General features: G+C 53.2%; 1 protein-coding gene and 1 long non-coding RNA gene across 3 annotated transcripts; one reads left to right on the top strand and one right to left on the bottom strand.

The window, feature by feature from the left end:
* Positions 1 to 26843: 26843 nt before the first annotated feature.
* LOC135271246 (uncharacterized) lies at positions 26844 to 30265 on the bottom strand. Its single transcript, XR_010339363.1, has 2 exons — positions 28027 to 30265; positions 26844 to 27707 (listed from the first exon to the last, which is right to left on the bottom strand). It is a non-coding gene; the product is annotated as an uncharacterized LOC135271246 (long non-coding RNA).
* Positions 30266 to 31404: 1139 nt separating this feature from the next.
* On the top strand, positions 31405 to 52002 carry PDGFB (platelet derived growth factor subunit B). 2 transcript variants are annotated; one of them, XM_012458986.3, is made up of 7 exons: positions 31405 to 31487; positions 39746 to 39842; positions 42088 to 42177; positions 43763 to 43968; positions 45250 to 45394; positions 49782 to 49932; positions 50460 to 52002. In XM_012458986.3, exons 1-6 carry the CDS (start codon positions 31425 to 31427, stop codon positions 49904 to 49906), a joined length of 726 nt encoding a protein of 241 aa, XP_012314409.1. In that variant the 5' UTR covers positions 31405 to 31424; the 3' UTR covers positions 49907 to 49932; positions 50460 to 52002. The 2 variants fall into 2 exon arrangements, with proteins under 2 accessions (XP_012314409.1, XP_012314408.1); XM_012458985.3 differs by having other exon boundaries at positions 50311 to 52002.
* Positions 52003 to 69813: the final 17811 nt, after the last annotated feature.

Genomic DNA, 69813 nt, shown 5'->3' with positions numbered 1-69813 from the left:
GCCTGGAGTCCGTGATAGCAGGGACTGTGGGAGACCTGGGGGGCAGGCGGGTGGCCCCGTTGCTCGCAGGGCTCTGGGCACCCCGTCTCCTCCGGGTTATCTCTGCTCTGGGGCAGGCTGGGAAAGTGAGAAGCTTCGTTATCTCCTCCACTTCCCTCCAGAGATAGGACTGCCTCAAAGCCCTCTTGTTCTGCACCCTACTGTCCCCTCACATCCACGGTTCCCAGAGGAAGGGGGGCACAGCCTGTCGTGCTGAGGTGCCATTTCCTCATGGAGGCCGCAGTGGGGAGCACGGAGTGAGGCTGAGGAGTCACTTCCAGCCCCTATGCCCACTGAGTGCCTACTGTGGGCCAGAACACCGGAGCGCATTTCCCACTCAGCAGGGCCGGGTGCCGGCCAGTCGGGAACCCCTGCTGGCATGAGCAGTGACCACTAGTTACTGGCTCAAGAGGGGGCCTGGGGGCTCCGGAGGGTCCAGGCAGTGCAAGGGGCATTCATTTGGAGGCCTGAAGCAGAGACTAGTTACCACTGGTTGGGGTGTATTTCAGTATTTCTTCCTTCCTTCCCTCCTCCCTCCCTCCCTCCCTCTCTCTTTCTTTCTCTTTATCTCTTTCCCCTTTTCTCATTTCCTCCCTTCCTCCCTTTCTTCCTTCCTTCCTTCCTCCCTTTCTTCCTTTCTGACAGGGTCTCACTCTGTTGCCCAGGCTGGTGTGATCTCGGCTCACTGCAGCCTCTGTCTCCCTGGTTCAAGCGATCTTCCTGTCTTGGCCTCCTGAGCAGCTGAAACTATAGGTGTATGCTACCATGCCCAGCTAAGTTTTGTGTTTTTTAGTAGTGCTGGGGTTTCACCATGTTGGCCAGGCTGGTCTCGAACTCCTGACCTCAAGTGTGATCTGTCCACTGGGATTACAGGCTTGAGCCACTACGCCTGGCCTGTATTTCAGGATTTCAGCAGCAAATCCTGAAATGGTGTCCTGGTGACTCCCAGCCTAGGGGCAGGGACACCTATGTGCAAATGTGGGGACTTCATTCACTTCTCTGGGCCTTGGTTTCTTATTTGTAAAGTGGGTTTGCGTGTGGCTTGTTGTGCACAGAATGCTGTTCAGGGGAGGCGAGGCCCTCCGGGTGAGCCTCCGCACGCTGTGGCCCGTGCAAGTCAGGGTGGACATGATGGAATGGCGATTTAACCATTCTTTGCAAGAATGACTGTATCCCACTCCCAGGTTAGAGTAAGTGCTAATTGCATGTTGGAATTTGGGTGTCCCAGTCTTTGCTCTAGGTGCTGGGGACATAGTAGGGATGGAGGATGGAGGCTGGCCAAGCCTTGGGGATCCCAGGTTCAACAGGGACACAGGTGATTGTGGGTATGAGGGGGCTGGTGGCTTAAAGGAAGGTAGACAGAATAACAGCCCCCTCAAGATGCCCACACCCCAATTCCCAGAATCTGTGACTATGCCATCTCACATGGCAAAAGCAGTTCTGCAGATGTGATTCCAAGTCTAGGACCTTGAGGTTGGGATTATCCAGGCAGTCTTGCTGTGATTACGAGGTCTTTCTAAGAGGGAAGCAAACTGAATTTTACACTTAAAAATGGTAAAATAGGCCAGGCTCCGTGGCTCATGCCTGTAATCCCAGCACTTTGGGAGGCCAAGGTGGGTGGATCACTTGTGGTCAGGAGTTCATGACTAGCCTGGCCAACATGGTGAAACCCCTTTTCTCCTAAAAATATGAAAATTAGCCAGGCCTGGTGGCAGGCGCTTGTAATCCCAGCAATTTGGGAGGCTGAGGCAGGAGGATTGCTTAAACCTGGGAGGTGGAGGTTGCAGTGAGCTGAGACCTCACCATTGCACTCCAGCCTAGGCAATAAGAGCGAAACTCTGTCTTAAAAAAAAAAAGGTGAAATAATAAGTGTTATGTTACATACACTTTACTATAATTTAATAATGGTATTAATAAATACCGTTATTTATTAATAATGTAATAAACCAAACCCACTGAACCGTGCACTTTAAATGGATAAATTGTGTGGTATATGAGTTATATCTCAATAAAGCTGTTTTTAAAAAATCCAAAAGGGGCTGGGTGTAGTGGCTCACGCCTGTAATCCCAGCACTTTGGGAGGCCAAGGTGGGCAGATCACCTGAGGTCAGGAGTTGGAGGCCAGCCTGGCCAACATGGTAAAACCCCATCTCCACTAAAAATACAAAGCTTAGCTGGGTATGGTGGTGTGTGCTTGTAGTCCCAGCTATCCAGCTATTCAGGAGGCTGAGGCATGAGAATTGCCTGAACCTGGGAGGTGGAGGTTTTAGTGAGCTGAGATAGCACCACTACACTCTAGACTGGGTGACAGAGTGAGACTCTTTCTAAAAAAAAAAAAAAAAAAATGCAGGGCACAGTGTCTCACACCTCTAATCCCAGCACTTCAGGAGGCCGAGGTAGGTGGATCACAAGGTCAGGAGTTCAAGACCAGCCTGACCAATATGGCAAAACGCCGTCTCTACTAAAAATACAAAAATTAGCCTGGTGTGGTGGCATGTGCCTTTAATCCCAACTACTCGGGAGGCAGAAGCAAGAGAATCACTTGAACCCAGGAGGCAGAGGTTGCAGTGAGCCAAGATCATGTCACTGCACTCCAGCCTGGGTGACAGGGCGAGACTCCAACTAAAAAAAAAAGCAAGAAAAAAAATCCAGAAGGAGGGAGCTTCTACCAAATACCCAACCAGCACTCCTGAAAGTGTCAGGATCAGGAAAGACTGAGGAGCTGTCACACGTGGGAGGAGACTCAGGGGACGAAGGAGACTTGATGACCTGATGCCGTGTGGGATGCTGGCCAATCCCGGGACAGGGAGAGGACATCAGTGGAGAAGCTGGTGATGTCTCAATATGGTCCGTAGATTACAGGATAGTCTCAATGCTGACGCCCTCACTTTGATAAATGCACCAGAGTTATGTAAGATGTAAACATTAGGGGAAATTTCTGAACTATTTTCACAACTCTTCTATAAATCTAAGATGATTTCAAATCGAAAAATTAAAAAAAAAAAAAAGAAGGGCGCAATGGCTCATGCCTTTAATCCAAGCACTTTGGGAGGCTGCAGCAAGTTGATCACCTGAGGTCAGGAGTTCAAGACCAGCCTGACCAATATGGTGAAACCCCATCTCTACTTAAAATACAAAAATCTGTTGGGTGTGATGGCAAGTGCCTGTAATCCCAGCTACTTGGGAGGCTGAGGCAGGAGAATCGCTTGAACCAGGAAGCAGAAGTTCCAGTGAACTGAGATGGTGCCACCGCACTCCTGTCTGGGAGACAGAGTAAGACTCCATCTCAAAAAAAGAACAATTAGAAGGAGGGGAGAAAGTCAAAGTCAGTTAGGAAGTGTGGCAGAAGGAGAGATCAGATGAGAGACTTGCAGACCCTACGCTGCTGGCTTTGAAGACAGAGGAAGGGGCCATAAGCCAAGGAGTCTAGGTGGTCTCTAGAAGCCGGAGAAGGCAAGGAAGTGGTACTACACTGGAGTTCACAAAAGGAACTCAGCCCTGCCGACACCTGGGCCTCCAGATCTGTGAGATAAAAAGTTTTTGTTGTTGTACGTCACCATGTGCGTGGTAATTAGTTACAGCAGCAATGAACTCGCAGAAGCCAAGGAGGATATATTAATGATGATGGCTACAGTGATGGGCACTTTGAGTGCTTAGGAAGGCCTAGACACATTCTCCAAGCACATTACACAAATTAACTCAGTTAATTTTCAGACGTTGTTCTGCCGGACGATTATTATCCCACTTCATAGACAAGGACACAAAAGCACAGAGAGGTTAAGTAACTTACCCAAGGCCACACAGCTACAGACGTAGAGGGGGATTCTCACCCAGGCAGGTGGTGGCTGAGTCTTTGCCTGTGACCACAGCTCCCCACTGCCCAGCGGCAGCATGTGTATGAACTCTGACCCTGCCTGCTGGGCACTAGGCCCTTTACAGAAAGGATTTGGTTCAATGTCATGACTGTCCTATGGGGTAGATGTTCCTGTCATTCTCCATTTTATAAGTGGGAAACTGGGGCCCAGGAAGGTGGAGTCCCTTGCCCAGGGTCACAGGGCCAGAGAATGTTACCCAATGCTTCTGCCTCCTTGCCGGGGTTGGAGGCAGGGACTTGTGTTACCTGCAGGGGGTTCCTACTCTGCAGCCCCCTTAGACCCCTGCCCTCTCCGGCCCCCATCCCCACATTCCCTGTGCTCCCTGATTGGGAATGGCGTCCCTGTCAGATGTCCCCACACTACTACATGCCAGAGGCTACAGGAGGCTTCATGCCTCTTGGCCCCATTGTTCAGGCCAGGAAGCCACCTCCTCCCTCCTTGGCCAGGAGAGAGAGTCTCTGGGGAGAAAGTTCCTTCCCAGAGAGGCAAATGCCCAGGGAGCAGGCCCTGGCTCGGCCTGGACAGAGATACAGGCTGGCCCTTTACTGGGAAGGGGCTGGGGTGGGGACTGCATCACTGGGTCCCTTCTTTTTTTTTTTTTTCTTGACACAATCTTGCTGTGTTGCTCTGGCTGGAGTGGCGCCATCTCAGCTCACTTAAATCTCAGCCTCCTGGGTTAAAGTGATTCTCCTGCCTCAGCCTCCAGAGTAGCTGGGATTACAGGTGCCTGCCACCACGCCTGGCTAATTTTTGTATTTTTAGTAGAGACGTCGGGAGGGGTCTCACCATGTTGGCCAGGCTGGTCACAAACTCCTGGCCTCAAGTGATCTGCCCCTACTCGGCCTCCCAAAGTGCTGGGATTACAGGCATGAGCCACTGCACCTGGCCCTGGGTAACCTTCTTATCAGAAACCATTAGAGGGGGTGGATCAGTGCCAAGGGCAGCTGGTGGCAGCAACTGGAGTTAGGGTCAGGGGCTCTTGCTGAAGGCATGGCCTCCTCCCTCTCTGGGCTGTTTCCTTAGCTATAAAATGGGACGGTGGGGCTGGGGTCTCTAGGCTCCCAGCATCTTGTGAGCCAATGGCCCTGGGTGTGGGTCCTCCCCTGTTCATTAATAATAAGATGACCACTTACTGGGGTGTCCACCCAGGCCTGTTCCTGTGAAGGCTGACAGTGACCGGGGAATGAGCTTCGCTACAGTCTGTTTTACAGGTGAGGAAACCGAGGCACAGGGTGGTTAAGGAATGCCAGAGGTCATGGAGCCAGTGTAGGGTAAAGCTGGGGTTTTCTGGGCCACCCTAGGCCACCAGCCATCCTACTGTCCTGCAGTCACTGCTGTTTTCTCCATTCTCTCCTAATCCATGCAGAGCTGAGGGGTGGGAGGTGGCTGGGGTTTGGAGTGCAAGCCGGAGGTCTCCCATGGCGGGCAGTGGGAACTTGAGAATGTGTGAGTCACTGGCGCTCTAGTCTCAGGCCCCCACCTCCCTCTGGGCTGGACCAGGGCTCTGAAGCCAGCTGTAAGCCCTCCCTGAAGTCATGGGCGGTGCTCCCTGGAGGAGGTAGCATCTCAGCTGAGCAAGAGTAAGCATTAAGCAGGTAAAGGCAGGAGGAGAGGGTGTTCTGGGCAGGGGGAGCCGCTCCTTAAATAGGAAACCTCCAACCTGACTGTTGAGCTCTGACTCCCAGACCCATGTCCGCAGTGCTGTGTCTTAGACCTCCGCTGTCCTGGGGACCCTCTGAGCTGCCCCTGGCTGCGATGGGGCAGTCTGTACCCCTGCAAGGGTCTCCCAGTACCTGACAGTTTTCCCACTGGACTGTCAGCCAGGTGTGGCCAAAAGCCTGGACTCAGGATCCGGGCTGCTCCTGCAGGGCACCGGCTTTGTCTGTTCACTGCGGGATCTCTGGAGCCCAGACCTGCGCCTGGCACACAGTGGGTTCACCTTCTCTGTTGAATCAAATGAATGAATGAATGAACGGTTAGAGGAAAGCATGATGATGGAAGTAGGTGACCGACAGAGGGAGGAGCATGGGCACTGCTGACCCGCTGAGTGGCCATGGGCAGTTTATGTCACCTCCTGGGGCTTCTCTGCGGCTCCATACACTGGGCGTGGCTCAGGTCCCTGGAAAAGCAATTGGGTTGAGTCAGAAGCATATCACACATGGCTTGCTGACCCAGGAATTCCATTCCAGCCAAGGAGCAATCCCTAAATATGGAAAAAGGAAAGCTCTCTGTACAAAGATATCGATCGAAATCTATTATTTGTAGCTTCGAAAAACTGGAAATAACTGAGGTGTCCAACAATGAGGGAATGGCAAAATAAACCATGGAACCTCCACTGGACAAAATAGGACGCAGCCAATAAAAATGAGGTGCAGAGAAGAGGAAAAAGAAACGAGATTACAGAGAGTGAAAGAGCCTGAACCGTGCCCGTGAGATAATGGCAGGTCAAAAAGGCAGGATACCACCGTTTTTTTTTTTTCTTTTAATATACAGTATGATCTCAGCCCCATTTTTTTTTAAAGTCCTCAAACAAAAAACTATGGAAGGAAATACATCAAACCTTAACAATGATTGTCTCTGGGTGGTGGGGCTGTGGGTGGTAATTTTTCTTCCTTATTTTGACTTTTCTGCAATTTTTAGATTTTCATAAATGAATATGTATTGTTGCTTTTTTAATGGTAAAGCCATTAAAAATGAAAAAAAAATCAAAGGAATTCAGGGTGGGGGTGGGGATGGCTGAGCTATGTCCAGGTGTTCGAGTCTCTGAGAGGGAGTTGGCATGAGGGAAGGTTCTGGGCTTGAAGATGGCAGCCAGGTGTCAGGGGCTGCCTGTGTGATCCGGGGCACATCCCTTTAGGCCTCAGGGGAGTGTCCTGTTAAATGGGACCTGGTCATCTGCTTTTTGTTTTTTGAGACGGAGTTTTACTCTTTTGCCCAGGCTGGAGTGCAATGGCGTGATCTCGGCTCACTGCAGCCTCCGCCTCCTCAGTTCAAGCGATTCTCCTGCCTTAGCCTCCCAAGTAGCTGGATTGCAGGCATGAGCCACCACACCCGGCTAATTTTGTATTTTTAGTAGAGACGGGGTTTCACCATGTTAAGCTGGTCTCGAACTCCTGACCTCAGGTGATCTACCCACCTTGGCCTCCCAAAGTGTTAGGATTACAGGCGTGAGCCACCACACCTGGACTACATTTTTGTTTGTTGGTTTGTTTTTGAGACAGGGTCTCATTCCTGTTGCTCAGACTGGTGTACAGTGGCGTACCACTGGCTCACTGCAGCCTTGACTTCCAAGGCTCAGGTGATCCTTCCACGTCAGCCTCCTGAGTAGCTGGGATTACAGGTTTGCGCCACCATGCCCAGCTAATTTTTTTGTATTTTTAGTAGAGACAGGGTTTTGCCATGTTGCCCAAGCTGGTCTTGAACTCCTGGCCTCAAGTGATCTGCCCACCGGCCTCCCAGAGTTCTGGAATTACTGGCGTAAGTCACTGCACCTGGGCCTCTGGTCACCTATTTGACAGAGTGTGTAGCAAGAACAGGAAGGGAACGTGCTGAAAGCAATATTGTTGGTTCTTGGGAAGGCCAGTTCTGTTTTCAGACACCCCGGAAAGATGTCAGCATTCTTACTAGAGTGTCCCTGGGCGTATTTTTGGTCCCGGAGGTACAGATGTTCCTGACTCATTTTGGAAAGAAATCATTGGGTGATTTCTAGACACGCATCATTTGGTGGGGGAGGGGCATGGCCAGGAAGTCAGAGTGCTGGGTTCTAGGGCTGGCTCTTCTCACATTGCTGTGTGATCTTAGATGAGTCACTCAGCCTTCCTGGGCCTCGGCTTCCCCTGTGCAATGGGCTCTGGACACAGAGATCACTAAGATGACTAAATTCTCTGTTGTTTTTTTTTTGATATGGAGTTTTGCTCTTGTCACCCAGGCTGGAGTGCAATCTTGGCTCATTGCAACCTCCACTTCCCAGGTTCAGGTGATTCTCCTGCCTCAACCTCCCAAGTAAGTGGGATTACAGGCATGTTCCAACTAATTTTTTGTATTTTTAGTAGAGACAGGCTTTCTCCAAGTTGGTCAGGCTGGTCTCGAACTACTGACCTAAGGTGATCCACCGGCCTTAGCCTCCCAAAGTGCTGGGATTACAGGGGTGAGCCACTGAGCCTAGCCAGCTCTCTCTGTTTAAATGAGGCCTTCTCCCCCAAGCCCTAAGGGGCAGGAACACAGGAGTCTGAGAGTGAGCCCCTTATCGGCTGTGGTCCCCAGAACCTTCTTGTGTGTCCTGTGACCTCATTTCCAGCCACCCTTCCCTAGGGAAGTATGTGTGCATGTAAGGGTCTGTGTGGAGGGGTCTGTGGAAACTCAGTTCACCATGATGGGATCGCCCTGTTTCCCGGGACCTCCTCAATCATATTCCACTGCTCGGAGGTCTCAGTGGTGGGGAGGATGGTGGCTGCCTCGGGACAGGTGGTGTGTCCAGGAAGAGAGTGCCTGAGATGGACTGCACGCCTGTCCGTGTGCTATGCACACACATCCCCAGCCTGGGTGAGCAGGGAGCTGGGACGAGGCCCGGGGGGTTTCCGGCTGACCTTGTCCTTGGTGCCACAAGGAACCTCAGAACCTCAGTCCCGGGCCCATGTGTGCGACAAGCACGTCACATCCTTGTAGATGGAGATCAAGGCCTCATCATGGTGCACACACAGTCTGTCTTTCTATAGGCCCGGCTTTCCACAGAACCGACGCCATGAATCTTCAGAATGATTCTGTAAGACAGGCACTGATTCTCTTCAGCATTTACTGATGGGGAAAGGCTCAGAGAAGTTAAGAAACTCACCCAAGGTTGCACAGCTAGCAAAGCGGCAGAGCAGGATTTGAACCCAGGCTGTCTGGATCAGGCCAGACAGGAGCAGGGCAGGATTGAAGGATTCTGCATCAGGCCCACACTGTGGCTTGCGCTTAGATTCTTCCAGCTGCTGCGCCGGCAGATGAGGAGAAGCCCAGTGGAGGCATTGAATATCAGTGCAGAGCCCAGACCCACTCCAGGCCCCTGGATTTGGGAATGGGTTCTTTGCCTGTGAATGTGAAACAAGCCATCTGTCTTTGCCCATGAACGTGAGACGACCCATTTGTACTTTCAGTAGAGACGGGGTTTCACCATGTTAAGCTGGTCTCAAACTCAAGCTATTCTGGCTTCTTCTTTTTTCTTTTGAGATGGAGTCTCGCTGTCACCAGGGCTGGAGTGCAGTGGCACCATATCTGCTCACTGCAACCTCCACCTCCCGGGTTCAAGCGATTCTTCCACCTCAGCCTCCCCGGTAGCTGGGATTATAGGCACCTGCCACTGTGCCCAGCAAGTTTATTTTGTATTTTTAGTAGAGATGGGGTTTCACTATATTGGCTAGGCTGGTCTCGAACTCCTGACCTCGTGATTCGCCCACCTCAGCCTCCCAAAGTGCTGGGATTACAGGCCTGAGTCACTGTGCCTGGCCTGAGTTGTCCTGGGTTCTGTGCCCAGCACGGGGTCAGGCAAGCAGGCCAGTGGAGGATGCGTCGATTGGACCTGAATAGCTTCCGTGCTCACTCATTTATCCACCCGTCTATCCACTAAGATCCTTCTTGGTGCCGAGCCCTGCACCAGGTCCTGGGGTTCAAAGACGTGCAAGACTAATTTTCTGCTCGTAACCCAGGGACTTCCAGCAGGAGGTGACGTTGAGATATGGTCAGATGGAGTGGGGCAGATAGGGCGTTCAGGGCCTGGGGAATGTCTGATACATTTCGGGAACCCCCACAGTTTTTGGGAGGGTTGGGGAACACGAAGGAGGGGAGGTTTTGAGGGTCTGACGCCGCTGGGGGCCAGAGGGTGGGTCAGAGAGTGGGGACAGCTGCTGAGTCTGCTGAGGCTCTGGAAGTTTCAGACCCTCCCTGGGGCAGGAGATGTGGTCTAGGAAAGGACGTGCCCCCCACTTCCGGGTCACAGCTGGAAGGGGAAGTTGGGGCTGGGCACAGGGTCTGAGGTCACAAGGGGGTGCAGGGAGGGGGTAGAGCAGCACCCCAGCTGGTCCCTCAGAGGCGGGGAGGGGAGAGGGAAGCGGACCCAGCATCCGGGTTCTCTGACCACAGCTCCTGTGGCGCCTCCTCGCTCGCTTCCCCAATGTGACAAGCTCGTCCCCACCACAGGGCCTTTGCACCTGCTGCCCCTCCTGCCTGAAACGGCTCTCTCCTTTCAGCCACTCCCCTCCCCAGAGCAGGCTCCAGGGCCCTCTGGGCACCACCCCTCCCCACGCACCTCTTGCCCTCCCGGACACTGCTTTATGGGTCATAAGGGCCCCATCGCTGCCTGCTGCCATCTTGCCAATTTGCTCATTTGTTCATTTTCCCTTCCCCTCTCAGGACATGGGCTCCATGGGGGTGGCCTTGGTCTGTCTTCACCACTGACTCCTGGCTCCAAGCACTGAGTCAGCACACAGTGGGGCCTCAACAACATGGCACTGAGCACTCACTATGTGCCAGGCACGCCACTGTGGAGGGTAACTCATTTAATTCTCAAAACAACCCTCTGGGCAGGGGACTAGGAGCCTGAAGCTGAGTCAGTTTCAAGATCTTCCAGGAAAACACATGATTATGGGTATGAGAGAGGCAGGGTGCCTTGGGAGGGGCCATGCATGTGAGGGTTGCCAGGGCTTAGGATTCAGGAGCCGAAGGGCAAATCTGCCCCTGCCTCTGGGGTGGGGGGTAGCCCCATGGTAGATGTGAGGAAACTGAGGCACAGAGAGATTTAAGTAAGTTGCCCCTTTGGCTTGCAAGTGGCGGCCCCGGGATTTGAACCCAGGAGGTGTGGGTTCAGACTCCAGGAGATTTGGATGCTATATATAGCAATAACTCAATCGATATTTGTTAAATCTGTGAGTGACTGGTTAGGCTTTGACAAACGATTGACCCTCTCCAAGCCTCAATTTTTGCATCGGAAGCCTGGGATGTACCTTAAACAGGCCGGAGGGCAACCCATCTTGAGAGGATCAATGCCTCTTCTCTTACTTTCTCACCCATTGGGTGCTATGGTTTGAATATTTGTTCCATCCAAAACTCACGTTGAAACTTAATCCCCAATGTGGCAATATTGAGAGGTGGGCCCTTTAAGAGATGATTGGGTGAGGAGGGCTCTGTGCTCATGAATAGATTAATCCATTCGTGGACTAATGGGATAATGGGTTATCATGGGAGAGGAACTCTTCTATAAGAAGAGGAAGAGGCTGGGCATGGTGGCTTACACCTGTAATCCCAGCACTTTGGGAGGCCAAGGCAGGCAGATCGCGAGGTCAGAAGTTCAAGACCAGGCTGGCCAACATAGTGAAACCCCATCTCTACTAAAAATAAAAAAATTGGCCAGGCATGGTGGCGGGCACTGTAATCTCAACTACTCGGGAGGCTGAGGCAGGGGAATTGCTTGAACCCGAGAGGCCGAGGTTGTAGTGAGCGGAGATTACACCACTGCACTCCAGCCTGGGCAACAGGGTGAGACTCTGTCTCAAAAAAAAAAAGAAGAGGAAGGGAGGTGTGAGCATGTTAACCTGCTTAGCTCCCTCACCGTGGAATGCCCTGTGCCGTCTTGGGACCCTGCAGAGAGTCCCCACCAGCAAGAAGTCCCTCACCAGCTGTGACCCCTCAACCTTGGACCTCTCAGCCTTTACAGCTGTAGAAATAAATTCCTTTTTTTTTTTTTTTGACAGAGTCTCACTCTGTCACCCAGGCTGGAGTGCAATGGTGTGAACTCGGCTCACTGCAACCTCTGCTTCCCAGGTTCAAGGGATTCTCCTGCCTGAGCCTCCCGAGTAGCCGGGACTACAGGTGTGTACCACCACGCCTGGCTAATTTTTGTATTTTTAGTAGAGATAGGGTTTCACCATACTGGCCAGGGTGGTCTCGAACTCCTGACCTTGTGATCCTCCCACCTTGGCCTCCCTAAGTGCTGGGATTACAGGTGTGAGCCACTGGCAATTCCTTTTCTTTACAAAGTATCCAGTTTCAGGTATTCTGTTATAAGCAACAGACATTTGCAGGTCTATTCTGTGCAGGCTCTTCTCTAGGCACTGAGGATAAAGCAGCAAAAACAAAGGTCCTGTTGGCAAGGGCTCATAAAATGATGGAAGGAGGTAGACAACAGACAATTGAGATCCAACTTATCACCGCCATGAGGAGGCGGGGCATTCAACCAAGAGAAATCAAGCAGAGGAGGCCAGGGAGTTTGGTGGAGGGAAAGCAGGGATGGGGAGGCCTTCCAGGGAGGTGATACTTTAGCTGTAAACAGAAGGGCTGGGAGATATAGCCAGCCAGACACCTGGGGGAAAAGAACTAGGTAGAGGGAACAGTGCTGGCAATGGCTCTGAGGAAGGGAAGTGCTTGGTGAGTGTGGGGACACAGTCAAGAGCCCCAAGGGGCTACAACAGAGAGAAGTGGAGCAAGTGGGGCAAACTAAGACAGTGAGGTTGTGGGGCAGATCTTGGTTCTGTGCGTCACTGTCAGGACTTAAGTGCCATGGAAACCACTGGAGGGCTCTGGGCAGGGTAGTCTCTGCCCTGCAGGCCCACTTAGGCTGCTTTGCAGGGCACAGACTACAGGGTTGGGGCAGAAGTCAGGAGGCCACCACAGCCATCCAGGCAGGAGATGACGGTGACCTGGATTTGAATGGTGGGTGGAGATGTGAGGCAGGTTGGCTTCTGGGTTATTCTGAACTTCAGTCCAACAGGATTTGCCATGCGTCATGAGCTAACTAGCTACTGTTGCATAACAAACCAACCCCAAATGTAGTAGCTTAAGACAACAAGAATTGTTGGATCATTTCTCATAGTTTCTGTGGGTCAGGAATTTGGGAAGGGCTTAGCTGGGTGTGCTGGCTTGGGGTCTTCATGCAGTTGAGGTTGTAGTTGCTGTCTGGACTGGGTGCAGTGGGCACTGGACAGGCCTCTCTCTCATCCCCTTGTACTCTGTGGCCCTTGTGTTGGGTATCTCTGTGTGGGCTGGTTGAGCTTCCTCACAGCATGGCAGCTCACGGCTCCCGAGGCAAATGTTCCAGGAAAACCAAGCAGAAACAGCATTGCTTTTGATGATCCAGTTTCAGAGGCCACACAGCTTTGCTTCTGTGGATTCTAGTTTATCCAGATTCAAGGAGAGGGAATGCAGACCCCACCTCTCCACAGAAGGAATATCAATGTGGCATTGCAAGAGGACCATGTGGAATGTGAGGCATTGTTGTGGTCACTCCTGGAAAATGCAGCCTGCCAGAGATTGACAAAGCTGAATTTTTATCCTGTCACTGTGTGTCCATGGACAAGCTGCTCAGCCCCTGACGCCTCTGTTTCCTCATTTATAAAAGGTAGCAGAGACCAGCTGCATTTCAGTTTGGGATTCCATATGGGTCATGCCTCTCGTGGGGATGAGCTCAGTTAGGCTCAGCCCTGAGCTGCCATGCTGTGAGGAAGCTCAACCAGCCCACACAGAGAGACACAATAGAATGGCCCCCAGAGTATAAGGGGAGTAGAGAGAAGCCTGGCCAGAGCCCACTGCACCTGCTCTAGCTACCAACTGTGACTGCAATTACAACTGCATGGAGACCCCACACCAGCCCACCCAGCTAAGCCCTTCCCAAATTCCTGGCCCACGGAAACTGAGAAGTGATCCAATGATTCCTGTGAAAAACTTCCCTTCCCCACTTCCTGCCATCCACACCTGCTCCACTCTGTGCAGCCTGGAAAAGGTCCTCCACAGGGAAGGTAGAAACAAATCAGCATGGAGTGGCTGTGCCTTGTGGAGCCATTGACTGCGCCATCTGCCTGGGTCTGGACTGCTTGCTCCATGAGTCCTTGTGTGTGCCTGTGTGTGTGTGGGTGTGTGCACACTCATACACTCATGAGCCTGTGAGCACATCTCTCTCTTGCCCACACCAGAAGCTTCTCCCGTCCTCTGCTCTGGGAGGCACGCCTTAGGCTCTGGACAGCAACCCTGGCAGGCAGACCCCTTCATTCTCACCTGGGCTTGAGGGCTCCTCCTGGATCATTTTTGATGCGGCCCCCTCCTTTCCCTTCCTGGACCAGGCTCACCATGGTCACCTGTCCCCCGTGACCTCACCCTGAAGGTCCCTCGCTCCTCCTTGGCCCTCCCTACCAGTGCCCAATTGGAGGCCCAGTTGGCAGCCAGAACAGCCTCTGCAGATGCAGGTGTGAGTGCATCACTCTCCTGCTTATATGAAATTCTAGAAAAGGCAGAATTCAGGCCAGGTTCAGTGGCTCATGCCTGTAATCCCAGCACTTTGGGAGGCCAAGGTGGGAGGCAGATCACTTGAGGCCAGGAGTCTGAGACCAGCCTGACCAACATGGTGAAACCCCATCTCTACTAAAAATACAAAAATTAGCTGGGTCCTCTGCTCTGGAACCCAACTAACTACAGTGGCATGCCCCTGTAATCCAGCTACTCAGGAGACTGAAGTGGGAGAATCGCTTGAACCCGGGAGGTGGGGGTTGCAGTGAGCCGAGATCATGCCTCTGCACTCCAGCCTGGGCGACGGAGCGAGACTCCATCTCAAAAAAAACAACAACAAAAAAAAGGCAGAATTCTAGTGCTGGAAGGCAGGTCAGTGGTGCCCAGGGCAATGGGGAAGGGAAGGGCCTGGTTGGGAAGGGGCAGAGGGGACCTGGAGTGGTGGTCAGATGCTCTAAAGTTTCTGCATCTGACTGAGGTGGTGGCTACTCAACTGTGTCCCAGAGTTTGGACAATCGGTGAGTTGTATTGTGTGGAAGTCACACCTTGAAAAGCTGACAACAACAAACCCGTCTCAGGCTCCTCATTCATTCCGGGGCCTGTTAAATGTCTCCTATGTGCCTGGCCTTGTTCCAGGCTCCGGAGTGCAGTGTACACAAAACAGATAGAACCTCTGTTTTCGCAGGCTGGGGAGTCAGCCAAGAATATAATGACATGGGACACTACAGCAGGGATGCTGAGGACGCCAGGGGGACAATTAGAGCAGCCCAGGAGGCAGGAGAGACAAAGCCCTGAGGCCTTTGGCCACCTGGAGCCTCTCCATGTGCCCTCACCCACCCTGAAGTCTCCCTTTGAGTCCAGGTCCCTCAGTGGTCTGGGGTGAGCCAGGCTCTGGGAGAGAAGGGCACTGGTGACCTGTGCCCGCCATCCAGCAGGAGATGCCATCAAGGAGGAGACACAAAGACATGCTCCTGCTGGGTGCAGTGGCTCACGCCTGGAATCCCAGCACTTTGGGAGCCCGAGGTGGGTGGATCATCTGGGGTCAGGAGTTCGAGACCAGCCTGGCCAACATGCTGAAACCCCATCTCTACTAAAAATACAAAAATTAGCCAGGCATGGTGGTGCATGCCTGTAATCCTAGCTGCTCAGGAGGCTGAGGCGAGAATCGCTTGAACCTCGGAGGCGGAGGTTGCAGTGAGCTGAGATCGAACCACTGCACTCCAGCCTTGGCGACAGAGCGAGACTCCATCTCAAAAAAAAAAAAAAAAAAAAATCAACCAAACAAATGAACAAAAAAAAACAACAATGACAAAAAACACATACTCCTACTCCCCCATCAATGGCAGGGGCGAGGGGACAAGCTGCCTCAGGTCCTGTGTGCATCTCCTGGGCACTTACGTGAGGTCAGTGGTATGTACATTACGAGGCCTGGCACACAGGCCTCACTCGGACACTGGTGCTTACACACACCAACACCTGGGCCGGCCCATGAGCAAATCCACGCCACCAAGTTGGTGCCTGATCCATCCCTTCCATGCATATCCAATGACCTCCACGCCCTGGGAGCACCACCTCTGGGCACAGACACACACATGCTGGTGCACACACACGCATACTTGTGCACATGGTAAGAGCGATGTTTATTGAGCACTTACTCTATGTATTTTATTTTTTATTTTTATTTATTTTTTTGAGACAGAGTCTTGCTCTGTTGCCCAGGCTGGAGTGCAGTGGTGCAATCATAGTTCACTGAAGCCTTGAAAGCCAGGGCTCAAGGGATCCTCCCACCTCAGCTTCCAAGCAGCTGGGATTAAAAGTGCACCTTGGCCAGAAGGCCAAGGCGGGTGGATCATGAGGTCAAGAGATGGAGACCATCTTGGTCAACATGGTGAAACCCCGTCTCTACTAAAAATACAAAAGTTAGCTGGGTGTGGTGGTGCCTGCCTGTAGTTCCAGCTACTCGAGAAGCTGAGGCAGGAGAATCTCTTGACCCCGGGAGGCGGAGGTTGCAGTGAGCTGAGATTGCTCCACTGCACTCCAGCTTGGGCAATACAGTGAGACTCGGTCTCAAAAAAAAAAAAAAAAAAAAAAAAAAAGGCGCACCACCACACCCAGGTAAATTTTTGATTTGTGAAGATGGGGTCTTGCTTCGCTGCCCAGGCTTTTGCATATTTCATCTCAATCTTCCCGACAGTCCTGTGAGGCAGGTACTATCTTAGCCCATTCTACAGATGAGGAAACAGAGCCACTGAGGGTTTGTTATCTTGCTCAAAGTCTGAGATGGATAGTGGTGGAGATGGGAGGAGAAGTCAGGCTTTCTGGCTCCAGGCTCCTATGTTTGAGGCTCTCAATAGAGACCCCCATTTCCAGTGTCCCCTGCCCCGCCCCATTGGAAGCCTGTACCCCACATGTGCACAGCACCTCACTGCTGGCAAAGCCCCCTACCACTGCTGGCAAAACCCCCTGGGAATAGGGGGTTAATCATCCCCGCTGTTCAGAGGCAGAGACCAAGGGACAAAGGGATTGCTCAGGGGTCGATGGCAGAGCCAGGGAGAGACCCACTTCCTCAGGGACCTCCAGGCGCACCGTCCTCCTGCTGCACAGACTCAGGAATGTTCTGGAGAGCCGGAAGCAAGCGGAGTCTTGAGAGGGGATGGTGCAGCCCACGTTGGGTGGGCAGGGCCTTCCAGGGGGGCGGAATGTCCAGCCTGGTCTTGGAGGGGCTGCAAGGGATGGAGGGGGTCTGAGCCAGCCCCTCTGAGGGGCCCCACCAGCCACTCTTGAGACTGGCCCCTGGGTGCCTGAGCACAGCAGGTGTGTGTCATCTATGTCTGATGGGGCCTGTCCCAGCCAGGGGACAGGGACTACTGGGGATTCTAGAATCTGGACCCTCTGAGGGAGAGAAGGGCTGAGGCTGGGAGCGAGGGGAACCTGAGCAGGCTCCGTGCCTCTGTCAGACTGAGGGCGGAGACCTTGGCACCTGTCTGGGGAAAGGAATGCTGGTCCAGGCAGTGTGGCCCCCTCGCCTGCCGGCTCTCCATCCTCTGCTCTGCGGAGAGGCTGTGCCCGGCCAGGCACTGTTTGAGGGTCTGAAAATAAAGGCTTCTTGGCCTGGCCCTGCTGGCACAGGGGAGGGGGCAGCTCTGGCTAGATAGGGAGATCCCACCCAGCTCCACCTTCAGCATGGCTGGGAGCGTGGGGGTCCTCGGAGGGTCCTGGCACCCTGGCTTCTGCTGCCAGGACAGGTGTGATCGGGTGAGTCTGGGTCTGGGGCCTTCTCCTCCTCCAGCTACTCAAGCTGCCCCTCCCCCATCAGAAGGTTCCAACAATCTGGGGCCGGTGGGAGTACATGTGCTCCCCGCATGCCTTCTTTCACCTACCAGCAGATAACAGCAACGGTCTCCCCATTACCCCAGTGGGGTAGGCACGGCTGTTATTACTGTTAGACAAATGAGGAAACCAAGGCTCAGAGAGGTTGAGTAACTTGCCCAAGACCACACAGCTGGCCAGCAGAGGAGCCATTGGTCAAGCAGCGGTCTGCCTGGCTCCTGAGTCAGAGCCTAAGACATACCCACCACCCCTCACCTTCCCGACGTGCCACCTCACCTGGGCTCCCCTTCCAGGCCCTCCCTCTGGAGGGCAGAGCAAAGAAGCTTTCTGCTTCCCCTGAGTGACCGGGGCTTGGGGATACCACGTAGGGTGCTGGGGGAGAAAGGGAGCCAGCAGAGAAGGGCTTGCAGAGGGGTATCCGTGTCAGTTGATTAAATTCCCACACTGAGCCCTCACACAGGGGCGCTGTCTCTGTTTTGCAGCAGACTGAGGCCCAGAGAGGCAGTCATTGTTGAAATGGGATTTGAACCTCCAAAGCCTTTCCTCACACTCAGCGTCTGAAGGGCTAATAGGAATCCCCAACACAGAACACTACCCACCCGCTGCAGGGTTCATGTGTGAACCAACAGGCACCAAAGGGTGGGCTGGGGCCACCGCTGCTTGGGCACAGGACAGATGGCTGATAGAGAGAGCAGGCCAGGAGCCAGGGAGCCTGGCAGCTCTGACACCAGGACGTCCCCCATCCAACTCAGCAGGCAGGGCCCTGCCTTCCTCTGGTGGCACACGACTGCCAGCCTTCCAGACGAGATCCGGTGATCCCCCGTCCGCCCCCAGGGCCTCTGCTGAGGCTGGCACGCTAGTGCTGGCACTGGAAAGCGACATTCCAGAGCCCCCCCCCAACTCCCTGCCAACCCTGGATTCTTGGCAGAGCAGGAGAGCAGGGGTGTCTGGGGAGATGCTCAGGGCAGGAGTGTGGTGAGAAGGTTGCTGCTGGGGAGGATTGTGGGTGAGATCAGGGCGGGCACACCTGTCCGTGAGACGTGGGAGGGACCAGAGAGGGGACAGGGCAGACCCCCCCGCCACCACCTCCCAGGAACTAGGCATCTCTGGGCTGCTTCACCCCCACCCCAACAGAAGCGGGTGATGGATGGGGTAACAGTACAGCCTCCAGACTCGGGGGAGCTAGGCCGAGGACAGCGTCTCAGGCGTGGTGTTCCTAAAAAGACACGTCCCTCTTAGGGAGGCCAGGTAGCCCTCACTCCCTGCTATCGAAGACTTTCCAGGCAGAGCTCTGACTCACTGTGTGAGCTTGGGCAACACAAATGCCCTCTCTGGGCCTCAGAGACTCATGAAAGGGCTTAAACAGGTAAATCTTGAAGGTGCCTTCTAGCAAAAGACTCAGGACACTTGGTTTTGATTGTTCCAAGATGTTGTGACTTTAGCCTCCTCCCTGGCCTCCCCCGTCCCATCGCTACACAGCAGCAACGAATCCTTGTAAAACTGAGTCGGGGGCTCCCCTACTCAGCACCCTGGAGGAGGGAGTGCCGCTGGCTTTGTCCCCTGCGCCTGTGCCCGCCCTGTCCCCTGTGCCTGCCCTGTCCCCTTGCTCTAGCACACCGGCTCCTCCTGAACAAGCTGCTTCTCTCCAGGGGCCACTCACCCCTCCTCTGACCCCACCCAGATCTTTGAATAGTTCTTTCTGGTCATCCGAGGCTCAGCTCAAATGTCAGCAAGGCCTTCCCTGACCCGTTTCTCAAACCTGTGCCCTCCACCCATCCAGGGTTTGCGATCACATTTCTCTGATTTATTTCCTTTATAATATTTTCTCGCGACTGAGATCTTCTTGTTCATTTACTGTTTATGTTCCAACTGTCCTTCTTGCCTCGGGACTGTCAATTCTGAGCGGGCAGGGACATGTCTCTGGTCCGTTGCTTTTTCCCCGGGGCCGGCCCCGGTGCTCAGCAGGCTCTCTGTCTCCTTGAATGAGTGACTCTGAGACTGTGTGTTTCTCTGAACAAGCCAGAGCTCCTGGTTCTTCAGCTCGAGCTTCCTCCCTGGGGGTCACTGTCCCCTCCCTCCATGGTCTCCCCCACCCCAGGCTGATGGCAATGTTCCTGGGTCCTCAGCTCTGGGACAGTGCCTCAGGTCCTGGCTAAGGCGCCCAGCAGCAGCCCAGGGGCCTGGCAAGGCAGGGCAGGGTGGGAAGGAGGGAAGGCCATGTCCCCCGATCCCTATGAAACCCGGTTCCCCAAGAGCAGGAGAGCAGTCCTGGGCCTGGAAACCCCCTGGGGCTGGCCGCTGGGGCAGGCAGTTCCGGGGTGACCTCATCGCCTTGAAAGGAGGGCAGTAGGGGCAGGAAACGGAGGACGCATCAGAGGGACTAAATTTAGAGTGTTTGATTCAGCCCGGGCGGGACAATATTCCTGGAGTCCCCATTGTCTGTGAGGGGCAAGAGGGCAGGCTGCCCGTTGAATGGGTCTGAGCCATGCCAAGCTGTCTGGGCATGCAGGGGTTGGGGGCAGTGGGTGCGGTGAATCCCCCATCTGGAGAGAAAGCTAGGCCAAGGGTCAGGGCAGATTAGGTGGGGTACCAGCTCTGGGGGTGCTGCCCTTCCGATAAGGCTAAAGGTGGAAAGGGGGAGCCTCACAGAGGAGGAGGGGTCTTGGCTCTCCTGATACCACGCCCTCCGAGGGGCACCCCTCATAATAGCCAGGACAGCTATCTTCCCCCTCCTCTGCCATTGCCCGGGCAGGGTTCTGAGGCTCAGGTGGGGGACTAAGTTGCTGAAGGCCACTTGGAGGATAATGCTCCAGCTCCCAGCCCAGGTCAGCAGCACCAGCTGTGCCCCCCACCCTTTGCCCTCCGACCAGGACAGGTCCTGCCCCCACACATCACCCCGCTACCCCTCACCAGACCTAGCAGCTGAGGGTGGACAGGAGAGAGTGACTTGGCCTGCACAGACTCAAGAACCCATTGCCATGGCAACCTGAGGTCCAGGCTTGTGATGCTCTGGAGGTGGGCCCGGAGCCGAGGACATGAGCGAGGAGACAGAGGCGCTGGCTTCTGCTCGCTGGACTGTGAGCACCAGGGATGGGCCAGCAGCCCGGCTAAGCTGCCTGGGGCTGATCACACTGGCTTGGCCGGAGGTCTTCCAGGGTGTCCTGTTTCTGTGCCTCTGCCTCAGGCCACATTGCAGCAGGAGCCAGAGGAGCCCGGGGATTGTCCTGGATTCAGGGCCACCCTGGTTGGTGCAGGCTCTGCAGTCCCTGTACTCAGGACCGTCCTCCTGTCCAAGCACCCTTCCTCCCTTCTCACAAGTCCCATTGAGGCTCAGGGAACCCTTTGGGCCCTCTGCTCTGGAAATGGGGAGAGGGGACCGGGAGTTCCAGGGGGCTGGCTCTGTCCACCACTGTGTATCAGGCAGCCCTGGGGATGTTCAAAGCTCACCCCCACCCTCCTTTCCTCTTTCCAGCTGCAGGAGGACCTGGGGAAGGAAGGCAGTCCCCCCACATGTGCTAGATGAGTAAACCGAGGGTCTGAACTGGGAAGAGGCCTGTCTGGGATCAGGCACAGGGCAGCAGCTTCACCCGTCTGCCTGGGCCCTGCCCGCTGCAGTCCCGGGCTCCTCTCAGTGGGTCGGTTGCTCCCTGCAGCCCACTGCCCTGCCGGGGTGGGGCCCGGGCGCTCGCTGCTCCTGTTGATTTCGCGTCATGACTCATGTTATCATGTTCTCAGGAGCTGAGTAACCACCTGGGTTATTTATACCCTGGCTTGGCAGGCTTCCTTCCCTCCTCCCAGAACTCGGGCCAGGAGGATGGGATGGGGGTGGGGAGGAACCTGGGAGGGGGACGTGGACTGGAAGAAGGCAGCTGAGCACCCCCACGTCCCCTCCCCTGGGGCGCCACCCCCGTAAGGCACCCCAAAATAACTGTGCCTATTCCAGCATAACAGGATGGGCCTGCCTCGATGGCATGGATCTATAGGTGTTATGATGGTCTGGGGAGGGGGGAATTCCTTTCCCGAGCGAGTCACTCGTCTGGAAAAATAAAGAAGGAAAAAGCTGAAAAATTTTCCTTCCATCAAAACAGGAAGGAGCTGGGGAGGGGGATGGACAGGGAGATGAGGCGTGGAGGCTGAGATGCATCCTCCCCCTTCACCCACTGGTGGTCTTTAGGGAAGGGAAGCCCAGGTGCCTGCACTCGGGGTCTCTGGCCTGCTTGGCTGGGGCTGGCCCTCTGAGTGTCTCCCATGTGGGACACCGCTGGCTGCCAGGGGGGTGTTTGCGTCCTCCCTTCCTCCCTGGCCTGCGTACATTGGTTTACACCCACAATGCCTGTGTGCCCGCAGGCCCCCCAGTCACCCTTCACACCACGTCACATAGGCATGCTCACCCTCCCTGCACACCCCTCCAGATCCCACATCATGGAAAAATATCTCACTCACACCGGTAGGTGGGATGGGGGGATCTGTCTTTCTGACTTCATTCATTCTTCCCTCCCTCTGAGCACTTTCCCAGGAGTCCTGTGACTTAAGTTCAAACACAGCTCCACCTCTAACCAACAGAAGTCACTTTCCCCCTCTGAGCTCGGTTTGCTCATCTGTAAGAGGGGTATGATTGTTCCCATGCCGCTTGCTTCCCTCTGTGGCAAAGTGTGTGACTGAATGAGGTTTGTATCCTCCTCAGCCAGGTGGGAGGAAGGGTAACCACAGCTCCTATGTATGGATGGCTCCGTTTGTGCCAAGTCCCTTCATTCATTCACTAGATTAACCCGGTCACCACATGGTGCGGGTTCTAGAATCAGACTCACCCAGGGTCCCACAGCTGGGAGGGGGCGAGGTGAGCACTGTTGTCATCCAAGGAAGAGCAGGGTGGTTCCATGGCGCCCCAAAGGGGAAGGGACAGAGGGAGGCCCATCTTCCCTGGGCCATCCCTCCCACCTGGGACCACTGATGATAACTCTGTGGCTTCAGCAGGGATGTGCCCCATGGCCGGAGCGCATCTGTGCCCAGGGAGCGTGCACTATGCCCGTGGCTGCAGTGGTTCCTGTGAAGACTCTTAGTCACTCCTGACAGCTGCCCGCTGTTTGCTTATTGACTTATAACCATGGCCCCAGGGTGTTTGTACAGCCGTCTGGGTCTTTCTGTCTGTCTTCCTGCTGCCTGCTTTGGCCTGTAAGCCCCCTTAGGGCAGGGGTCTTCAGAGAGGTGAGCTGGTGGTGGAATGCCCAATTCTTCCTAAGGATAACCTCCGGGGGTGTGCGGGGCACATCCGCACACACTCCCCACAATCAGATTGTGTCTGGATGCCCGTTCTACCGATGAGGACACCAAGGCTTCGGACTTTGTCCCTCCAGGCCCAGGACTTAGTTTTCATGCCTGTAAAATGGGGATAATATATGTTCCTCTCCCTGGTTTGTTGGGTGGTTCTGTGCGTTGATGCATGAGTTTGAACCATATAAAATCACAGTGTTTCACTTTTTAAAAGGTACTTTTTTTTTAGTGCAGTTTTCAGTTCACAGCAATGGTGAGAGGAAGGCACAGAGATATCCCGTGGGAACCTGTGCGTGAGTGAGGATGGGGCCCCAGGGAACTAGGCAGCTGTGTTTTCCTCTTTGCCCACCTGGCAGATGGGTAGAGAAGTGCAGGGCAGTGGCGTTGGCACCAAGCTGCCTGAGTTCAAGTCCCGGCTCTGCCCTCAGTCATCCCTGACTTTGGCAGAACTGTTGTGGACCTTGGTTTCCCCATTTGTGAAATGGGGGTGGTGAGAGCTCCTCTTGAGCCTGCATGTCGTGCAGGTCAAGTGAATTATTGCACCTAAAGGCTGTGCAGCCGGCTGCCCAGCTCTGCAGCCAGGGGCACATGGAGTTTGCTCTTATGAAAACTGGTGGAAAGTTTGTGACTTTTTTTTTTAATTTTTATTTTTTGAGACAGAGTCTCACTCTGTTGCCCAGGCTGGAGTGCAATGGCACAATCTCGACTCACTGCAACCTCCGCCTCCCAGGTTCAAGCGATTCTCCTGCCTCAGCCTCCTGAGTAGCTGGGATTACAGGCACCTGCCACCATGCCCAGCTGAGTTTTATATTTTTAGTAGAGATAGGGTTTCACCATGTTAGTCAGGCTGGTTGTGAACTCCTGACCTCAGGTGATCTGCCTGCCTCGGCCTCCCAAAGTGCTGGGTTTACAGGCGTGAGCCACTGTCCCGGCTGATTTTAATTAATTAATTAATTTATTTATTTTTGAGGCTGGGTCTCCCTCTGTCACCCAGGCTGGAGTGCAGTGGTGTGATCATGGCTCACTGCATCCTCGACCTCCTTGGCTCAGGCGATCCTCCAGCATCAGCCTCCCGAATAGCTGGGACTACAGGTGAACACTACCACACCAGGCTGATTTGGGTACGATTATTATTTTTTGATAGAGATGGGGTTTGCCAGGTTGCTCATGCTGGACTCCAACTCCTGAGCTTAAGTGATCCACCTGCTTTGGTTCCCCAAAGTGCCAGGACTACAGGTGTGAGCCACTGCTCCTGCCTAAGTTTGTGAATTTTATCCCATGTCTGGCTTCCCATTCTTTTGATGGGCCCACCCTGCTTCCCGCAGTTACAAGCAGTCTCCTCTAGCACGCTGGGATCCCCACCAAGAGGAGCTGCTTGCTCACTGCCTGTCCCGCTCTCCCTCCCACCTCTATCCGTTCCAGACTCCCCAGGCACGCCCTGAGAAAGTGACGGAAAGGATGCCCTGATTTGGAAAGGGCTGGCAAACCCACACCTATCCCATAGTTTCCCACCTATGGCCCCACCACAAGCAAATGGCTTCTGTCTCTGGGGTGGGGGTGGACCCCGGGCACCCCCGTGAATCCTTGGGCTGCTTCCAGCCCTGCATAGCCTCTCCATGTAGTCTGTTTAGTTTTGTGCATATGCATGATGACATGAAGAAGGCTGGGCAGCTCCCATCCAGGCACCCTGGGAGGCATCGTGTGGCTGGTAGGTGGCAAAGGTGTGAGCTTCAGCATCACAGCCTCGGATCAAATCCTGACCCTGCTGCTTCCTTGCTGGGTGGTGCTGGGAAAGCCAGCATGCTTCTCTGAGCCTTAGTCTCCTCTCCTCCCCAAAACGAACAGATCAGAGCACCAGGAGGGGGTCAGGGCTCAGCCAGCCTCCCTTTCCTTGCTGGTCAAATGGTCATCACTGTCCTGCCCCCCTCCTCGGGCTGTCAGTTCAAGAGCATACTTGGCCCAGGCCGAATGCTCTGCAAGGGAGGCTGTCCTGATGACCACTCACTCCAGGCCCAGGAGGCGGGCAGCAAAGGACGCTGTCAGGATGGACCTTCTCTGGGGAGGGCCAGCCTTCAAGCATCAAGGTAAGGGATGGCCCAGATCCCTGTTGGGGTCATCTTCCAGCCCATCTGGCCCAGCTCCCCTCACCCCAGGATGGTTTCACTCCAATTGCAGCCAGCTTCCAGGCAGGTAGGTAGATCCGAGCTGCCCCGTCCAAACATCCTCTTCCTCGTCTGGAGCCTGGAGGAGCTAAAAATGCATCGGCTCAGCCCCAGGAAAACAAACACTGCGCTTCCCTTGCCTTTGTGTACAGGACAAGGCCCAAGGCCACAGGGTGGGCTCCTCCAGGCTGGCTTAGGCCTCGGGGTCCATCTGCCTGCCATCCTGCGGGTCTCCCCTCCCGCCTCCCTGGCACTCACTGCCCAGTGGCCAGAGCCTCTTTACGGTGAGAAGGTCTGACAGAAGTGGTGGGGGTCCTATGGAAAGACAACCTCCACCTTCTCCAGGTGAAGGCCTGTGGTCCCTCTCCTAGCCCTGGCCCTGGAGCTCGGAGGCAGATTTGCATGTGAGTGTGTGTGTGCGTGTGCATGTGTGTGCATGCACAGCCAGTAGTAATAATAACCATCACTGTGGGGTGCTCACTCCAGGCTTTATCACTGCAGGAGCATTAACACGTTTAACCCAGAGAGGTAGGGACTACTGTTACCCACATGCTACAGATGAGGAAACTGAGGCTCAGGAAGGTTAAGAAATTTGTGGCCGGGTGAGGAGGCTCATGCCTGTAATCCCAGCACTTTGGGAGGCCGAGGCGGTCGAATCACAAGGTCAGGAGATCGAGACCATCCTGACCAACATGGTGAAACCCCATCTCTACTAAAAATGCAAAAATTAGCTGGGCATGGTGGTGGACGCCTGTAATCCCAGCTATTCGGGAGGCTGAGGCAGGAGAATCTCTGGAACCCAGGAGGCAGAGGTTTCAGTGAGCCAAGGTTGTGCCATTGCACTCCAGCCTGGCGACAGAGCGAGTCTCTGTCTCAAAAAATAAAAATAAAAATAAAAAATAAAGTTCACAGAACCAGTAGATGAAAGAGCAAGGCTTTGAATGAGGTGGTCTTTGATGGGAAGCCTAGTCCCCTGCCCTCTCTCAGCCTCACTTTCCTCATCTGTGCAATGGGCACATAAGATGGCAGTGGCTTCTCCCTGGGTGACTGTGAGGATGAGGCAGGCAGAGGGGAAGGAAGTGCCTTGTGGCCAGCCAAAGGCCCTGTAGACAGGGAGGCAGGGGATGGGGCAGCAAGGGGTGTGGGTGAGCTGGTGAGGGCCATGCGGCGTGGGGTAGGGACTGGCATCTTGGACCATTTGTGGCACGGCCTTGGATGGTCCCCAGCTTACAGCCCCACTTCCTCTCTATCAAGTACGGAGAGGCAGAGCTGCCTGGCCCAGGTGCGGCTGGCCCCTCTCCGTGGAGGGCAGGCCCCCAGTGCTCGTCACTCTCAGCCTTCTGGACTTGAGGGTGTGAGTTTGCCCCTGGGATGGAACACAACTCCTTCCTTGCTATTTCTTCACCCCAGCCAATGTCCTGGGCCCCCACGTGAAGGGCGTAAGATGCTCTTCATGGACGAGGGCTTGGAGAGCGCCGAGCACACAGTCTAACCTTGGGCAGTGCCCCCGCCCCCCAGGGCTGTGGCCATGCTTTTTCTTCTTGGCTCAGACCTGACTTAGAGTGGAGAGTGGAGAGTTATGGGGGTGTGGGCCCCCCATCCCTTGCTCTGCTGAAGAAACTGATTCCTCAGTGGCCCGATTGCGAAGATGAGCGGAAGCCTTCCCGGTTCTCCCATTCAAGTGCTCCTCAGGCCCAACCCTACTGAGATTCTGAGATTGGATGAGACCACATGCATTCAGGGTGGTCTTCCCAGAACTGCAGACCCTTCCCAGTTCTGATACCTCAGGAGGCGGAGCCCCTCGGCCTTGTGCTGCCAAGCTTGGAGGCTCATGCTACAAGCCCCCAACTGTTTCCACCCTTTAGGAAGGGCCTGGCATCTCTGCAATAACTGGTCAGGACTCAGAGAGAGAAACAGGCAGGGTCTTAATCATTTATTCATTCCTTCAGCAAGCAGACCCTTCTTGAACAGCTACTGGGAGCTGGCGGGAGGCCCTGGAACACCCTGGGCTCAGTCTAGTGCTAGACTGACAATCGGGCCATGAAGAGGCCAGGGGTGCATGCTGTGGGAGCCTGGGGCAAGTGCCAAGACTGGTGGGCCTTCTGGAGGAGGTGCCTGCTATGCCCAGCCTGGCAGGAGGAAGAGGAGCAGGTGTTCTTTATTTATTAAAAAAGTATTTTTAGGCCGGGCATGGTGGCTCATGCCTGTAATCTCAGCACTTTGGGAAGCTGCGGGTGGGGGCAGATCACTTGAGGTCAGGAGTTCAAGACCAGCCTGGCCAACATGGTGAAACCCTGTCTCTACTAAAAATATAAAAATTAGCTGGGTGTGGTGGCACGTGCCTGTAGTCCCAGCTACTTAGGAGGCTGAGGCAGGAGAATCATTTGAACCTGGAAGGCAGAGGTTGCAGCAAGCCAAGATTGCACCACTGCACTCCAGCAAGACTTCGTCTCAAAAAAAAAATATCCAACGTTTTCAGAGGTGGAGTGTCACTCTGTCACCCAGGCTGGAGGGTAGTGGTGCAATCTTGGCTCACTGAAGTCTTGAACTCCTGGGCTCAAGGGATTCTCCCTCCTGCCTTAGCATCCTGAGTAGCTGGGGCCACATTCAATTTTTTTTTTTTTTTTGGTAATTTTTTTAAAGAGATGGGGTCTTGCTATGTTGCTCTGGCTGGTCTTGAACTTATGGCTGCAAGTGATTCTCTGGCCTCGGCCTCCCAAATTGCTGGGAATACAGGTGCGAGCCACTGCCCCTGGTGAGGTGTTCTTTAGAGACTGCTCCCCTGCAAGGAGAGGGTACAAAAAAGGGGATTTTAGCACAGCACTCAGGCCTGGCTGGCGTACAGTCCCTGCCACCTCTGCTATGCCCTCTGCTGCCACTTCTAACCCATGTACTGGCACCTGCATTGCCATGGTTTGCGTCTGTCTCACTCAGAGCCTGGGAAGTCCCTGAGTGCCAAGGCTGGGTCTCCTTCCTCATTCCATTTCTCAGTGCTTCACACAGGGGCTGCACACAGTAGGTGTTCCACACTGCTGCTTCTAGTAGTCTTCCCTCTCCCCCAACTTGTACTAAGTCAGAGTTCATACAGGTCCAGCATTTACCTTTTAGCTGGCAGAGCATATTCCCATACATGAATGCATGTAGTGTGCACCGAAGCAAGCCCAGTGTCAAAAGTGTCATCGTTGTCATCAGCATCACCCACCAGAAAACAGCACAGCACGGTGGTTTCAGCATGTGGGCTCTGTAACTGGTCTGCTCAGATTCAAGTCCTGGCCCTACCACTTATGGGCCGTGTGACCTTGAACAAGTTTCTTGGCCTCTCTGTGCTTCCGTTTCCCCATCTGTAAGATAGGAATGACATATCTCACAGGAGTATGGAGAGGCTACGGTAGAGTAGGAAAAACATTACCTACCACATTAGTCAGCTCCCTACTCATGGTAGCTGTTACCATTCTATTTATAGAGAAGGACACAGAAGTTCAAGGTCAAGATGACCCAGCTATCCGGTGGAACATGGTTTTTATCTCTGAGTTGTTAGACGTTAGATTTCACATACAGTGTTTAGGGATAATCTCCTCCTCCCCTTGCCCCACCTCCCTTGTCACCTTGTCTCCTAATTTATCTGTTTATACATCTGGTTGTCCTTCTCAACGGGGCTCTTCAAAGATAGGGGCCTGAATTAGGTTGGTTCACTCCTGTCTCCCCAGGGTCTAGAGCAGTGTGGGGCCACCAGTCAACTCCAAGGCTGCATGGAAGAAGCCACACACTAGCTTCCTGCTAAGGTGTTCTGCTGAGCACCTCCACACAGAGGACCTCATGGGCACCTCCAGACCACTCTACGAGGTGGGGGAAAATTCTCTACATCTGTCCTGAGGTACGATAAACTGCACACATTTTGTTCTGATGTATATATACACCCATAATCCCATCACCACCATCAAAAATGACAAACATTTCCATCACCCCTAAAATTTTGCCATGCCTCTCTGATATCCCTTGCTCCTTCCAATTCTAGATTTATTTATTTTTTTTAGAGATAGGGTTTTGCTCTATTGCCTAGGCTGGAGTGCAGTGGCACAATCATGGCTCACTGCAGCCTCAAACTCCTGGGCTCAAAGCAATCCTCCGTCCTCAGCCTCCTGAGTAGCTAGGACTACAGGTGCGTGTCACCACACCCAGCTCCAGTTTATAGATTCATCTCCAGTTTATAAAGGAGGACACTGAGGTACTGAGAGGTTAAAAAACCTTCCCAGAGACACTTGTCCAGCAAGTGGCCACTCCAGGATTTGAACAAAGGTGATGTGTTCTCAGGCTGCCTCTCTGCCTCTGTGCCATGCTGCTGAGTAGTAGTCAGCAGTGGGCGGGTGCCTGCAGTGGTCTGTAAAGACCACCTGAGATGTCCTCCCTCCTCTGTTCCACCCTGTCCAGGTCCAAGAAGACAGTTTAGGAAGAGACTGCAGGTGTGACTCTCTGTGTGCTCCTGTATGAGAAGCAGGCTGGCACCCCAAAAGGATGGATGACAGACAGAGACTGTGCAAGCAGAGGAGATAAGGGGGCCGGAAAGCCCGGAGGCTGGGTGATGCAGGAGCCTGCATGTCCCAAGGAGGGTGCTGGGCCCAGCGTGAGTACGTGTGACTGTGACTGAGACAGTGTGACTGCCGAAGGCAGGGACATAGCAGCTCCCTGACTGGGGGTGGAAGGTGTTAACTGTGTGAAGGCTGGTTGTGGGTGGGTGGGCTCTGGGCCTCGAACCCGGGGGCTGAGGGAGATAGTAAACAGCAGGGTGACTGGCAGGAGGATCGTGTTGGTAACCCTGGGAAGATGCAGCAAGGCTGTGGGGGATTGTGTGACTTTGCAGTTCAACACATTCAAATTCAGCCAATGCTGGCAGGGCCTGTTGTGCCAGGCAACCGGCGAGGAGGAGGAGACTCGGACCCAGCTTGCGGCTGAAGGGCGCTGGCTGCCTGGTTTTGTGGGTTCACCTTGTGGTGCCTTTTGCCCTTGCTGGCATTTAGTCCTCAAAATAGTCCCATCCTCACGTTGAGGTTAGATGGAGGGACACAGAGGAAAGTGACTAGCCCAAGGTCACCCAAGTGCCAGGGCAGGACCTGAATTCAGGCTCCCAGGCTGCAAAGCCTGAGTCCCTCCCCGCCACGCCTATGCCAGGGTGGAAATGTCTGGTCCTGGAGGGGAGCTTGGACTCCTGGCCTTGGCTCTGGAGATATCCCCCTGGACCACGTGGGCTCCTAACCTATCCATGGTCACTGTGCTGAGGCGCGGGACGGTGGGTCGCCCCTAGTTCTTCTTTTCTTGGGGCCAGATTCATGGACGGAGGGGCTGCTCGGCTCTCAGAGACCCCCTAAGCGCCCCGCCCTGGCCCCAAGCCCTCCCCCAGCTCCCGCCCCCCGCTCCTGGCGCTGACTCCGGGCCAGAAGAGGAAAGGCTGTCTCCACCCACCTCTCGCACTCTCCCTTCTCTTTATAAAGGCCGGAACAGCTGAAAGGGTGGCAACTTCTCCTCCTGCAGCCGGGAGCGGCCCGCCTGCCGCCCCGCGTGCCCGCAGCCTCCCCCGCTGCCTCCCTAGGGCTCCCCTCTGGCCGCCAGCGCCCATTTTTCATTCCCGAGATAGAGATATTTTGCGCGCACACATACATACACGCGCAAAAAGAAAAAAAAAAGCCAACCCTCCAGCCTCGTTGCAAAGAGAAAACCGGAGCAGCCGCAGCTCGCAGCCCGCAGAGGACGCCCAGAGCGGCTAGCGAGCAGGCGGGCAGACGGACCGACGGACTCGCGCCGCGTCCACCTGTCGGCCGAGCCCGGCAGAGCGCAGAACGGGCACGCCGCGCGCGCGGAGCAGCCGTGCCCGCCGCCCGGGCCCCGCGCCAGGGCGCACACGCTCCTGCCCCCCCACCCGGCCCGGGCGGGAGTTTGCACCTCTCCCTGCCCGGGTGCTCGAGCCGCCGTTGCAAAGCCAACTTTGGAAAAAGTTTTTTGGGGGAGACTTGGGCCTTGAGGTGCCCAGCCCTGCGCTTTCCGATTTTTGGGGCCTTTCCAGAAAATGTTGCAAAAAAGCTAAGCCGGCGCGCAGAGGAAAACGCCTTTAGCCGGCGAGTGAAGACGAACCATCGACTGCCGTGTTCCTTTTCCTCTTGGAGGTTGGAGTCCCCTGGGCGCCCCCACACGGCTAGACGCCTCGGCTGGTTCGCGACGCAGCCCCCCAGCCGTGGATGCTCACTCGGGCTCGGGATCCGCCCAGGTAGCGGCCTCGGACCCAGGTCCTGTGACCAGGTCCTCCCCTGCCCCCCAGCAACGGAGCCGGGGCCGGGGGCAGCGGCGCCCGGGGGCCATGCGGGTGAGCCGCGGCTGCAGCGGCCTGAGCGCCTGAACGCCGCGAACCCGAGCCGAGCCCACCCCCCTCCCCAGCCCCCAACCCTGGCCGCGGGGGCGGCGCGCTCGGTTTACGCGTCCGGAGCCCCGCGGGGCCGGGCCCGGAGTCGGCATGAATCGCTGCTGGGCGCTCTTCCTGTCTCTCTGCTGCTACCTGCGTCTGGTCAGCGCCGAGGTGAGTTGCCACGGCGGCTGGGGCTAGTTCTTCATTCATTACCTTCGCCCCCACCTTCTGACAGCCCCCTCCTCTCCCTGCAGTGAACTTTGGACCCTTGCAGCCCGCGAGCCTGACGCCGGGCGCTGGGTGACCTCCTCGGGCTGGGAGCGAGGTCCGCGGGTAACAGGCTCTAAGGGAAGGCAACAGCGGTGGCTTTCTTTCCAACCGGCGGGCGAACCTGGCTCCCTAAGCCGTTCCGCGTCGGGGGAGGGTGTGTGTGGCCCTGCCCCCCACCCCTCGGGAACCTGAGAACAAGCCCGTTCCCGGCCGGGGAAGAGGGGATGGGGTGGCGCCCCGGGTGCAGAAGGCAGCGCGTCCTCCCGAACCCACTTCGGCGCCAGCCTCGGCTTAGGCTCTGTCCTGCCACCGGCTTGCCCAGGAGGTGCAAGCTTGCGCACCAGTGTCATCCACGCCGATCTCTGGCGGGGTTCGGGTCCCACCCTGGCTCCCGGCTGGGGTCCGGGTGGGAGCCCTCCGGCACGCGCAGGGCATGCCCGGCCCCAAAGCACTGTCTGGAAGCAGCTTGTGTCTCGGGCGCGGGGGCTGGGGGGTGGGTAACAGGGAGAGAGAGATAGAGAGGGAGAGACAGAGGGACAGAGGCGCAGGTAGGTTTCGGGCACTCGGATAGGGGAAGAACTGGGGGCTCTGAAGGCATCCAGCCCCCGGGGCGCTGTGTGCCTGAGGCCTCGCCGTACCTGTGCCTGCGCCCTGCGAGAGGAAGCACCTCTCTCCCCCGCATGCAGGGTGCGGAGCGCGCCGCCTGCAAAAGCCTAGCTGCACAGGAGATAGGGTATAAAAACATCTGCGGGAATGCTGGGGTCGGAGCCGTCCCCACCCCTCCCAGCCTCACGTAGCGGTGAGTTGGCAACTCTACCCGGAATCCAGGTGGGAAAGGGGGCGGGGCGGGAGGATGCGCGCGGTGGAGGGGAGGAGAGGGCAGCCGGGAACGCGGCGTGCCTGGGTCCCGTCCCACCCCTGCCCGGCCGCGGCCAAGAGTCCCCACCTCGCCCGCACCTCGCCGGCTCCCGCGGGGGTCGGCCCCTGCAGCCTCCTGCCAGGCGCAGGAAGGAGGCAGCGGCGGCGAAGGGGTTAAAGCAGAGGGCTCTGAGTCCGCCGCCCGGCCTTGGGCCGCCGCCAGCGCAGGTTGTTTTGACCACGGAGGAGCCGTCGCCGTCTCCTTTTGTTCTCGGGGCTCCTCGAGGGCCGCAGGCCGCCCGCCCGGGGGCCCCGCCCTTCCGCGGCGGTCCCCCGCGGCCGGCACCCGGGAGGGAGGACGCGGGTCTCGGCCTGGCCGCCTGCAGGCCCCTCCCGACGCCCCCTCCCCGCCTCTCCCGCAGCCCCCCGGGCCGCGGCCAGCTGTTGGGGAGGGGGTGGCCGGCCGGCCCCAGCTGCCGCCTCGCCTCGCCGTGGGACCTGGGGGCTGGGCCCGGTGCCAGGGCGTCCTGGGAACGGCGGCGCCCCGCGGCTGCTCTCCGCAGCCCACCCCGCCCGGGCCCCCGACTCGCTCACTCACCCCACGCATGCACACTCCTGGCCGGAGGCGATGCTGCGCTCCGGCGGGCGGGCGCGCAGAGCGACGGGCACGCACTACCGCGGCCGGGTCGCGCGCCCGCCGCCGCCACGCCCGTGCACACGCGGGACACGCGCGCGCACCGCACACAAACGCACTCACGGCCCCTGCACGCGCTGTCTAAACACACGTGCTCGCACACCCACGCACGTACACAGGCACGCACAGACCCCGGTGCAGCCAGCGCCTGGTCCTCGCCCCCGCGCAACAGGTGGGCCCCCGTGGGCCCCGGCACCTCACCACCTCTGTAGCAGCCCCACTTCCTTCCTGGCGTCCTGTGAGGGAGGAAGAACCTCCCATAAGGCCCCAGCTTCAGGGCACCCACTTTTTTTTTTTTGCCTTGTCGGGGTCAGCCCCTCAAACCGTTACCCATATACGACTGCTTTTTTTTCAACCACCTCCTGGTGGCGGAAAATGGTGGTGATGTGACTCTGAGGGGCACTGAGGTGTCCAGACCGACTCCCCCCTCGCATAAGCGTTTATTTGAATGTGCAAGGCTGGAGGGACCTGGCGTGTGCAGCTGCGGAGGGGGCTCCCACCCCTGTCTGCTTCATTCTCTTGGCTGATCCCAGCGTGCCCCCTGGGAGGCTGCTGCTGACAGCTGGATGTTTCGCCAGCCTCCCCTTACCATTTCCAGCTCTGTCCAGCACCTCCTCCTCCTTTCCCACAGCTCTGCAGGCTCGTGTATCTGGGGTGGAGGCTGCCGCACAGAAACTGCCTTTCTCCTCACTTTAGTCACAACATTCTTGAACACATGGCCACAGGCACGGTTTATGTGGTGCTTTGCGGTTTATGAAGCACTTTGCTGCTGAGCCTGAGTAAGCCTCAGGCTGGCCCTGGAGGAGGAGACCTGCATGGGGATCACAGCATTTGGGGGCCAGTCTGGGAAGGAGCTGTGATGGCCAGTGCTGGGAGAGTCGAGGCAGGCCTGCTGGTGGAGGAGGCCTTGGAGCTGGCCACTTCCTGGTCATGCTTGGACTAAGCTTTCAGCGGAGGGCAGGCAGCCCTGAGGCAGGGCTGGGCGGAGGGTCTGCTGAGGCCTGTGAGGTGGCATCGCCACCCGCTGAGCTGAGGGCGAGTCCCGCTGTCACAACATGTCTGGCCTCAGCACCCTTCTCTGGAAAAGAGTGAAGGGCTCCACAGCGCTTCGCCACTCTGCTTCCTCCGGGTTTGCTAATGGCCCTAGGGGGCAGGAGACCAACTGCTGGAATCCCAGAGCCCTGGAGGTGTGCAAGAGCAGGTCAAACAGAATTTGGAGGATCTGGTGCAAGAGCCAGAAAGAGAGAGTGTGTGTGTGTGTGTGTGTGTGTGTGTGAGACAGAGAGAGAGACTGATTGAGCAGGAATGCTGAGATGTTTACCATGGGCCTCATAAGTACCTCTCCAATCTTGTCTTCCCCTCCCAGCATTGAGGAGCCTTTTCGGTGGCAACTCTTCCCATGTTCTGCTTTATTTCATTGTTTATTACCTGCTTTCCCCACTGGAGTGTCAACCCCACTGGAGAGTTTTCCTCCTGGTCCCCACTGTTAGAACAGTGCCCAGAGCACTGTGGACAATCAGTAACTATTTGTGCAAAGAACAGTGAGTGCTGGGTTGTGGGGGAGGGCAGGCCCAGGCCCCGTAGGAGCTCCTCTGCTCCAAGGGCAGCCCCCACTTCTCGGCCCTCTGGTGGGCATCAGTCTTTCAGGGTCCCCCATCTTGAGAGAGAAGCGTGTCTTTCTCTTCTCTGTCTTGGGACTTGGGCTGCCAGGATTAGACAGGACAGAGGAGAAGAAACAGAAAGAAAATCAGACTGCAAAGGTTCTGTGTATCTTTAGCTGGGTCTAAGTTTCTGCCACCTAAAAAAAAAAGAGAAGACTGGATTAGCTCAGAGTTTCCAAAGAACAGTAGAATCCCCTGACCTCGAGCTGGGATGGGGATAGGCAGTGATTGCTGTGGCTGCCAGTATTATAAATGGCTGGACTGGTTCCTCTCTTCCTGCTTTAATTTCCCTCTGCTCCTGCAAGAGGTGGGGAGGCCAGGGTGCTGGACCCATGTGAAGGAGTGGAGGCTGAGCAGGAGGGTCCCAGGAGCAATAAGGAAGGGCAATGCAGTTTGGAAACACTGGTTCTAATGGCTTATGTGGTTTCCCCCAAGAGGGCTTCTTTGAAGGAGTTGGTTGGCTTTGGCATCCGATCTAAATAAGGCCTGCGACTCTCAAGCAGGCAGGCTCTGGGAGGCCTCATCAGCTTCTTCCTCTGCCAGACAACGCCCCTGGTTGCTTGGGCCTGTGTCTCCCTCGGTGGGAACGGCAGGCGGGCTGGGGAGTGTGTATCTGTGTGTGTGTGCTGGGCCCAGGAGGAGGGTGGGGTTCCAGCCCCTTTGATCTGCCAGCCTGGTTGGGAGCAGATCACTCACCTGGCCTCACGCTTGCTCGTGCCCTTCCTACCTGCTGCAGCTGGTGCTGGGGCGGGGTCAGAGGAGGCTGTTTGCCTTGGCTCCCATGGCTGGCTTTGCCCCAGCTGCTGCCTCGCCACGCCCTCGCCCTGCCAGAAACCCCAGGCCTGAGATCTGGGGCAGCTTCTTCAGGGTGCCAGGCCTCCTTTCCCATCTTTGGAGGGAGCTGCCCACCTGGAGGCCTGGGGAACCTGTGCCCAGGAAAACCAGGCTCCTGGCGGCTCATCTTCCCATACCAAGAGGAGCCTCCGACTCCCAACAGGTGCTCATGCTTGTCATCCACAGAGGATTGCATCCTGGAGCTGAGCACAGGCTGAGTGTCCCCCCCACCCTCACCCACCCCAAGCCCCGGAAGGGCCCTGCCAGCCCACGAGGCCCCAGGCCCTGCCAGTGTGGAGGTAAGGTACCATTTCCTGGAGCCCAGCACAGGGGATAATACAAAGTCACGCACCCTTCCATGGGCAGGCAGCTCTCCACCCACTCCTTGTCATCCTTGAAAATGTCCTGTGCTGCTGGCCCTGAGCACGTGTACCACTCACTGCTGCCCACAAAGGAGCCATCCGGAAAGGATTAATGATGACAGTGACAACTTATTAAACACCCATTATCTGCTGGTGGCTCTGCTCTGTGCAATTATGCCTCCCAGTAACCCCGGGCGAGGTATTATTAGCCCCATTTAAAAGATGAAGAAGGCGAGGTTTTAGATGGTGACAAGATTCCAAGAATCCATGTCGTGCTGGCCTTTGGAGCCCTTGCTCTTTTCTCTGCTACAGGATTTCTCAGCCTCTGCACTACTGACGTTCGGGAAGGCTGTCCCGTGCCCCACAGGGTGGTGAGTGGCATCCCAGCCTCCACCCACTTAGATGCAGGGCATGCCCCAAGTTGTGGCCACCAACATTGTCACTGTTCCCTGGGGGCCCAGTTGGCCCCGGTTGAGAACCTTTGATGTGTGACATGCTTCAGGGTGAAGAGCCAACATGAACCTTGTATGATGCTGAGGGCCAGTGGCCTCGGATCTCCGGAGAGGGAGGCTGAGGTGCCCCATGGTGGGCTGGAAGGGGTGGGCATTCTGGAGACTGGGAATGACCCAGCTCTGCCACTTCCTGACTGTCTGGACCTGTAGCTGCTTGTATAATTTTTTTCTAAGCCTCAGTCTTCTCATCTGGAGGATGGAGATACAAATACTGCCAGCCTCTTAGGATTGGTAGTTTATACAGTGTTTTTCTCAGTGTGTGGCTTGTAGCTGGCACTTAAGAAATGTTAGTTGTGGTATTATTATCAAATCCAGGGGCTTGTGGTGAGTTCTGAGCATCTAGTGGCCAAATTACCAGAAGCCTCTGCAGGGATGGCCTCCCTGCTCAGATTAAAGGGACTCTAGCAGCTCATTTGCGTAGAGATTGGGGAAGAATATCCCAGGTGGCCCTCCTGGTGGAGAAGGTGGAAGAATCATCCTGAACAGAACCTGGAGAAAGATAGACTCCTTCATGCATTTGACTAGTATTTATTGAATACTGACTGTGTGCCTCTCCCACCTCCTTAGACCCTATCCTGGGCTCTGTCACACTCAGCCTTGGAGGGTCTGAGTTTGTTTCTGTAAAAATGTCATCTTTGTGTTAGGGGCCTGGGTCCAGGGTGTCCACTCGGCCTGCAGCTGTGGCCAGCTCTCCAGTGGGCAGGAGATCTTGGCACAAGCACTGCATGCCATTTGCTGCTAGGCCTTTGGGCCCCTCCCCTGTGGGGGTTCATTGAATCTTATACTCCACAAACACTTCTTGTTCTCCTCCTGCCAGTGATCCAGGGAGGCCTGGCTGGACACCCGGCTTTGGCATTTTCTCTGCTCCTTCTAACACATCCTGGCAGAATTAGAATTGAATCGAATGTTCTTCAAGGCCCTTGATTCACAGATGAGAGGCAGGACCATCGGGGCAGTGACCAGCCGAGGTCACATGGCAGTTGGTCTGAAGACGTGGGATCCAGCCCTCTGGTCTGCCAGTTCTGGGTTTGACAGAACTCTCAGGGGAAGCGGCTTTCGCTGGTGTGCACTGGAGACCAAGCCCTCTGTTCTATGGGTTGGGTACTTTGTCAACATTTGGAGAACACCAAAGGCGTAGTCTCTCTTCTAAGGTGGAAGGAATGAACTTGAACTTGCTTGAGGGCGAGAGGAGGCAGGCCAGGGGGAGATGGGGACAAAAGTGAGGGGCAGCAGGGCCCATACCCTCCTCTGTCTTGCACGTGCAGCCCCTGGCTACCCAGATACTAAAGGAAAGACCCTAGTTCTCAGCCAAGCCCCGAGACCTTTTTTCCCTCGAGTCGCTCAACAGCTCTTAGACATTGGGCGGGGTTGTAAGCTCCATGTTCAAACAAAGACTTGGAGACTCAGGGTTTTCAGGGAATGATGTAGCTTTAAAAGTGGTCACCCCACCTCCCACCCTGAGTCTTCTAGCTCCTAGGTCCATGTGGGTGGCCAGAGTTGGTCATGGCTGAACCCCTGGAGGTGTTCCTAGTCTTCATAAGCTAGAGGAAACAGAGCTTTTGGGGAGAGCCCCTTGAGGCTGTCTACAGGGCTGAGATGTCCTCTTCTCCTTCATCCCTCGCTCCCCCTCCGCCATCAGGCAGTGAGAAGGCAGCAGACCCTTTTGTGAAGGTGGCCTGCCGCAGCCCCTCTGAACCCCTCTGACTTTCGGCTCGGGGAGTGTGGAGTGAACCAAGAAGGGCCAGAAGTCCTCCCTTCTTAATCCAGGGAAACTGAGGCAGAGTGATTTAACCCGAGGTTCTACAGTAGTATGCCAAGCCTATCGGCGCTCTCTCCAGCGCTTTCTGTCAAAACTGTGCAGCCTGAGTGCTTGTGCCTGCATGGGTGTGTGTTTGCAAGTGTGTAAGTCACACGTGTGTTGCACGTGTGCAAGTCATGTGTGTGTTTGCATGTGTGTAAGTCACATGTGTGTTTGCACACGTGCAAGTCGTGTGTGTTTGCACGTGTGTAAGTCACAAGTGTGTTGCTTGCATGTGTGTAAGTCACATGTATGTTGTTTGCACATGTGTAAGTCATGTGTGTGTTTCTTGCATTTGTGTAAGTCACATGTGTATTGTTTTCGTGCATTAAGTCATGTGTGTTGTTTGCATGCAAGTCACATGTGTTTGTACACATGTAAGTAATGTGTGTATGTTTCTATGTAAGTCACGTGTGTGTGTTTGTACACGTGTAAGTCACGTGTGTGTGTTTGTACATGTATAAGTCCGGTCTGAACCTTCGAGCATGCAGTGACATCTTAGAAGTTTTCTTTGCTTCTCCATGGCTGGTGGTCCATGGCTGGTGGTCTGGATTGTGCTTCTCAGTCTCCTATCTGCCCTCGCCTCTTTCCTGGGATCTCTGTCACCAGCCCCTTAGGTCTTGTGGGATGGTGGGGGACGTGGCTGTGACCTTCCTACGGGGCTGCTCTCGTGTCATTGTGGGACCTGTGGTTTCCCTGGAGGAAGCCCGGCTCCGAATGAGGCCTGTTAAAGTGCTTATCAAGTTTCGAGTGTGTTTGGCAAACGGCCAAAGGGGCTCTAAAAATAGGGTTTGGTTGGGCACAGGGCACGGGTATGCTTTCAGGTTTCCCGGCTGTATCTGAGGATTCCCTTTTCGTCTCCTTCGAGTGGGAGACTTCACAGTTACCGCTAGGACCTGGGGCCTCCTGAGGCCATTGCACTCTGTGCGCATTTATTAAGCACCTCTTGTACCCAGGAGCCTGGGAGTACAGGCTCTGTCATCACAAAGGCATGGGTTTGAATGCAGCGTCTGCCAATAATTAAGCCTCTCTTTAAGCCTTTGTTTTCCCTTCTGTAAAATGGGGGCGAGATCGGCCTTTGGAAACGCTGGTTGTCTTCGCCGTCAGGTGTGGAGTGAGACTCAGAGATAAATCCGATTTTGGTGCCTTCCCGGAAGGTGTAGTTTGGCCGGGGAGATAGACGCAGACAAGTCCGACTCAGAGCAAGCTGGGGTTCCTGCTGGGGGTTGAAAGTGCAGGATCTGAGCTGGGTCTCAGAGGCTCCGGCAGGTCCAGACCCCCAGGCCTCTGTGTGCCTGTTCCTCAAGCCTGGATCCTGCCTGTCCATCATATCCCTGTGACCTCAGAGCTTTCTGCAGCAGACAGTGTGTGGTGGGGGACATGGCCACGCCGGAAAGTCCCCACTCCCAGCTCATTCAGTCTTTGGTGTCTGCCCGGCAGGGGGACCCCATTCCTGAGGAGCTCTATGAGATGCTGAGTGGCCACTCGATCCGCTCCTTTGATGACCTCCAGCGCCTGCTGCAGGGAGACTCCGGAGGTAAATGGAAGCCTTGACCCACTCTCCAAGGAGACTTTAAGGGAGCTGGGAGGGGCAGGACAGGAGGCATCCCTCCTCCTCGACGTCTGGGGAACTAGAGGCCCGTGGCAGCCCAGAGAGAGCCTGGCCACACTCATCCAGGGCAGGGCCAAGTCAGCAGACGGGTTGGTACCTGGAGCTTGGGGTGTGGCAGGAGAAGCACCCACGTGTGGCCCCGGCTTGGTGCCAAGGGTGTGGTGCCGGGAGGAGGGCGGGCGGGCAGGGAGAAGGTGCCCAGGGCATCTGCTGGGTATGGCTCCAGGTGTGGGCCCGGCCAGGGAGGGTGGCACTGGAGGAGCCATCTCCCCGCCCCTCTGGCCGGGGTCCGGTCTGTGAGGCCTCCTGGGGACACCTGGTCCCGACCAGCAGGCAGCCCTGCCCATGCCCCAGAGCTCACTCAGCGAATGGGCACGTGCTCGGTGGCACACACGTGGCGGGGCTGGCGGGCTGGATTGACAATGTATTTATAAACGCTGTCTTCAGAGCAAATTCCATTCTATTCTGACCTCTGGCCTGTTCCCTGGAGCCCTGGTCAGCGGCCCCCCTGCACCCCCAGGTCCCCTTCCCTCTGGGGTTCTGTCTCTTTGTCACTTTGTAATCCTTGCCCAGACGCTATCTACGGGGGAACAGCATTTCCTGCCTTTGTTTCCTCTCCCCGTTGGGCCCCTGGCTCCCTCTCAAAAGCATTCCCGGGCCCTTTCAATCCTGCCTGTGCTGGGGGCCAGTGAGGCAGGCAGGAGGGGGCCCCAGCTGGGCCCACCTATTGTTCACCAGGGCCCCCACCCGACATCTCCCACAACCCCCACCCTATGCCCGACTGGCTGCCCCTGGCCACACACAATGGGGCAACTTCCAAATTTAGCCTTTCTACCATTTCTTTCCAAGCCTTTATGCCCCCACCCTCCAACGGCCCCTCCACACCCCTGGTGGGGGTCGGGATCTTGGAGATGAGGCTTTCAATAGCAGGCCTGTTTCAAGGCAACCATGTGGCTATTTTTTCCTAATCAACTTAATGTTTCCACAAAGCGCATCTTTTCCCCATCTCCTCCCCACCAGAGACATTCCAGAGATGGCCGGGAGAAAGGAAGGGAGCCAGAGGGACAGATAGGCTCGCTGACGTAGGGGCTGTCAGGCTGGACGGAAGCAGACCAGTCATCAGACTCCCCGCACACAGTGCCCGGACGGACAGGCGGCAGAAGCCTTTATCTTGGATGGGGCCAGTGGGTTGGGGCCAGAGTTGGAGCCGTGGGATGCTGTGTGGACGTGGCAGGAGCATGTTCCCAATGCCCCTTCATTCATTTGTGGCTCTTCACCCATGAGAGAGACAGAAGGGTCTGTCCAGGCTTCAACATCTAGCTCAGAGGCAGACTTCCCTCAGCCCTCACTTCCCAGGCCAAACTCTGGCCATGGGCTCTAGAAAGGACCCATGTCTCCAAGGAGTGCTGCTGGCACTGAGATGGTGCCCAGGCTAGAGAAGGGAGCTGACATTTGTGACCAGAGGAATTAATAGACGGCTGGAGGCAGATATGGGGCAACAGGCTAGAGAAGGGGAGGGAGACAGACACAGATACGGGATTAGGGGCCAGGAGCTACAGAGACCAGGCCCTCGAAGGGTGTGTGGGGGGGACTCTCCACCCCCAGAATGCCCAGTTCCCACCAGTCTTCTCTGCCTTCAGCTCCCATCTTCGTCCCTCCCCCTCCCTCCCTCCCTCCCTTGCTCCCGCCCAGCGTGGCCATTGTCCAGGGCTCCAGAGGGGCTGTGTTTCAGGGCATGCTGGTCCCCCTGGGGCTTCTGGGAATTTCTCCATTCAGCACTTCCTATGGGAACGCTGGGTGGAGGGGCACTGGAAACTGGCCTTCAGTGCCCCAGGTCCTAGCCCCGCCCTGGAGGCCGAGGAAGGTTCGCTTACAGTAGCAAAGGGGAAGGGTTATTTTTAACTCCACTGACATGGGTTCTGGCCAAAAAATGTGGCTAAAGAGCCAGGGATGCGGTAAGGGTCCACCACCCCCTGGGCCTGTGGCTGTCCTAAGGGCTGCTTCGAGGGTCCCTGCTTGGGGCCAGGACCCGTGCACCTGTGGGGGTGGAAGGAGGGACTGCTCTCTGGAGTGGGGGGAGGCAAGCCTCCTGCCTGCCCAGAGACCCCAGCGGAGGGAGACCCTGCCCACGGTGGGTCTGCCTTGTGTCTGACTGTACCTTCTCCTGCAGAGGAAGATGGGGCTGAGCTGGACCTGAACATGACCCGCTCCCATTCTGGAGGCGAGCTGGAGAGCTTGGCTCGTGGGAGAAGGAGCCTGGGTAAGACTGAGGCTCCCAACAAGGGTCCCTCAAATTAGGACGGGAGTCAGGGAAAGAGAATGAGGGGTGGCAGCTCGTCGGAGGGTTCCGAGGGTCCCCTTACAACTCCCTTTCCCCCCACATTCAGGACTGAGGGCTCTGAGAAAGCAAAAGCATCCCTAAATGCCTGTGTTGAGTCATCACGCCCCCCCACACTATCTGTTTTCTAAATATAGTGCTGCGAAGCTCATTTGGTTCTTATTTCAACCCTGGAGGTAGATATTATTAACCCCATTTCGCAGAAGTGGAAACTGGGGCCCAGAGAGGGGAAAGAAGTAGGTGAGGTCACACCGCTAGAAAGCAGTAGGGCTGGGATCCCAACCCGCTCCCCTCGCTTGAACCCAGCATGGTCCCTGGCGGGCGGCAAATCTCTTCTGTGGCTAAGGACTGCGGCCTGGGCTGGTAGACCTCTAGCAAAGCCCGGAACTGCCTCCTGGTCCCTTGCAGAGACCAAAGGAGACAGTAGATCACTAGGTCCCGGAGAAACCCTCCCAGGTGAGGCAAGTGCCCCTTCAAACCCCTCCTCCTCTTTGACCTGGAGTCCCCAAAACACAGCAGTTAGTGGCTGGAGGAACCTATGGATGAATCAGGTGGCCAAGTTCCACCCCCAATCTGTGCATGTGGGTGGGATACTTAGCTCTTAGAGCCTCCCGTCCTCTGTGCGTGGATGGCAGCGGTAGCCTTAGTGCCTGCTGTAGGCCAGGCTCACCTCACTTCACACCTCAGATCCACAGGGGAGGGAGGCACTGTTATTATCCCACTTCATAGAGGAGGAAACTGAGACTTTGAAAGCAGCAGTGATGCAAAAATCCACAGCACCATAAGACAGCAGTGCACGCGTGGTTTCCAGCTAATACGGTACCTGCATAACGACCACAGGTAGAGCAAGCCCATACATGTGTAAGATCATAAAGAATAATCAGGCCGGGCGTGGTGGCTCACACTTGTAATCCCAGCACTTTGGGAGGCCGAGGTGGGTGGATCACAAGGTCAGGAGTTCGAGACCAGCCTGGCCAACACAGTGAAACACCGTCTCTATTAAAAATACAAAAATTAGCTGGAGCGTGCCTGTAATCCCAGCTACTTGGGAGGCTGAGGCAGGAAGAATCGCTTGAACCCAGGAGGCGGAGGTTGTGGTGAGCTGAGATGGTGCCACTGCATTCCAGCCTGAGCAACAGAGCGAGACTCCATTTCAAAAAAAAAAAAGAGAGAATAATGAAATAGTTACCTGCCAGCAGAGGGAAACAGACATTTACCAAGCATTGACAACATGCCCCATGCTCTGAATTTTCTCACTTGAAACCTACAGTGGTTCTTGGGTGTAGATGTCATTGTCCCATTTTGCAGATGTGGAAATGGAGGCTTAGCACGGCTCAGCCACCTGTCCAAGTCCCATGGCTGATAACAGCCACAACTTGAAACCGGAACCCTCAGGTTGAAGACATGAGAAAGAGCAGTCCCCGGGGCACCCGCTGAGTTCCCCTGCCAGGCAGGGGAGGACTCTGGGCAGCTGCACGCTCCTGACTCAGGTTCCCTCTTCTCCCAGGTTCCCTGAGCGTTGCCGAGCCAGCCATGATCGCCGAGTGCAAGACGCGCACTGAGGTGTTTGAGATTTCCCGGCGCCTCATCGACCGCACCAATGCCAACTTCCTGGTGTGGCCGCCCTGCGTGGAGGTGCAGCGCTGCTCCGGCTGTTGCAACAACCGCAACGTGCAATGCCGGCCCACCCAGGTGCAGCTGCGGCCAGTCCAGGTACGCAGGCCCCGCAGCCTCCCGAGGCTGGCCTGGGTGATGGGTGAGGGCCGCCCTTCTGGGGCTGGTACCTGGCCAGGCTTCCTTGACTGGGCGGAGTGGTGTGTCGAAGGACATTCCTGATTTGTTCCTGGGCTCTGTCCAGAGACACCAGCTCTTGGGAAGCTTTTTCTGGGCAGGTGGACTGAGGCCAACATGAGTCCTCTGAGGTGGCCCAGGCCACTGTAGCCAAAAGCCCTTGAAGAGATATATTTGCAGACATTTGTCTGACACTCAGAATGTTCTGGGCAGCTGCTTAGGTTCCCTCAAAACTCTCTCTATTCAGGGCTGTCTTGAGAAAGGCTCAGGTGGGTGCCCCTGTGTATTTCACACCCGCTTGTGTCAACAAGCTGTGTCTTTAACAAGGAGGGTGCAGAGAGGCCCACCAGGTGACCGACACCATGGAGCTGGGGCAGGTCCCCTGACCACAGTGGAATGCTGACTCTGCCTCTCTTCGGAGAGGGGATACATACACTGGGCTCAGGGAAAATTCTAGAGTAGAGACTGTCACAGGGAGCACACTGGTCTCAGCCTGGATGGGGCAGGGTCAGAGAAGCCAGAGCCGTTTCTGCTTCTTGTGGAAAGGTTCCCACACGTGCCAGGCCAGCCTCGCCCACAGGCTGGGCAGTGGGCACTCCTCTAGCTCAGTCCCAGCCCCTGCTCGATGCTCTGCCTGCTCGGCCGCACCCCCTTCTCCTGCCACCAGCCCGTGGCCCCTCTTCCTGCCCATCTTCCCTCCCTGGCTTGGGCCCTGCGCCCGGGACTATGAATGTCACTCCGCCCCACTGCCCACTCTTGTGGTATCGCCAGTTCTCAAAGCTGCCAGCTCTGTGGATGGACACCTGACATATGATCTCCCCGTTCCCACCTCCCTCCGAGATGAAGTCTCCCCCCACTTCCTTCCAGACAACCATCTCCCGCCTCTGCCTCAGCCCTGACCTTGGCTGGCGCTCCGGGAATGAGGACACCGCAGGCCCTAGCTCAACCCGGAAATGCCTTTCTGGCTCTCCGTCTCTGGGGGCACCGAGGGGGGCCCCAGGTCGGGAGGGCTTGTTTTGATGGAAAAGCTACGAGGAGGGCAGAGGGCAAGGTCCTGCTATTGTTTGGGCCAAAGCGTTTGCCCCACAGCCTGCTCTCCGGGCTTTCGAGGAAAGATCGACGCAGGAAAGAGCGGGCCGCTCGGGCTCCCTGGGATCCTGGCTGTGTGGCCTCACAGAGGCATTTTGTGGCTCTGTCCTCCAGGTGAGAAAGATTGAGATTGTGCGGAAGAAGCCAATCTTTAAGAAGGCCACAGTGACGCTGGAGGACCACCTGGCATGCAAGTGTGAGACAGTGGTGGCTGCACGGGCTGTGACCCGAAGCCCGGGGAGTTCCCAGGAGCAGCGAGGTAACCACCTCTCCAGGGTAACCACCTTTCCAGGTTCAGTCCTCAGCTTCTTTCCCCTGCAGAAGCTCCCTTTCCCTTCTCCTGGGGGCAGGAGCCAGTCTTAAAAATGGAGATGGGGCCGGGCACAGTGGCTCACACCTGTAATCCCAGCACTTTGGGAGGCCAAGGCGGGTGGATCACCTGAGGTCAGGAGTTCGAGACCAGCCTTACCAACATGGTGAAACCCTGTCTCTACTAAAAACACAAAAATTAGCCGGGTGTAGTGACGGGTGCCTGTAATCCCAGCTACTAGGGAGGCTGAGGCAGGAAAATCACTTGAACCTGGGAGGCGGAGGTTGCAATGAGCCAAGATCACGCCATTGCACTCCAGCCTGGGGAACAGAGCGAGACTCCGTCTCAAAAAAAAAGAAAAAATGGAGAAGGGATGAGGCCTGCCCCCAGTGAAATTCATTGGAGGCTTTCTTTCCATCTTGCTGAGAACAAGCCAGATTCCTCCCTGGCTTGGGAGCCCTGCATGTGAATTAGCCCCTGGCTGGCCCTCTGGTCTCTGCCAAGCAGTACCCTTCACCTATGCCACCCCCGCCGGGTAGGCGTCTTTCAGTGGCCAAATGAGTTTCTGCCCCAGGGCCTTAGCACACACCACTGTGGCTGAAGCACACTTCTCCCAGCTCTCCACAAGCCTAGCTCCTTCTCCTCACTGGAGTCTCAGCTCAGAAGTCTCCTCCTCTTGGAATTCTGCCCTGGCCGCCCCGTCCAGAGCAGCCCCATTTCCAGTCTTGCTACCACAGCCTCCTGCTTTGTTAGATGTGGGCATGGGACAGTGGAAGGAATCTGGGCCTGGATAAGAGAAAGCTCCATGTGCATCGACTTCAGATACTGGGCAGCTTGTCCTGCGGATGAGAAATCAAACTCATTTCTCGTACCCTTGAGCGGGGGAATTAGGACAAGTGGGGAAAAAGACACTGGAGTGAGATTTTAGCTCCATATATAGAACAGCTAGCTGGTGATCAGTCGGGGGTTCAAGGTGGAATTGACAGCATTGGGTGGTAGTGAAACCCCATCTCTACAAAAAGAAATGCAAAAATCAGCCAGGCATGGTGGCACACGCCTGTAGTCCCAGCTACTTAGGCGGCTGGGGTGGGAGGATCGCTTGAGGCTGGGATGTCGAGGCTACAGTGAGCCGTGATGGTGACACTGCACTCCAGCCTGGGTGACAGAGCCAGACTTTGCCTCAGGAAAAAAAAAAAGATTAATATGATTAGATGAGCATTTAAAAAAATCACATACGTGATAGTTCTTTTTCAGTAACTTTCTGTTATTAGAGTCAGGACAATCTCTTCATTCTCATTTTTTGTTAACAAGCCCCTGAAGACGAGGCTGTTTCTTGGCCTCTGTGTCTTATTCCCAGAGCTGAGCTGAGTTGCTAGATGCCACGGAAAGACTGATCGTTTGACAGCTTCAAACTGATGTGTTGTAAATTATTGAGTTAACATAGAGGATGATTTCTCTATTAGGGAAAATTATACATTTTTTCATTTTCTTTTGAGACAATCTCACCCTGTTACCCAGGCTGGAGTGCAGTGGCACGATCTTGGCTTGCTGCAACCTCCGCCTCCTGGGTTCAAGCGATTCTCCTGCCTCAGCCTCCTGAGTAGCTGGAATTATGGGCAGTTGCCACTATGCCCAGCTAATTTTTGTATTTTTAGTAGAGATGGGGTTTCACCATGTTGGCCAGGCTGGTCTTGAACTCCTGACATCGAGTGATCCACCTGCCTTGGCTTCCCAAAGTGCTGGGATTACAGGAGTGAGCCATCACACCCAACCTCTTTCTTTTTTTGCACCCAGGCTGAAGTGCAATGGCATGATCATAACTCACTGCAACCTTGAACTCCTTCATGGGCTCAAGCAATCCTTCCTCCTCAGCCTCCCAAGTACCACTACGCCCGGCTAATATTTTAAATTTTTGTAGAGACAGGGTCTCAATTTGTTGCTCAGGCAGGTCTCAAACTGCCGGGTTCAGGTGATTCCCCCACCTCAGCCTCCTAATGTGCTGGAATTATAAGCATTGAGCCACCACACCTGGCCTTCTTTATGTTTAGAATGAGTTACTTTATGTATTTGTTTCACGTGATTTTCTAAACCAGTTTCTTGGGAGGCGCATTATACCAGTGAAACGTAGATGACATAAAGTCCCATCATTTTAGTTCTAGTATTTTGGCTGAGTATGACAGTGGTTTGTCACCTCTCCACGGGCCAGGCTCATTGGTGGTATGGCCTCTGTCATACTGTGGTCGGTGTGAGACCTCCTGGGCTCAGATCTGCACGCTGTCACTAGAGCAGTGTGGTGACCTTGTGCTTGCCTGGGCTTTGCCTAGCCCAGCGTCCTGCTGATGGCCCAGGCTCTGGGGCAGAAACACCCTGTGACCTTCAGTGACCCTCCTGGTGTCTTCTATCTGAGGAGATCTGAAGCCCACCCAAGTCCCTGAACTGCTAGAAAATCTGCCCATTTGCAGAGATGGGATAGCTGCCTCATGGGAGCTGGGAGGTCAGGTGGGAGGTCAGGTGTCAGAGCCTGGCGGGCTGGGAGAGCTCAAAAGGCTCCCAGGAAGAGACTGGCCTTGAGCTCAGCTGTCCCTGCCAGGGTGGCCTCCTGGGACCCCAGGAGGGAAAGAAGCGTAAGAGCTCCCCTTGACCGAGGTTCACAGGCATCGTTGTTTGTGCTGAGTGGTTGGAAGTGTGCGCTCTAGAGGCAGATCCCTGAGTTCAGATCCCAGTCTCTCGGCTTCAGTTTCCTCGTCTGTTAAGTGTGGGTAACGGCACCTGCCGGTAACAGCACCTGCTATGAAAGGAAATGAGCGTAGAGCAGCACCAGGTGCATGGTGAACACTAGCTGGGGGTTTCTGGCCATTTCTATGTATTGTCTCCTAACGCTAGGAGGCCAGGGCTGCTGTCTTCTCTACTTTAAAGATGTGGAAATCGGTGGGGTGCAGTGGCTCACTTCTGTAATCCCAGCACTTTAGGAGGCCGAGGCGGGTGGATCACTTGAGGTCAGGGGTTCAAGACCAGCCTGGCCAACATGGTGAAACCCGATCTCTACTAAAAATCCAAAAATTAGCCAGGTGTCATAGTGCATGCCTGTAGTTCCTCCCAGCTACTCAGGAGGCTGAGGCAGGAGAATCGCTTGAACCTGGGAGGTGGAGGTTGCAGTGAGCCAAGATTGCGCCACTGCACTCCAGCCTGGGCAACAGAGTGAGACTCTGTCTAAATAAATAAATAAGTGGACATCGAGGCACAGGGCATTTAAGTGACGTGCTCCAACGTGCACAATATGTGGGGGAGCCCAGATTTGAGCCCAGGAGGGTCAGAGCCGCACCCTGAGTTGTGGCCCATCCCAATGTACCGCTTCTCAGAGTGGCACAGGGCAGGCAGCAGGTGACAGGCACAACTGACCCGAAGGCCCAGCTCCATGGTGGGAGTGTGATTCTGGCCCAGAGCCCAGTGGCCTTCCCACCATGTGACCAGATGGGGCCGAGAGGTTGGAAGGAAACCTCAATAGTAGGTCAAGCTAAGGAACGTAAGAAAAAAGTGAGTTGTAGCAGCTGCCATGTGCTGACCGCTTCTTACTCAGCTTTTTACTATCTCTCCCAGGTCTGGGGGTTGGCCGGGCTCAGCCGGGCGGTTCTGTGGGCCCCTGCACTGGTTGCAGTCAGCTGGGGGCCTGGGCTGTGGTCACCTGGAGGCTCAACTGGGACAGCTGGGCCTCGTTTCCTCTCCCTGTGGTCCAGGGCCTCTGGCTCTATGGGGAGAGCCAGTACCCACATGGCCTCCCATGTGGCCTCTCCAGCAGGGTAGCCAGACCTGACGTGTGTCAGCCCAGGGCCCCCAGAGCATGAAGGTGAGAGCTGCCAGGACTTCTTAAGGCCACTGCCTGGAACTGGCATGGCACCACTTCTGCCTCTTGTTGGTTAACCAGATCCAGCTCCAGGCCAGATTCAAGGGGCAGGGGAATAAACTCTACTGGTCAGTGGGAAAAGACAGAGGACTTGAATCCATATTTAGTCCACCAGGCTCTGTATCCGGCACTGTGCAAAGAGCTTTGCTAGCATGCTGTCATTGATTCCTCCCACCAGTCCTATGAGGCGGGCAGTCTTATTGCCCCCATTCCACAGATGGAGGTGCCGAGGCTCAGAGAGGTTCAGTCATTGTCTCCAAGGCCCATACAGGGCTGGTGGGCAGTGGAGGTGGGATCCTGGACCCTGGCCCAGATTCCCCTCCTGTCCCTTTCCCAAGCCCAGAAGACCAGAGGAGGTCTGTGGTAGGCCTGGGTCGGGGGAGAGACCGTCCCAGTGGTCCACATGCTGATGAGGTCTTTCTTTTTCTTGTGCAGCCAAAACGCCCCAAACTCGGGTGACCATCCGGACAGTGCGAGTCCGCCGGCCCCCCAAGGGCAAGCACCGGAAATTTAAGCACACGCATGACAAGACGGCACTGAAGGAGACCCTCGGAGCCTAGGGGCATCGGCAGGAGAGTGTGGGCAGGTGAGGGCCAGGCGGGGAAACTGAGGCCCAGAACCCTGTGTTTCCTTCTCCCTGGCCTGTGGATGGGGTCAGGGGAAATAATTTTTCCATATAAAATCCAGCCTCTGAGCCTTGACCCTCTCTGCCTAGTTATCAGCTGGGGCCTGGTGGGTGGTGGGCTTTGGAGACCCCAACCCAGCTGTGTCCCCGCATGCCCTAAGAGAATGGGAGGTCTAAATCTTACTTCCCAGCCCCTCAAAGCCCTCAGCCCTGAGCAGGCTTGAAATCAAGGGTGACTAATTGACCCCAGCTCCCTGCCCCTGGCATGGGGGACATATAAATGTGGGATAGACCCTCTAGGCTGTCTCTGACGCCCACATCTCTCTGCTTGGCCTGCAGGGTTATTTAATATAGTATTTGCTGTATTGCCCCCATGGGGTCCTTGGAGTGATAATATTGTTTCCCTCGTCCGTCTGTCTCGATGCCTGATTCGGACGGCCAATGGTGCTTCCCCCACCCCTCCACGTATCCGTCCACCCTTCCATCAGCGAATCTCCTCCCAGCGGCCTCCAGCATCTTGCCCAGCAGCTCAAGAAGAGGAAGAAGGACTGAACTCCATCACCATCTTCTTCCCTTGACTTCAAGAACTTGGAATAAGAGTGTGAGAGAGACTGATGGGATCACTGTTTGGGGAAAACCGGCTCCTTCCTCGGCACCTGGCCTGGGCCACACCCAAGTGCTGTGGACTGGCCCGAGGGGCCCTGCACGTGGCCCCGAGAACCTCTCAGCATAGCCTGCCTGGTCCCTGGACCCCTGGCCAGCTCTGAGGGGAGGCACCTCCAGGCAGGCCAGGCTACCTCGGACTCCGTGGCTAAGACCACAGACGGGCACACAGACTGGAGAAAACCTCTCCCACCGTGCCCAAATCCCAGTCACCTCGTCTCCCTGGCACCTCTGTGAACAGTGGCTTCATTTTGTTTTCACTTTGAAGACGTGGACTCCTCTGGGGGTATGTGGCCAGTGCGCCAGGTGGCTGGGTGCCCTCTCAGATGGGGTTAGAGATGGAGTTTGCTGTTGAGGTGGCTGTAGATGGTAACCTGGGTGTCCCCTGCCTCCTGCCACCCCCTGCTTCCCACACTCCACTCTGATTCACCTCCTGCTCTGGTTCCTTTCATCTCTCTACCTCCACCCTGCATCTTCCTCTTCTCCTGGCCCTTCAGTCTGCTCCACTAAGGGGCTCTTGAACCCTTTATTAAGGCCCCAGATGATCCAGAGGCCAGGGCAGCAGGGGACCTGCCCATCATATTCCAACCCAGCCAAGACTGCCATGTAAGGTTGTGCAGGGTGTGGACTGCACAAGGACATTGTATGCAGGGAGCACTGTTCATACCATAGATAAAGCTGATTTGTATATTTATTATGACAATGTCTGGCAGATGTAGGTAAAGAGGAAAAGGATCCTTTTCCTAATTCACGCAAAGCCTCCTTGCGGACTGGCTGTGCCGCTGATGCAGCCTGTGGCTTGGAGTGGTCAGATAGGAGGCAGACTGTGGTAGGGGCAGGGAGGCAACACTGCTGTCCACATGACCTCCATTTCCCAGAGTCCTCTGCTCCAGCAACTGCCCTTCCAGGCGGGTGTGGGACACCCTGGAGAAGGTCTCCAAGGGAGGGTGCAGTCCCTCTTGCTCACACCCCTCCCTGCTTGCACACTTCCCCATCTTCGATCCTTCCAAGTTCCACCTCTGGTGGCTCCTCCCAGGAAACCAGCTCGTGGGCTGGGAGTGGGGGAGAGAAGGAAAAAGATCCCCAAGGCCCCCTAGGGATGGGGTCCGAGCTCCCACCTCCCTTCCCACCTACTGCACTTTCCCCCTCCCCTCCTCCAAAACCTGCTTCCTTCAGTTTGTAAAGTTGGTGATTATATTTTTGGGGGCTTTCCTTTTATTTTTTAAATGTAAAATTTATTTATATTCCGTATTTAAAGTTGTAAAAAAAAAATAACCACAAAACCAAACCAAATGAATCTGCTGGAGGTCTGTCTGTTGGCATCGTGCGTGACAATTAACCTTTCTGCCTTGGCAGGATGTGCCAACAGCTTGCCGTGTGTTCTTCTCGCTCTGGGAGCCTCAGGCGCAATCGCACACACTGGCGCGCGTGCACACACACACGCTCACACATGCGCGCACATACGCAGGCCTGCAGCTTGGGGGAGGCCTCTGTTTAGTGGGAGGAAGAGACACACAGGTCATTCTGTCAGTCTTGGTCCTAATAGATTACCCCATTTACTTAGGGCGCAGCTCCTGACACATGGACCTGTGCCTGTCCCTGGCAGTTGACGAGAGATGGGTTTCCACAGCCTGAGGGTCTCCATAGAGGAAGTGGATCCTCAGGATCATGGGGTGGGCTGGCTGTGGGGAGGGGGTGCCCACTGCAGGGAACACTGGAAAAGTCCCAGAGGAGGAGGTGGGATTTGGAAGGAAATAGCAGGAAGCAGGGTCTGGGGTCTAGCCTCAGCTTAGCCCTTAGCCAGCTGTGTGGCCTTGGGCAAGTCCCAGACCTACTCCAGCCAGAGAGGATGAGGAGAGATGCATGGCTTCCAACCTCCTGTGTTCTGTGCTTTCTCTTTCTCATGAAGATTTGGGTACCAGCCCACAAAAAAGAGGCTAAATGTGCTGGCACGGTGGCTCATGCCTGTAATTGCAGCACTTTGGGAGGCTGAGGCGAGTGGATCATGAGGTCAGAAGTTCGAGACCAGCCTGGCCAACATAGTGAAACCCCATCTCTACCAAAAATACAAAAAGATTAGCCAGGTGTGGTGGCAAGTGACTGTAATCCCAGCTACTTGCAAGGCTGAGGCAGGAGAATCGCTTGAACCTGGGAGGCGGAGGTTGCAGTGAGCCAAGATTGCGCCACTGCATTCCAGCCCATGCAACAGTGCAAGACTCTGTCTCAAAAAAAAGAAAAAAAAAAGAGGCTAAATGTGTTCTAGGTCCCACCTGCAGTGTGGACTGGGGCTGAGAGGGACCCAGGAGCTAAAGATCTGGCTCTTAAGAACAATCTAAAACAAAAACCATTTTGCCCCCTGAAGTAGTGAGCTCCTCGTCACTGGAAGTGTGTAAGCAAAAACTGGGTAACAATGTGACTGAGGTTAGACTGAATAACATTTGGGGTCCCTGCAATTGATTGATCGATTGACTGATTTATTCCTTCACTCACCTTCTTGAACCTCTGCCCTGTGCCTGTCACAGCCAGGAGGTTTCATAGGTAATTTGATTTGAATTCATCCTGGGGTTCCTAGCCTTTGAGGAAGTGGAGTCCCCCCATGGTGGTAGTGGGCCATGTAGATCAGAGGGATCTGTTTACCTGGCAGCTCCTACCCCTGTCTGTCCAATCCTGACTGGGGCCCTCCCTTCTCCCCTAAATCCCCAGAGTTCTCAGTTCCCTGGGGACAAGAGAAGGATCTGGCTAGGAGGAGGAAGAGACAGCTCCATCAGGAGACAGACATCAGAGGTCAGCTGGAACACCCAGTGCATGTGGCATCCTGGCAGCTACCAACAGCTGGGCTATGCCATGATTGCTCCAGGCACTTCCCAGGCAGAGCTGCCTGAATCTTTCCCCTTTCCTGGGCATTTGCATCTGCCCCATTCACCCATCCATACATTTGCCCATTCACCCATTTGCCCATTCACCCATCCATCCATCCACCCACCTATCCATCCATCCTTCCATGCATCCATCCATCCATCTGCCCATCCATTCATCCATCCATCTGCTCATTCATTCATCCATCCATCCATCCATCCATCCATCCATCCATCCATCTGCCCATCCATCCATCCAACTATCCATTCATTCGTCTACCTGTCCATCCATCCATCCACCTGTCCATCCATCCTTCCATCCATCCATCCATCTGCCCATCCATCCATCCATCCATCCATCCATCCATCCGCTCATTCATCCATCTATCCACCCTCCCATCCATCCATCCATCCATCCATCCATCCATCCATCCATCCACCCATCCATCCATCTGCCCATCCATCCATCCACCCATCCATCCATCGGCCCATCCATCCATCCATCCATCCATCCATCCATCCAACTATCCATTCATTCGTCTACCTGTCCATCCATCCATCCATCCACCCACCCATCCATCCATCCATCCATCCATCCATCCATCTGCCCATCCATCCATCCATCCATCCAACTATCCATTCATTCGTCTACCTGTCCATCCATCCATCCATCCATCCATCCATCCTTCCATCCACCCACCCACCTATCCATCCATCCATCCATCCCATGCAGCAGCCCAGCAGAGTATGTGAGCCTTCCAGGGACCCAGTGAGACTTCTCAAGTTCTTTAAATTGCCAGGCTAAAATGGCATTCTTCCAGAAACTCCTTTGCTGCAGAAAAGTATTCTTTTCTTCATGCCTTTCCACTGCACTGTTGGCTGTAATACAGATGTGATATCTGGGTGCTCAAGCAGCCATGTTGAGCCATGAGGTAAAAGCCAAATGCTGAGGATTGTGGATCAAGATGGAAGGCAGTGTCCCCAACTCCTGGGCTGCTTCATTTGGGAGCTTTCATGGAAGGAAGAAAGAAACTTCTTTCTGTTTGAGCTACTCTGGTTTTGGGTTTTCTGTCCCTTGCAACTGAACCTAATCCTAATAGATAGCTTGGTATACTGTGGGAGAGAGAGAACATGGCTGCCGGGCTGGTCCTTTTCTCTCCTGCCCTCCTTGGGCACTCAGCCTCACCTTGCAAACTCTTAGGAACTCACTCTGTTCACTCAGATCCTCATTTCCTCAAAGTGCCTTCTTCGTTCCAGCCTGCAGCCCTCAACTGGAGCGTGGAGCTGTAGCTTTCTTTGGACAGCATTTGCTGCTTTTGTAAAATAATAAACTATGAAACATTTACTGCTCATAAACTATCCATGAACTCTTAGTACATATAAGACTGTGTATGAGGGACGAAGTAGATAGACAGGACAGTGAGAGCACGCAGGCCTAGGGATAGCAGCTGCTGGTGGCAGTGGCTGGGTCCAAGCTCCATCCTCTCCTCCTCTGCTGACAACTATGTTTGGTGTGTTTCCGCTATTTTAAAGTGTCAGCCCAGGGACCCCAGAACTCCAGCCCCGTCCATGAACCTGGGTGACAGCCTTGACGCAGCCCATTGTTACTGCATGATCGTGGGGAAGTCCCTGACTTACCCCTGTGCTGCCTTCAGGTGTCCATGCAAGTGACACCCATCCTGTCCAACCTGCCTCTGCCTCAAGCCCCCCTTTCTCACTCTGCTCTGTTGATCTCCGTAGCATCTGGCCTCATCTGGCTCACTCCACACGTACACCTCTCCTCATATCCCCTCTCCACTCCCCACAGAAACTCCACATGGAGTTGCGTTGTTCACTACTCTGTCCCCAGAGCCTAGAACAGTGCCTGATACCTAGTAGGCACTCAACAAGCCTGCTAGGAAGGAACATACGATGAAGGAATATACCAATCTGTTATTGGAGCAATCAAGTATGTTGGCCCCAAGTCACAGCCTGCCTGGCTGGTCTTCATCACACACACTATGATGTGGCCGGAAAATGCAGACGCTGAACGTGTTACTAACTACAGATAAGATATTTCAACTTCTTGGCCACACTTAGGACAGCCTCTTCCTTGATTGGAAAATCCTGGAGGGTTGGGGTCATGTTTAATTCACCTTCTAAGTCTATCTAGCCATCATCTCTCTCCACGTCTATACTTCTTCATCTACCCACCTGCCCACTCATCCACCCATCTGCCCATTCACCCATCCATACATTTATCCATCCATCCATACATACATACATACATACATCCGTCTACCTGTCCATCCATCCGTCCATCCATCTGTCTATCCATCCATCCACCTATCTATCCATCCATCTACCTGTCTATCCATCCATCCATCCATCCATCCATCCATCCATCCACCTGTCTATCCATCTATTCATCCATCCATCCATCCATCAACCTGTCTATCCATCCATCCATCCATCCACCTGTCTATCCATCTATTCATCCATCCATCCATCCATCTACCTGTCTATCCATCCATCCATCCATCCATCCTCCTTCTTCCTCTGTTTTCTATTTTTCACCCTGGCCTACTCCCAGGCTGTGTTGTTGTCACCTCGTTCTATGACCTCTAAGGAGCTTGGTGCCACAGAGGAGAGAACACATCAGACCCCCATTGCTCACTCCTTCTGCGTGACCTTATGGAACTGTTGCACAGATTAGAGACATGAGGATTGAGCCCCTGGCACATATTTGGCCTTTGCTCAATGAGGAGTTATCATCTTTTTCCTTTCAGCATCCTGAAGCTGGCTGATCGCAGCATGGTGGACTAAAGATGGAAAGAATTGAAAGAATGAACACAAAATCATAGAGGGATTAAGAGCTCAGCTGTAGTCAATGTGCGTGTGCATACTCAGGCACTGTCCGGTTATTCTACTCAATTAACCTAATGATACTTGTGATGCAGGGCAAGTAAGCCCCAAATTAGGGCTTACACCAGGAAGGTTCTTGGCTTTGCTCAGGAAAGAATTCAAGAGTGGGCTGGTGGGGGAAGAAAACATCTCTATTGAAGTGGCAGTGTTACAGCTCCGTGTCTGCTCCTGCAGAGCAGGGCTACCCCACAATCAGTGTGCTGGGGGTAGCAGTTCTGGGGCAGTTATATTTATACCTCCTTTTAATTATAGGCAAATTATGCAGACATTTCTAGAAAAAGGGCAGTAACTTCCAGGTCATGGGTCGTTGCCATGGAAGGGGTGGTAATGTCTGGGTGTTGCCATGGCAATGGTAAAGTAACAAGGCACACTGGTGGGCATGTCTTATGGAGAGGCGCTTTTGCCTCTTCCCTGTTTTAGCTAGTCCTCAACTGGGTCTGGTGTCTGAGATCTGCCTCTGGAGTTGAGTCCTGCCTCCTGCCTCGCTTACAGCCCTCCTGTTACAGATGAAGAGACAGGGGCTCGGCAAGTTTCACCCCCACCACCGACTTCCGGTACAGTTATTTCTCCTGTAAATGTGGTAAACCACCAAGTCCACAGTGCCCTTGTGGGGAGATTCACAGCACGGATTCCAGATGTAATGTCAGGCCCTCCTTCCTTGAGGGAGGTCTGGGTTTGCAAACTAACTCAGTTCCAGGACTGGGGGAAGAACTGCATGACTCTGTCCAGGGGACACTGGGGGAGGGGTCTCAAGTCAGATCCCTGTTTACCAAACCCAGATTTTTCTGGTTGTAAAAGCCACAGGTCCTTGTGGGTTCCGGTCCATTTTTGCCCTAGGGAACGTGCGATCTATTAGCTCCACCCATCCCTGTTGGTCAGCCTGTTGGGAGAGCAACTTGGTCCTGTGCTTGCTGTATTTTTTTAAGACATAGTTTTGCTTTTGTTTCCCAGACTGGAGTGCAATGGTGCGACCTTGGCTCACTGCAACCTCAGCCTCCTGAAGTAGCTGGGTTTACAGGTGCCCGCCACCACACCCAGCTAATTTTTTGTATTTTTAGTTGAGACAGGGTTTCACCATGTTGGTCAGGCTGGTCTTGAACTCCTGACCTCAGGTGATCCACCCACCTTGGCCTCCCAAAGTGCTGGGATTACAGGCATGAGCCACCGTGCCTGGCCCTGTGCCTGTTACAGTGATGCGCGCCCACCACCCCTGGCAGTGACTGCCACCTCTGGGCTTCTGCCATCCTAGGTCTTGGTTTCCACTCCAGGAATCCAGAGGCAGGCCACTGGCCGGACACCTTCCCTGGAAACTAAGACATTCCACAGGGCATTGGGCCCTCTGCAAGGTGGTTCGCTGAGTGGGTATAGGGCCAGTATGTCGGGCTCTCAGGCATCATGGTTAAGGACAAGAGGCCATCCATTCTCAACCCTCTGGCTCTGTCATGCCTTGGCATCTCTGTCATGTCCAGGTGGGGGTGTCACCTCTGCATTGGCCTTCACCTCACCTGCCAGCTGACAAACCAGCTGTAGAAACAATCAGGGCTGCCCCTCAGCTGATGAGGTTGGCACCTGCGTGCAGGACCCCCTGGTGGTAGAGCCGTGTGGATGAATTCAGCCCCATCCAAAGTTGCATTCTCTCCTCCTGGGTGTGTGTCCTCAGAACCCACTCACGTGTCTTGCCCAGATGTCTCAGGATGTGAAATGACACTCTTCATAGATTTTGGTTGAGATTGCTCTTTAATCCTGCCCCTCAGGTCTTCCTGCCACCTGACTCCAGCTGAAGACACTGAGGATGGGGGCCACATGAGAGTCATTACAAGGTCCCTGCTCTGGCAGGACCAGCTGCATCAGACAGTGAGGAAGGGCTGCTCAGCTGGCAAGGGGACTCGGTGGGGAGTGGGGTTTCAGGGTGTTCCAATCAGCAAGAATCCTCCCTAGAGCTGGTGAAGCTGTGACATCACTCATGATGTAATTTGCCATTCTGTGGGTTAGTTTCGAGTTTCAATTTTGGCCACCTCAACCTTATGACAGGAGGAATTGGGAAACATTTTTACTGTGGTCATAGAAGTCCTTAGCTTTCGTTCTACCCTTATTATTATTTTTTATTTATTTTATTTTATTTTATTTTATTTTATTTTTTTTTAAGACAAGGTCTTGCTCTGTCACCCAGGCTGGAGTGCAGTGGTGTGATCACTGCTCACTGCAGCCTCGATTTCCTGGGCTCAACCATTCTCCCACATCAGCCTCCCAAGTAGCTAGGACTACAGATGCACACATCATGCCCGGCTGATTTTTCTTTTAGTAGAAAAAAGTAAAAACGTGGTCTTTACTTAGTAGAAACGGGGTTTCACTATGCTGCCCAGGCTGGTCTCAAACTCCTGAGCAAAAGAGATCCTCCTGTCTCGGCCTCCCAAAGTGCTGGGATTACAGGCATGAGGTACTGCACCTGGCCCAGAAGTCCTCAATGTTTGATCTGGGTCTTGAGCCAAGAATTCAGGAATTTAAGAGACAGGCTTCTGCACCTCTAACAGTCCAGTGCTGTGAGAACCCATTTAGTCTAATTCCTCATTCCTTTCATTCTTTTCTGAGGCAATGAATTCTCAATGAAGCTTTGTTTTCAACGGGGTCTTCCTTCCAGGTGACTCCAGGTGGCAAATCTGACATCCTGCTTCCCCTGCATGCCATGGTTTCCAGATCTGAGCCCTTATGATGTGCCGAATTTTTATTGACTTCAGCCCCAAGCAGTCCAGATAACCCATTCCAGCTTCTCTGAGCTTCCTCCAACATCCACCGCCTGTAACCACTCCTGACACCAACTTCTATATAAGGCAAGGTTCTTAGTTGCAGGCTACAGAAACCAGCTCCGGTTAACTTAAGAAGAAAAGGATGTTCAAAGAATGGATATTGAAAAGGATATTCAAAGAATTCCGGGTGACTCATGCCTTGCTGAGCGGGCTGGAGACCTGGGTTTGTGGTATGCAAACAGGATCAATCCTCCCCGATACAGCCTGAGGTCAGTGCTCTGAACACCTGTTGGACGCCGCAGCCCCTGTGCCTGGAACCTCCCAGCTGAATACCCAGCACTGGGCACCATCGTTCCATGGCTCAGCCAGAGACACACTCTGTTTTTTCGCCGCACTGATTTTGTTGTTCAGTCTCGAGTTGGCATGCCTGATTGGTGAGCCTCACAGACTTCAGCTGTGTCTGAGAAAGGGCGTAGTGGGGATTTTTAGTTTCTATGCAGGGGGGGTGGTCCCTGGGTCCACGGTCTACAAGGTACGGTTCAGACGGTGCGTGGTCAAAACAACAAAACAGAAGTGGAATGTCCATTTCATTCTGTTTCGTGTCTTTTCCATCTCTTCTGGAAGAGCACAGGATGAGGCTGCCTGCCCAGATAGCTGTCCCTTCTCACTTATGATCTCTTTGACTGTAAATTTAAGGATGAGGACATGTGTAGCTGTTTTACCTATGACTGGATTCCCAGACCCTTGCTCAGCTGTGGGCACACCATGGGCACTCAGTACATGTTGGGTGATGGAGCATGTCTTGTGGGGACAGGGCTAATGTTAAAGGGGCACCAAAAATTCTCAGTGACCAAAATAAATCATCATTTCATGCAATATGTATATACTTTTTGAGGCAGAGTCTCGCTGTGTCACCCAGGCTGGAGTGCAGTAGCACAATCTCAGCTCACTGCAACCTTCGACTCACGGGTTCAAGCAATTCTCGTGCCTCAGTCACCTGAGTAGCTGGGACCACAGGTGCACACCACCACGCCCGGCTAATTTTTGTATTTTTAGGAGAAATGGGGTTTCGACATGTTGGCCATACTGGTCTGGAACTCCCAACCTCAAGTGATCCACCCACCTTGGCCTCCCAAATTGCTGGGATTACAGGCATGAGCCACCGCGCCTGGCCTCATGCAATATTTTGAGAAATCAAAATTAATGCAAACAAATTCACCATGAGCCAGGCCAGGTGTGGTGGCTCACGCCTGTAATCCCAGCACTTTCTGAGGTGGGTGGATCATTTGAGGCCAGGAGTTCAAGACCAGCCTGGTCAACATGGTGAAACCCTGTCTCTACTAAAAATACAAAAATTAGCCAGGTATGATGGCTTATGCTTGTAATCCCAGCTACTTGGGAGGCTGAGGCAGGAGAATCACTTGAATCTGAGAGGCGGAGGTTGCAGTGAGCAGAGATTGTACCACTGAACTCCAGCCTGGGCAACAGAGTGAGACTCCATCAAAAAAAAAAAAAAAAAAAAAAAGCAGATACACCTGTCCCCAAAGACTGTCATGAGGATTAAAGAAGTCACAGAGTGTGAAATTACTCTGTGGGCTGTGAAGGCTTCAGCTGAGGAGGACCAGTGTTCGTTCTGGGGATGCGGCTGTGCCCTAAGCAAGGATCCTGTCCATGGAAACTCACAGCCTAGCAGTGGAAGAGGGCAACAGAAGTGGATGGAGGATACACCCTTCACACAGAGGTTCAAAAGTGGTGGGTGTCGAAGGGTACTCGCTACAGACCTACTGTTGGCTGGCACTAGTGAGCCAGGATCTCTATTCTCTGGGAACTCAGCTTTGGGGGAAGAACACTGTGTGTGCACTTTTGCACCCCCTTCTCTGTGGGTCTGCAGCAAGTGGTGGGTGTGTGTGTCCGTGTGTGCACAGCTGTGTGGGTGTGGCTGGGAGCTTCTGGACCTGTGAGTGTGTCTGTGTTTTGTTGGCAGTAGTGTGTGTGTGTGTGTGTGTGTGTGTGTGTGTGTGTGTGTAGGAAGGGAGCAGGCGTCTGCAGCAGAAGCTGAGGTCTGAGGTCTTGGGGGGCTCCTCCCACACACCTGCCCCTTGGCCATGGGTTGGGTTGGGATGCCCTGTGCGCCCTGATACTCTGTGGGAAGAAGGCCAGGCACAGGGGGATGTTTGGTTTCCTGGGTGAAGGCGGAGCTGGCTGTCTTCCCGTGACAGATGTAGGAATGTTTCTGCTATTCAAGGCGGAAGCAGGGGCGTGGGGGCCGCCTGAGGCCTGTCCCAGTGCTGCTCCAGGCCACCTGTCTATGGCCTGGGAAGCAGCTGGGCACTGCTAGGGAGAAGCTTCCAGATCCCAGACTGACTCCACTCTCCAAGCCCCATCTTCCCAGGAGTCTCGGGTCAGGCCCAGTTCACCTCCCTCCCAGCCCCTCAGAACAGGTAAGGAGAATGGAGTCCAGGGTTCGGCCCGGAGGAGGACTCCCATGAGGAGAGGGCTTTGAAGAAGCGGAGACATTGGGCAGGGGTTTTACGGTAAGAACCCACGGACAGCATCTGTGCGGTCCCACCTGGATCAACACACGTGGCGCATCCTAATGGTTTTCAAACCAACCGCACAATTTGGGCTTGTGTATTCAATCAGTTTTACCTCTCTCCACCAAGCTAGGCTGCTGGTAAGCCCCAATTTTTTTGTCTGAGCACAAGAATGTCCTAGAGTGATGTTCAAATGCTGTAGCAACATTTACCCCCAGGGTTCCTGGCTTTTCCCTGTATCTCCCAGCCAGGTGGCCCTGTACAGACCCTAACGTTCAACCACCACAACTGCTTCTTAGAGAACCCATGTGAGCTCCTGGTGACTTAGGTATCCACCCTGGTCCTCTCAGACCATCTGTTTCCTCCTCCATCCTGGAAGTTGGCCAGGACTTGATGTCAGACTAACCAGTTTATATTTTCTGTTATCAACAGTTCCTCCTTTCGGCATTTCTTTTTTCTTTTCTTTTCTTTTTTTTTTTTTCTGTCGCCCAGGCTGGAGTGCAATGGCATGATCTTGGCTCACTGCAACCTCCACTCCCCAGGTTCAAGCCATTCTGCTGCCTCAGGCTCCTGAGTATCTGGGATTACAGGCATGCATGCACCACCACGCCAGGCTAATTTTTGTATTTTTAGTAGAGACGAGTTTCACCCTGTTGGCCAGGCTGGTCTCGAACTCCTGACCTCAAGTGATCTGCCTGCCTCAGCCTCCCAAAGTGCTGGGATTACAGGCATAAGCCACCACACCCGGCCCCTTTTCAGCATTTCAAACATTTGACTGCCTTTAGCATCTGGCTCAAGTTCCCATTTTCTGGGTTTCCTCCAATATGATGGCAGTGATTCCTGGCTCTGTGGCTGCATCTGGATGCTCTCGGCAGTAGCTCAGTCCCTGGAGGTTGGGCATCCTCATGGCTTTCATGGAGTGGAGGCTGAAGGGAGGGGAAGAAGGTGATTCTGGTTGAAGGTTGTTTATTTTGACTGCAGATGTTTATTAAAATGGAAAGGCATCGTTTACTCTTCTGTGCCATGAGAATCCTTCAAGCTGCCTACAGCAAAGACTGCCGGGAAGCTGGGAAGCTCAGGGGAATGCCTGAGCACAGGAGTTCAAGGCTGCAGTGAGCTGTGATTGGAGCCACTGCACTCCAGCCTGGGCGACAGAGGGAGACCCTGTCTCAAAATAAGAGAGATACTCTTTTAACCACATTTCCATATTTCAATTTTTTTTTTTGAGACAGTCTCACTCTGTCACCCAAGCTGTAGTGCGGTAGCATGATCTCAACTGACTATAACCTCTGCCTCCCGTGTTCAAGCGATTCTCCTGCCTCAGCCTCCCAGGTAGCTGGGACTAGAGGATAATATTTGTATTTTTAGTAGAGACAGCGTTTCACCATGTTGGTCGCGGCTGGTCTAGAACTCCTGGCCTCAATTCATCCTCCTCACTTCCCAAAGTGCTGGAATTACAGGTATGAGCCACCATGCCCAGGCTTTAGATTTCAATTTATTTATTTATTTATTTTTAATTAATAATTATTATTTTTGAGATGAATCTCACTCTTGTTGTCTAGGCTGGAGTGCAATGGCAAGATCTTGGCTCACTGCAACCTCTGTCTTCCAGGTTCAAATGATTCTCCTGCCTCAGCCTCCCAAGAAGCTGGGATTTTACAAAAATACAAAATTTAGCCACCACCATGCCCAGCTAAATTTTGTATTTTTAGTAAAGGCAGGGTTTCACCATGTTAGCCAGGCTGGTCTCAAACTCCTGACCCCAGATGATCCACCTGCCTCGGCCTCCCAAAGTGCTGGGATTACAGGCATGAGCCACCGTGCCCAGCCAGATTTCAATTTAAATTGTACTTGTGGACACAAAATATCAGATCTTTTATTGTTATCAAAAAATTTTTATTTTTTATTTATTTTATTTTATTTATTTATTTATTTTATTATTATTATTTTTTTTATAGAGACAAGGTTTCACCATATTGGCCAGGCTGGTCTCGAACTCCTGACCTCGTGATCCACCCACCTTGGCCTCCCAAAGTGCTGGGATTACAGGCATGAGCCACCACGCACGGCCTTAAGAAATTTTTAAAAATTAAACTTTTTGTTTTGAGATAATTGTGGATTCACATGCAGTTGTAGGAAATAACACAGAGTGATCTTGTGTATCCTTTACCCAGTTTCCTGCAATGGTAAATAACATCTTGCAAACGTATCATAAGATGTCACAACCAGATTAACATCGATACAATCAAGATCCAGAATATTTCCATCATCACAAGGATCCCTCTGGTCACCCTTTTCATGGCTACGCCCACTTCTCTCCAATCTTTGCTCCACCTTAGCATCTTAAAACCCACCACTCTGTTTTCCATTTCTGTAATTGTGTCATTTCAAGAATGTTATATAGGCCAGGCGTGGTGGCTCACACCTGTAATCCCAGCACTTTGGGAGGCCGAGGTGGGCAGATCACTTGAGGTCGGGAGTTTGAGACCAGTCTGGCCAGCATGGCGAAACCCTGTCTCTCCTAAATATACAAAAATTAGCCGGGCGTGGTGGTGGGTGCCTGTAATCCCAGCTACTCAGGAGACTGAGGCAGGAGAACCACTTGCGGGAGGCAGAAGTTGCAGCGAGCCGAGATTGCACCACTGCACTCCAGCCTGGGTGACAGAGTGAGACTCTGTCTCAAAATAAATAAAATAAAATAAAATAAAAAGAATGTTATGTAAATGGAAGCATACAGCATGTAACCTTTTGGGATTGGCTTTTCTCACTCAACATAGTTCTCTGGAGGGTCATCCGGGTGTTGCATGTATCAACAGTCCATTCCTTTTTATTAGTGAGTAGTTTTCCATCTCATGAATGTTCCATAGTTTGTTTAACTCTTCATTTGTTGAAGGACATCTGGGTTGCTTCCAGTTTTCAGCGATTATGACTAAAGCTGCTATAAACATTCCCGTACAGGTTTTTGTGTGAACATAAGTTTTCATTTCCCCGGGATAAATGCCCAGGAGAGCAATTGCTGGGTTGTATGCACGATTCCTGCATGTTCAACTTTTAAAGAAATTGCCAAACTGTTTTCCAGAGTGGCTGTACCATTTTACACTCCCACCAGCAATGTATAAGTGATCTGGTTTGCCAACATTTGGTGATGTCTCTGTTTTTTATTTCAGCCATTCTGATAGGTTCGTAATGATATCTCATTGTGGTTTTAATTTGCATTTCACTAATGGGTAATGATGTTGAACATAGTTTCATGTGCTCATCTGGCATCTGTGTGCCCACTTTGATGAAATGTCTCTTCATGTCTTTTGCCCATTTTCTAACTGGATTTTTTTCTTTTTTTTTACTGTTGAGGTCTGAGAGTTCTTTATATGTTCTAAGTTCTCTGTCAGACAGTGGCTTGTAAATATTTTCTCCCAGTCTGTAGTTTGTCTTTTCATTCTTTTAGCAGGGTCTTTCACAGAGAGAAAGTTTTAAATTTTGATGAAGTCATTTTATCAGTCTTTCTTTTTATGGATCATAGTTTTGATGTCAAGTGTGATAACAGTATGCCTAGCCCTAGGTTTCAAATATTTTCTCCTAAAACTTTTATATTTTTACATTTTACACTTAAGATCATGATCCATTTTGAGTTTGTTCTGTGTAAGGTGTAAGACTTAGTTTGAAGTTCTTTTTTTTTTTTTTTTGGCCTATGGATGTCCAGTTGCTTCAACACTCTTGGTTAAAACCTCTGTCTTTCCTCCATTGAATTGATTTATACTATTGTGAAAACAAAAAATCAGCCAGGCATATTTTTGTGGTGTCTTTTCTGAGTCCTCTATTCTGTTCCCCTGACCTATGTGTTTCTCCCTCTGCCAATACCACAGCATGACTACTGTAAATATATTACATAATCAGTCTTATATATATCATATATAATAAATCAAAAGGCTGATTCCTCCCACTTTGTTCTTCTTTTTTTTTTTTTTTTTTTTTTTTTAGAGAAAGAGAGAGAGAGAATAGGAAGGAGAAAAAAGGAAGAGAAAGAGAGAGAGAGAATGGGGAGGAGGGAGAAGGAAAAGAAAGAGGGAGAGAGAATGGGAGTATTGCTTTCTTGCCCAGGCTAGAATGCAATTTAGTAATGGGTATTGAAAACCTCTTTTATACTGATAATTATACTTAATGATGTAATCAGGAAGGAGTAAGGGAAGAAGATAACAAACAAACAGCCAACCAATATTTAATTTAAACCTATGAAATGCTATGCGATTACTGAGGAGTGATTTACTTCCAATTATATAGTCACCTTTGGAATAGGTGTGAGGTGGTAATGTATGTTTTGTGTATTTGAAGTGGAGAGTACTATAAATATTTATTAAGTTTACTTGTTCCAGGTCTGAGTTCAAGTTCTGAATATCCTTGTTAATTTTCTATCTCGTTGATCTATAGAATCGTTAGCTCTTCTTGTTGCATTGATCCTTTTGCCATTATGTAATGTCATTCCTCGCCTCTTTTGATCTTTGTTGCTTTAAAGTCTACTTTATCAGAGGTGAGAATTGCATCTGCTGCTTTTTGTTTATTAGTTTATTTTTACTCTCTGTTCAATTGGTAAATCTTCCTCCTTCTCTCTGAGTCTTTGTGTATTGTTTCATGTAAGATGGGCCCGGATGCAGCATACCGATGGGTTTTGGCTTTTTATCCAATTAAAATATATGTAAGTTTAATACCAGCATTTGATGCTAGCTGGCTGTTTTGCCCATTAGTTGATGTGAATTTTTTATTGTGTTAAAGTTCTTTGCTTTTTGATATATTTTTGGAAAGGCTGATATTGGTTGTTCCTTTATATGTATAGTGCTTCTTTCAGAAGCTCTTGTAAAGCAGGCCTGGTGGTGGTGAACTCTCTAAGTACTTGTTTGTTCGCAAAAGATTTAATTTTTCCTTCGCACATAAAGCTTAGTTTGGCTGGATAGGAAATTCTGGGTTGAAAGTTCTTTTCTTTAAGGATGTTAAATATTGGTCCCCACTCTTTTCTGGCTTGTAGGGTTTCTGCTGAGAGATCTGCTGTAAGTCTGATAGGTTTCCCTTTATGGGTAACCTGAACTTTCTCTCTAGCTGCCCTTAGTATTTTCTCCTTCATTTCAACCCTAATAAATCTGGCAATTATGTGCCTTGGGGTTGGTCTTCTTGAAGAATATCTTTGTGGTGTTCTCTGTATTACCTGGAGTTGAATATTACCCTGCCTTGCCAGGTTGGGAAAATTTTCCTGAATGATATCCTGAAGAGTATTTTCCAACTTGGATTCATTCTCTTCATCACATTCAGGTAACCTATCAAACGTAAATTAGGTCTTTTCACATAGTCCCATATTTCCTGGAGACTTTGCTCATTCCTTTTCATCCTTTTTTCTGCATTTTTGTCTTCTCGTTTCATTTCACTGAGCTGGTCCTCGACTTCTGATATCCTTCCTTCCGCTTGATCAATTCGACTGTTTAAACTTGTGCATGCTTCGCGAAGTTCTCGTGTTGTGTTTTTCAGCTCCATCAATTCACTTATATTCTTCTCTAAATTGTCCATTCTCATTAACATTTCGTTAAACCTTTTTTCAAGGTTCTTAGTTTCTTTGCATTGGGTTAGAATAAGTTCTTTTAATTCACAGAAGTTTCTTATCACCCACGTTTGGAAACCTGCTTCTGTTATTGGAATACCGGTGTAATCTATTAAGCCTTGTTCCGTTACTGATGAGGAATTGCAATCCCCTGTAGAGGGAGAGGCATTCTGATTTTGAGTATTCTCTACCTTTTTACGCTGGTTTCTTCCCTTCATTATATATTTGTCCGTCTGTCGTCTTTATAATTACCGACTTTCTAACTGGGTCTCTGACGTCCAACTTGTTGATTCCCTGCGCCGAAATCTGAGCAATCCACTGAGCCGGCCAAAAGAGCGGTGTTAAGATTGATGGTGCTTTTCTGCCCGGGAATATCCGGACTCTGCACCAAGAACTGGCGTGCTAAGGCACCAGCAAAACCGCCACGCCGGCCACAAGAGTCGCCCTGGCGACCCGTGGAGCTCCTCCACTGGGAATCTTGTGGTCCGTGAGCAACTAATATTCGTCTGAAAGTGTGGCGTCCTCTCGTTCTTTGCGCTTTCACTGGGAGGTACGTGCCCGAGCTGCTAATCATCAGCCATCTTGGATCTCTCCGGCATTCTCTGTTCTTCTTTTTTAAATTTGTTCCAATGATTCTAGTTCCTTTCTTTTTCCATATAAATCTTGAAATATGCTTGTCTATATCTACAAAAAACTCTTGCTGGAATTTTTATAGGAAGCACATTAAATCTGTATGGCAACTTGGAAAGAATTAACATCTTTACTGTGTTTTGGAAAATGTATTAATGTGGTGTGTCTCTCCATTTATTTATCTTGGATTTCTTTCATCAGTACTGTGTAGTTTTCAGTATGCAAAACTTGTCTACATTTTTGATAAGATTTCTACCTAGCAGTTCATTTTTTTGAGCCATTGTAAATGGTATTTTAAATTTTGGTGACCACGTGTTCATTGCTAGTAGTATATACAAATACAGTTCATTTTTGTATATTTGTCTTATATTCTGCTACCTTGCTGAACTTACTTATTAGACTTAGGAACTTTTTTGTAGATTCCCTGGGATTTTCCATGTAGACAATCATATCTTTTATAAATAAGGACAGTTTTATTTCTGCCTTTTTGATCTGTATGTCTCTCATTTCTTTTTCTTGCCATATTGCACAGACTAGAACTTCCAGCGGTATGTTGAAAAAGAGTGTGAGAAGCATTTATTTAGTCTTTCGTCACTGAGTTTAATGTTAGCTGTAGGTGTCTTATACTTTTCATCAAGTTAGCAAGGGAAGTTCCCTTTCTATTCCTATTTTTTATCCAAAGTTTTTTTTTATCATGAGTGTTCAATTTTGTGTAGAATTAATATTAATTGTTTCATTGTTTCATTAAATGTTTGGCAGTGTTCTCTGATCAAACCATCTGAGCCTGGAGTTTTTTTTTTTTTTTTTTTTTTGAGACATAGTCTCACTCTGTTACCTAGGCTGGAGTGCAATAGTGCAATCTTGGCTCACTGCAACCTCCGCCTCCTGGGTTCAAGCAATTCTCCTGCCTCAGCCTCGTAAGTAGCTGGGATAACAGGTGCCTGCTACCACGCCTGGCTAATGCTTTCTATTTTTAGTAGAGATGGGATTTTGCCATGTTGGCCAGGCTGGTCTTGAACTCCTGGTCTCAGGTGATCCACCCGCCTCAGCCTGGGTGCTGGGATTACAGGTGTTAGCCACCACGCCTGGCCACCTGGAGACTTCTTTTGGGAGTTTTAAAATTCAAAGTAGGTGGACATGGTGGCATAGGACTATAGTCCCAGCTACTTGGGGAGCTGAAGTGAGAGGATGGCTGGAGACCAAGAGTTCAAGACTGCACTGTGCTATGATGACACTTGTGAATAGCCACTGTACTCCAGCCTGGGCAACATAAAGAGGACCCTGTCTTTAAAAAATAGTATAATATAAAATAAAATATTACAAAGTCAATTTCCTTCATAGTATAGGGCTATTTAAATTATCTGTTTCATATTGGGTGAATTGCAATTGTTTATATCTTTCTAAAAAGGGGGTACATTTCATGTAAGTTGTCAAATTTATGTATGTAGAGTTATTCATAGTATTTTCTTTCTTTCTTTTTTTTTGAGAAGGAATCTTGCTTTGTCACCTGGGCTGAAGTGCAGTGGTACGATCTCAGCTCATTGCAACCGCTGCCTCCCGGGTTCAAGCGATTCTCTTGCCTCAGCCTCCCAAGCAGCTGGGATTACAGGCTCACGCCAGCATGTCTGGCTAATTTTTGTAATTTTAGTAGGGTTGGGGTTTCACCGTGTTGGTCAGGCTGGTCTCAAACTCCTCGCCTTGTGATCTGCTGGCCTCGGCCTCCCAAAGTCCTGGGATTACAGGCATGAGTCACTGTGCCCAGCTGTTCATAGTATTTTTGTTATTCTTTTGTTAAGGATCTATAGGGATAGTCTGTGTTTCATTCCTAATATTGGTAATCTGTGTCTTCTTTCTCTTTTTCTTTGTCAATGTTGCTAGAGGCTTGTCAATCTTATTAATCTTTTCAAAGAACAAACCCTCCGTTTCACTTA

This window comes from Aotus nancymaae, unplaced genomic scaffold (genome assembly GCF_030222135.1).
Source record: "Aotus nancymaae isolate 86718 unplaced genomic scaffold, 86718_ANA_hifiasm-v0.15.2.pri h1tg000076l, whole genome shotgun sequence".
Classification (NCBI taxonomy): domain Eukaryota; kingdom Metazoa; phylum Chordata; class Mammalia; order Primates; family Aotidae; genus Aotus; species Aotus nancymaae.
The sequence above is the reverse complement of the archived record's forward strand: the minus strand, read 5'-3'. Positions and strand labels throughout refer to the sequence as shown.

Coding starts and splice junctions, on each gene's coding strand:
- PDGFB (XM_012458986.3), top strand. CDS start 31,425: ATGAATCGCTGCTGGGCGCTCTTCCTGTCTCTCTGCTGCTACCTGCGT. Junction 31,488..39,745: donor TGCGTCTGGTCAGCGCCGAG/GTGAGTTGCCAC, acceptor TCTGCCCGGCAG/GGGGACCCCATTCCTGAGGA. Junction 42,178..43,762: donor TCGTGGGAGAAGGAGCCTGG/GTAAGACTGAGG, acceptor CTCTTCTCCCAG/GTTCCCTGAGCGTTGCCGAG.